Source organism: Nothoprocta perdicaria, unplaced genomic scaffold, assembly GCF_003342845.1.
Source record: "Nothoprocta perdicaria isolate Ctin4 unplaced genomic scaffold, notPer1 scaffold_14, whole genome shotgun sequence".
Lineage (NCBI taxonomy): Eukaryota > Metazoa > Chordata > Aves > Tinamiformes > Tinamidae > Nothoprocta > Nothoprocta perdicaria.
Genome location: NW_020454538.1, coordinates 206764 through 278852, shown reverse-complemented (window position 1 = coordinate 278852; position 72089 = coordinate 206764). Strand labels below are relative to the sequence as shown.

Sequence of the window (72089 nt, the reverse complement as noted above, 5' to 3'; positions counted from 1 at the left end):
ATAGGCCACCTCCAGTTATTGCTCAAATTAAGCTATGCATTCCACTTCCTGACTGATGTTTATTTCTGGCTTGATATCCAATTAAATATTGTCAAAATAAAACCATTTACTGATGCCATGTGTTAATGTAAGCACTGCATTTAGTCTGTTCACTAATTTGGTGAGTTTAGATTAAGATGCAGTTCACATACTGAGAAAAAAAGCTGGAGCAAAATAACAGTTCTTTACCCTAAGCTCATACTTTCTCCAGCTGTGACACAAAACTAGACTCTTCTCTGCTGTTCACCTTCCCATGGACTTGTGCATCATCTGCAGAACATAATGCTATTCAGAGTACACTGCAAATCTTAGCCAGGAGAAGGCAGTTACTTCAAAATGTCTCCAGGGATTTATGTACTCCTGACATAGGATAAATGTTTGCAAGTTAGTTAAGACTGTCAACCTTTCCTTAGGACTTTTTTCCTTGTTAGTTGGCATTTTCCTTGAACATAACTCCCATATAATGGACCATAGTAAGGACTGTAAATTTAATTTTCTGGTATTCATTAATAGTCCTTTCCTGCATGCAGCTACTTATCTCCATGACTGTGAGGACCATCTGAAGCCATTAAAATAGCAGATTCTGCCAGAGAACTGCATTTTGTTTCATAACATTTTATTTCACTATAGCCATCCATATCTCATCTAAGCCAATCATACAGGCTTCTCTATCTAGTCCAACACTCCTGAGACTCAGGCGTGTCTTTCACTGACTAGAAAGGGAACTATGAGCTTAGATCAAGTGCCTACGATTTGACGAGGGTCTAACTTTGGAGAAGCCTACTTTTAATGATGGTGACTATACACTTAAATCCTACTTCTTCATTCTCCTCCCCAAAATTCCAAATTTAGCTGCCAGAGGGAAAAAAACATGTGTCAGAGATTTTAGTACATCTATTCATGCCTTCATTGTAGCTCTTAAATGGAGGTAATGAGTAGCTATTGATTTTGTACATTAGGTGGACTTCAGAGGAAAGAATGAAAAAAACCACTTTAATTGCTATGCAYCCTATTTAGATTAAAACCACATGTTAGACTAGTACCGTTTGTCTATACCTATGAAAAACATTACTGCCTTGATGAGAAAATATATTCTTGAGCTCTGTAATATCCAGAAAGCTACACTGCTACAAGCTACAAAATATCAGGAGTTGCATCATTTTACTTGGTCACAAGGAAAAAGGCGACGAAGCATGCAAGGTGCTTTGACTACTCTAAGCAGATGGAATGATTCTTGGATATYGATATAGCTCAAGGAATTTTCACACAATCAAAAACAGTTCAATTACCTTGGTTTAGCTGAAGTGATATCACTGATCAGACTAACCATGGCAACTCACTGTGAGAATGCTTAAGTTTTATTAGAAATGTGAAATAAATTGTAGTCATTTTGTTATTGGAAAGGATATCTAAGGACATGTATTCAATTTGCAACTAGGTGGCAAACAGCTTAGAAGCAAGCTAGGTACCTTGACAAGCAGGAACTGGATAAACTGCAGGACCTGATACTTAGGATTGGGTGAAAAGATTTGAGAATTAAACACCCAGCAACTAAAATATACAATGCAGGAGTAGGCTTAAACATACCTGAGGTAGATAAACCAACAGTGACTGAAAATTGAACGTTAAGGGCTTTAGCACCACTCACATTCCTACCTCAGCAGCTATGTTGCACTGTAGTCTGCACCACAAGCTCTCTCTGGCATCGTTATCCCTACTGCCTGGCTTACAGTGAGCTCAGGTACGCGCCTACTGCAGCCCCCTCCCTAGTAGCAGCATTGATCTTATAGAGTGAGAGATAAATTCACTTATGGAAGAGCATGTTAGCAGAATAGAGAAGCTACTGAACCTGTATGACTGTCCAACTATCTTCTACAAAGCAATTTCTGCAGGTTTGCTCCAGGCACATTGAAATTACAAAAGAAAGAGAAAGGAAAAAAAAAAAAAAAAAAAAAAAAACCCTGACCTGTCTGATTCTCCTGAAGTGGAAGTAAAGCTCCCTGTGAGGAATACCCTCCCAATAAGAACCTTGGAGGCCTTTGATTAGCAAAAAGGTCATTGATGGCTTAATGGCCAATTCCCAGGTGCCACATTAATGAAGGTAAACTCATTTAAGAGATTTGTGATAAGTAATTAGGCTACTGTATAACTGCTCCAGCATATTCGTCATCACTCCAAGGGCAAGGAGTGATTTCCTGTGTGAGYAATAATAGAGACTCATTAGTGTTTTCTGCCTGAGTGTTTTGGTGGCTGCTTCCTTTCTCCCCAGTATCTACCAACCTGTTTGTCAAAACCTGGAGTGCTATAAAGGAGAATAAAACTTCATGAATGACTCTTATAGAGGAGACACTTTGGAGGGAACTGTGCATTGTTAGCTGCACACCTTGGAGGGAAACTAGGGATGATTCAAAGGAAACCAGGAGCAATGTGCAGCACTCATTTCTACAGGGTAAGCACATCAGAGCCACAGGGTGAATCCACCAGYTGTAGGTACTCCATAAATAATGAAATAACAGTTAGTGRAACACCATGATTAGCAAAAGGAGTCAGGATAATAGTTCTATTTCTCCAATTTTACATGTTTCAAAGAAGCACTATTGACTCTTCTGTTCTTTGTGTAAGTTGTTCCACCTCCTGGGCAGTGCTACATGGAACACTACCATGAACTTGTACTAATGCATTAATCAACAGTCCYATCCAGGGACTCTCAGTTGCAAAATGCCATTCTTTCTGAGTGTGGGATTGTTCTGCTCTTTTTAGCTTGCAAACAGGTAAATGTACAGACTGTGCTTGTCTTYGAGGGTGCCTAAGGGAATCTCAGTGACAACCACAGGAGGCCAGAGGAAGAAAGATGAACAAAGACAATCCCTTCCTCAGAGGCTGAACTATGAAAGAAGAAAGGTAAAGAGCAGATGGCTTTACCAAGACCCAAAAAGAGAATAATAAAAGTAAGGATTACTATCCACATCTACTATTTCCCATCGAAGTTCCTTGTAAGTGGAATTTATGGCACAAAATCTACATGCCAAACCAAGGGAGTCCACTGAGTTTCCTGTTGATACCCATCCGCCTCCTGGTTCCAGGTCATCCTAGTTTGCAATTTCTTCTATTCAGAAACTATAGACTTACATGAATTTCCCTAATCATATTTCATATTTCTTTCATATTTTCTAGATTTCTTGTTATAGCTTACAAATGATGATGCATTCTATGCTCGCCTCAAGTAAAATTCATTTTTTGTAGCTTTTATTTTTTTTTGTTGCCCATGCCAAAAGTTGTCCTGAATGATCGAGGTTTACCTGCATTAAGCACCATAAATATTCATGATAGAGAAATTAATAGAGGAATAGTGAATACAGAGATATCATATTTAAGTTAGCAAGATCCTGAGTTGAAAATCATTGTTAAATTGGAAAGTAGTAGAATGAAATTTCGTGTTTCCTATTCTTATACTCTTTCCTAGATATATATTATGTAAAATATTGGAAACGGGATACTGGACTGATAGACTTTAGACTCCTTTAGCTCAGTCTTACACTTTCTCTGCCTCTTTTTGTGCAATTTCTGAAATATATTTTCCCTTCTATGTGTTTTTTTCCCTTCCTTACACAGCGAAAGCAATCAGAAGAATGGCAGGACAGTTATGTCCCAAATAGCTTCACTTACTAAATAAGACACTTCATTATGTTACTTGATGAACAGTATTGCTCTGAAGTATTTCAAGGAGCTTTTCAAATGCAGTTTCAGTGAACATCATAAAAGAAACAGAATGTATTTAAAAATCTACCACTGTATTCTTATACAACATCACTATTTTTAAAAATCTTTCTTCTCCGTCTTTCCAAATATTGTTCTTGCTTTCCTCTATTTTCTGTTTATCCACTATCTATCAATCACTCTCTGCTTTCCTCTGTTTTTTTTTGTCTACTAAGCAGGATATTTTTTCACTTGTTTGTGAGTGTTTTATTTTATTCATAGTGAAGAAGTCCCACGTCTTCTATACAAATAAGCAGCAGAACAACACAGAGGAAGAACCCACACTTTCTTTTGGCATAAATAAAAAAAATCCCATTGGTATCAATAGCAAAGAGCAGAGAATGAGTTATGGAAAGAGCCTGAGGATTTTCGAAGACATTTGTCCCTTCTGTAGTTTCACAGATGCATTCCTTTTCTTTCACATTTGTTTGTTTCTTCTCTTTCTGACAGTGTTGGTGTCCCTCTGTTTTCCCCCGAGGGAATGAAGTCTCCAAAGCCATTTGTTTCTGTCTGGCAGGTTTGTAACCATGTAGATGACGAGCATTCTGGACAAGTAACAGCATAAAATTTCTGTAAAAGGGCAGGAATTGAGAAATAAGCATTTGGCAAACAGATTTTTGGTTTGATCAATAGATACATTAGTTTGACATCTTGGGCTTACTGACTGGATGAGTAGAAGGTTGAAAGCAGAAAGCTACATTTATGAAGAAAAAAACACACATAGCCAAAATTATTAAAACATACAACTCCAAGACTTGTAAATATCATACTATCATAAAGTTATCACACTATTTACCTTCAGAACCTAACCAGCTTAAAGGGCTTATGGATCCTGTATAATAAGTAGAAAAGCAGGCAATTCAGGRGGCTGTACTTAGAACACTGAAGTARAAGACATTGCAGATTACAGTCAAATTAATTACAGTCAAAGACCTAAAACAGGAACAAAGAATATTATGTCCTGTACAACTAAACAGATGMTAGCAAAATTGCTTCTTTTGTTCTCAAAACCTATGAATCTATGAGCTTGYTCATGGGAAGTGATTAGTGTTGTTCATGGATGCTGGATCAATGCTCTATGCWGTTCTTATGCAAACGTGAGTTAGGAAGTAGAGGTGCATGGACCTCTTACTTCCCTTTTGCTTGGAGTTCAGTTTCACCAGTAGATATATTCACCAGTCAGATATATTGAGCAAGAAAGGTTCAGTATTACGAAGTTATTTTTCAGAGCTGTGCTTCATATCAAAGTTCAGTCCTAATCCAATCACTGTTATATTTGCAGAGTTAAAATTTCACTCCTGGAGATCTTTCCTTGTGTAGACATTTCCATGCATTTGAAATGGGAGTTTTAAACAGAACATTAACTTCTACACACATGAAGAGGCACATCTGAGGGCATAGAAGCATTCAGCGCTGATCACAGTAACAAAAATATTACTGCTAGGTTTTCTCCATGGATTGTTATTTAGTTTCATGCATCACAACATTTATTCTGTTCTATCCCCTCACACAACACAAATTAGCTTTGAAAATTCTTTCAATGGTTTTCTGCAATGTGTTTTTAAAAGCTCTCCACCTCAATGGCAGACAGGAATTTAGCTTTGGCAGAAGGTTTTAGGGCTTTCACTACTTGCATAACTATACCTGGCATTTTCTACTATTGCTCTAGGCAGGGATGGGTATGAGGATGTTCCTACCAACATTTCTAATAAAAAATGAGCAGTGGTTTCAGGTTTGCTTGTGGTGAACCCTAAAGAACTGCATTTTTTTACATCTTTACAACTTTACATCTGTTTCTGTTTCACATACGGACCAAGAAGAGGAAATCTACTTTTCTTCTTTGAAAGTAGTAATCTAGATGGTAGTTTTTGTTGTCTTTGAGTGGGTAAACTCAAAGTCTGTTTGTTAACCATACTGATGGGAAAACAACACACTTCCCAAGGAAATCTGAGTCAAATGAGATCATTTTGCAGAAGGAAAATATTCTGAATAAAGAATGAAATCTTTTGGGACAATTTATCCTGCTGAAACAGTAGTAAAATGGAACGAGGAGGTGATGTTGCCTAGGAATGGAGGCTCTTAAAATCCTTGTAACCAAAGCATTGAGAAAAAATGTAACATTGAGAAAAAAAACAGAAATTAATTCAACAAGCTCAAGTAAAAAGCTTTCAAATGATAAAATGGTCTAAAATCATGTTGACCTCAGCAGTATGTGCAGYAATTTCAATTAAAAAATACTTGATTTTGATAAGTCTAATTTTATCTCTGAAGTTGTAATAAAATAACCTTTTAAATAAAATGTGTAGTAAAGTCTTTCAATTTTCTTCTCAATTAAAATATTTTGGAATTTGCAATGCAGATAAGTCTTGGTATTTGCACATTTCTATCACAAATGATAATGAAAGGATATTTCAAAATGCTCAATCTGTCTAGGATAAGCATGGGATTCTCCAGTTAGCTCCAATTACAATATGGTGAAAGAAGTTATTACTACTTGAAATCAACTATATTAGGTCATATAGAAAGAACTAATCAACTGACATGCTATGTCTAACATGATATAAAACATACAATTTTGTCCATGAACAAATTGTTTCGGATTTGTTTCAAAATGAGCAAAGAGTTAAAGTTAGGATTATTCCTTTCTTTTTTTCTTATTTTTTTCCTTTTTTTTTTTTTCTCTTCTATTTGGGTCCATGCTTAATAGTTTATTACAATGAGTTTCAAAGCTGTTTTGTTGGTTGTTTTTATTTTCTTAGTACAAAACAAAGGGTATTTCTAAAACAAAGTAATACAAAACCACAGAGAAAAAGCAAATCCTTTTGCTTTGAAAATGATGGGAAGGAGACACGTAATTTCATCTCTCCTTCAGTACTGTAAAATAGCCGTAGCAGCAAGAAAAAGACCAATTATTATGTTACCAATTGTCTAACCAATAAAATTGATAATCCATTACTGATGGCTCATACTATTTTTAAGTATGTACAGGCTCGAGGCTTTGGCAGTAGCAGCAAAAATAAGCTTGATCAAAATAGTTTATTTCTTCCAGAACAGGACACATCCGGTCTCCTTTCACTCAAAAATATGTGAAGATATTACAGATATTAAGTGAGAGAATCCTCTGTTCAAACAGACTAACATACCAAGTAACAGCATTAAGGAAAACAAACAAACAAACAAAAAAACCCCAAACAATAGGTATACAGTTTATTTTAATGACTATGAAATAGTACTTATATATGAACAGAGGGTAAGAGTGATCAGTTTGTCATACCTAGCTATGAAGAAAAAGTGTGCTGGTACAACTAATTTTATTGCACTCTTACATGTGATAAAAAGACTCTTCTGTAATCACTTATGGCCAATTCTTGACATATTCCAGCTACGTCCTAGACCCGTAATCTCCTGGTTAGTAATTTCACAGGCTCTCTAGACTGATCTTGCAATATTTGATCACCATCACAGCTACAACGTTTTTCCTTAAATCCACTCAGAATTTGCTGTGTTGCAGCTTAGCTGTCTAGCACATTGGATCCTGAATTTAACTGGAGTAGCAACCACAAGTGTTGCAAGGACAAATTTGTTGCTACCTTGTTCGGTGTCTGTGGGACTGGTCTACAACTAGTTAATGTTACGAGTAACTTCCCTCTCTCCTGCAAAAGAGATGCTTATTTGAAGAAATAAGCTTTGCAAGTCCCAGGAATTTATTATGCATGCCACTCTCTCTGGGAAAAAAAATGATTTGGGCAGTTGAATGAGCAGAGCTTTAACAACAAGCAGCCTTCTACTCATCAGAAGATATTACTCCTGAGCAGTATTCTGGGCAGCAAACTATTATCCGAAATGGAGCAGCTGCTGTAGAACTGTGTCTGTGAAAAAAAAAAGAACCTAAGTGCATTYGTATTTAATATTCATTTCTGCCTCTGTTGCAGAAAGAGATCCTGCACGGTTGTATGTACATAGAAAAATTATTACACAAGGGAATATCTCAACACTAATAAATCTGTGTAGGACAGAAGGCATCTGGCTCTCTTAGTGTCTTTCCCAGAGTAGTGCCAATGAAAGCTGATTTCTCAGCCATTAGTATTTGCTAAAATTTTTCTCCTGTCATCAGTAAAGCAAGGTTATTTCAGATGTGGCACAGGATTACTGTGTGCTTCTCACCCTGTTAATTTTTTATATTATCACTCACTTTCTCCAAACATTGTCCACAGAAATATTTTGGTTGTCTGCTCTTATCCTACAGAAACAGGARTTTTTATGGCATTCAAAATGATTTCCTTTCACATAGCCTGAAATTATGATAATAGGCTGCCTCAGTTTCCCTTCTCTCATGCAATACCAGCCAAAAAAAAAAAAAAGTGAGGAAACTTCACAACTAGCTTGTGAAAAGAGTGAAGTGATTTAGCAACTTAAGCAATTTAAGTTTCCCACATCAGAGCACAGCAAACAAATTTAAGTTTCCTACTGCAGTAACTTATACAGCTTCATTTATCCACAAGCAAGAGAAAAGCTCTGGTCTCTTTTCTAAGAGAACGAAGAAGAGTCTTCCAGGATTCAGATGTCTGAAGTGGGTTGGGGAACTGGCTTCCCATTTTACTCCTCTGATTAGAAAGGGAGTGTAGAGAACAAGCTCAGCTGAAGACATTTATCCTCAGATATCTATGCTAAGTGTAGAAAAGTTTGTCCATTGAATGTACACTGGTTAGTCACTAAATGCAGTTGATGTCTCAGAGAGGGGAGAAAGAACAAGAAATACGCTCATTTGCAGTGATTCAGACCTTATTTTGTAATTCTCTTTAGAAGTTGAAARTGTACAGGTCTTTGTCTGTTACATATCAAATGATGACTGAGTCCTGGGCACCTCAGTTTCAGTGGGAGTGAGGAAAAACCCTCCCAAGTGAGGTAAGGACCCAAGTGAGTGGAGTCAGGCCCTAGAGGTTGTAGCAGCTTAGGAGGATACTTGATATTAGGAGGATATTGTCTGCAGCAAAATCACATATTGAATAAGCATTGAACAAGACCCTTTGGTATTTCACAGCTGTTTTTCCAATAAGGAGATAACCTCCATAATCCCGACTTAATCACGGTGCAGAGAATTCAGCACAAGAGCAGGGTGCTTCAAAAGGCAAAGCCAAGGTCCACTCTGGTTTCTAAGAGCTAAAAGATTTTAAGAAAGAAAATATTAAACATTAGAAAATATAAGGCAAATTCAGGGTCTTCCACATTCCTGTTGGTGCACCCTGCAAGTGTTTAATTCATTTTTTTCCAACAAGTTCTGAGAAAGCTGTAAGTAACTGGAATTTGTTCCCTCTCCTTATTCCATCAAAGTAATAAAGTAATCAGAATTAATATATCAGCCTGGACTAATTGTCATTAAAAAAACATGAATTAGTCTTATTCCATTTTGGTAGGTCTTCTTCCAAAGTTCCTACTGTACCAATGCAGTGAGCTTAAAAAAACAAACAAACAAACAAAAAAAAAACAACAACAAACTTGAAGTGGAGCTACTTTGTGGGATTTTTGAGGTAAAACACATAGTGGTCCCAGGTCCTGCCATGCCTCAGTACTTTAGAAACTGTGAAATTGCAGGTTAAAGGAAGGCAGCACAAAAGGGGGTGGTGGGTGTGGGTCACTTGAGAGGGCTGCACAGGTGGTGCCCATCACACACCTGAATTTATAACGGTCGCAACCCAGTTTAAACGGCCATGCATGGGTTTGAACTGCCCCGCGCCGGTTTAAACCGCTCTCGTCAACGGTCGCGTTCGAACTGCCCCGCGCCGGTTTAAACSGTCCTCGTCAACGGTCGCGCCCGCGTTCGAACTGCCCCGCGCCCGTTTAAACGGCCCCGTTAAGCTCTGCAGCGCTGTTCGTGGGGACTGCAGAGGCGAGTGGCAATGATGCAGCATCCCGGGTGACATTTCCCCGTTTCCCTCCTCTCTCTCCGCTTGCTGGAGTTTCTCCTTGCCCGGCCCCGTCGCGCCGAGCCTGGCACGGCGCCTTGTAGCGGCGACCCGCTGCCGCAGGAAGCAGCGCCCCGGTTCGGTCCAGCCCTGGGAGCGCAAAGGTTCCCTTGGGTGAGTCARGAAAACTGGGGGGTACTGGAGAGGTGGGGAGGGTGTCCCCACCGGGAGAGTTTCAGGCAGTTATTTAACGACCATGGAACACTGTTGGGCTAGAGACACTCTCACCTAGCTCCTTTCTGTTGTCAGTAAATAAAATGAGACAAAAGGGTGTCACTGCTAAAAGTTATGTGATATACATGAGATATATATATATACATATGGATATACATGAATTCTGTTTCAGTCGAAGTTTTTACTATTTTTAAATATGGAATTCTAAGCCTGTAAAGTTGAAAGTCTTTGTGTGASTTTATGATACTCATAGAGGAAGCATGGGTTTAAGTTTGCAGTTTCATTATTTTTGTGGAGACAATCAGCATGAAAACCTGGTCAAGCTTTCTTTAAAGACCCTAAAGAAGTAAAGACATTGAAGATGCTTATGTTATAAAGCATAGATTTCCTCTCGAATGTAAAAYTGTGTCTCTTATTCGCTTTTCCTTGCAGGAAATCCTTAAATGATAAGGAAACTAAATAATTGAATTAGGTGTGCTAATAACTTGTTTTGGGGTTGTTTAGTGGCACTGCTTAAAAGAGTGAAGAGTGAATATTTTTCAATATCTGCTTTCTTATTATTTGGAAAAAAACAGGACAGAGTACATGGATCATATRTAGAAATGGATAACTATGACTTAGTGCTGAGTAATGAAATTTAGTAGAAGTTTAAGGAGTTAGGATTGGTGATCTTCGTGTTCCACCATCTCCACTTAGCTGTTCCTGTTGATAATGGCAGGAAAGTGCTTAGAGCTACTCATGGAGGTAAAAAGAAAATGGAAAAAAATCCCTGAAAAAAAAATCATGAGGTGGTTGTCTTAAGTTTCACCATGTTACTGAGATGGTTTCTGTGTTCTACGTGTGCTTTTGCTGGACTTGAATATCTARATACAATGATGAAATTGTACAGAGTTACTTTAGGTAACATTCTCCCTAATTCTGGGAAATCCCCCTACCACATATCTGTATTTTCACAACAAAGCCATCAGAAAGGTTGCTGATACATTATTGTACTTCCTTGCCTGGAATATCATTTAATTGGGAAATTAGTATTAGGCATCAAATATGCAGCAGACAGGCAAACTTTTTTTTTTTTCCTTTTACTTTTTTTCCCCCTCTTTTCTCTGAAGTTACTAGAAACTGGAATATGAAATAGTAATAAAAATTAGCCAAGACTAGCATTTCCAGTAATCAACTTGTTAGTTGTGGCATAATTAATTGATTTTGCTATGGAAATGTGGCCATTTTCCCTCAGAATTGGAGGTTCAAGTTGCCAAATTCTCTCCCACTCTTATACTCTCCAATGGGCCATGTACTTCATTGTTGTTTAAGAATGCCCATGTCACRGCATAAATGATTTGGATTGGAATTGTTTTCAAAGCATAATTAATTGATCTTTTAAGTGATTATTTGCATTGTTCCATCATTCATTCAAGCCAAGCAGTAGTATATTTGTAATACACCCAATCTACATTGTTACCTTCTATTTTACTGTTTGTAAGACAGATCAGTGTAACCAAGTCAGCTACAYTTACTGGCACTTTTTGTCTTCAAGCCCATCACTGCATATTGTTGTGGATTAACATCCTTGACCAAGTCAATCCTTTAGACTTATTGTTGAGGATAAAATTTGATGATGCTGTGCAAATTACTAATGTTCAGGTACAGTACTCATACTTTTAAATTGATTCTTATGCTAGTGTTGCTCTCAGGGCATGARAGAGATTTAGGGCTTTCTAAAAATGAATGAAAGATGAGAAATAAAATAAGCCTGGAGGGTCAAGTGCCTTAAATATTTTGGGATCACAACAGGATACAGACTTCCAGCTGCTCCCTCCTTGTTCTTCACTTTGCTATGGATTACTCCAAAGCCTTTTGTGTTTCAGTACAAGTTTACTAATCAGAAGCTTGAAGTACTTGTAAGCAGGTCTCACTTTTTCTCCTCTAAAACAGGTAATTGATTATTTCAGATCAAGTTGCATGGAGTTCATGTCGTGTGCAAGGTGGTGCTCCAGAAAATAACAGTGAATGAGGTAAAGGCCTGCCAGGCTGGTCTTTCAGGTTTGTGTATCCAGGTACAAAATGGAAAAGAGCTTTAGTTACAGAAGTTAGGTGGAAAAGTAGGCATTTTTTTAACACTACCWTTTCTGGGTTGGAATAGAGATAACACATCTATTATACTTCTATTATATTTCTACAGGGGACTAGGTGAAGTAACTGAAGAAAAGCATTTTTAGCAGTTGATCTTTGCTAAGGAAATTAAACTTGGACAACCATGTTATGCCCACTTCACTGTAAATCTCTGCCTCCAACCTCTCTCTAGTTTCTGAACTTGTCAATAGCATTAATTTCAAAGACACTAAACTTCTGTAACTCTTCTACAATAGAAAGCTGGAGTTAGGGAATGAGTTTCTAAGTAAGAGACGATATAATAAAGTACTAGTTTTGGACACCAGGAAATTGCCTCGTCACAAATAATTCTTACTGAGGAACCTTTGAATGGAAAGCTGACTTTGGAGCTCACAGCTGTTGTTTCATGGTGCATTTGTGACTCTTAGGTACTATTACTATATAATTACATATAGTAATATGAGAATTACATATAGTATTACATATTACTATATAATTTGCATGTAGAGGTGATCGTGAGTATTCAAGTACTACAGCAATAGGAAAGGAAGTAGCTTCCAAGTTGCTCAACATATTTCTTTGTTTTTGCAGCCTTTGAGTGTTTACTTCATCTATGGATGAGCTCTTAATGCGAGTCAGAGTCCCTTAAAAGCTTTCTATTAAGCTTCTAGAAATCTTTGTATTCCATTAGTCACTAACTGCAGTTGAAGTGGAGCTGTCTTGAGTTATGCTTGTGCATGCTGCAATTAATTTCTGGCATTAATGAGAAAAAGGGTAACCTAATGTACAGCACACTTCCTTTTTGAATTTTTTTTCCTATTGACTTGCAAATGACTCAAGTACAAATACAGTATAAAAAAAAGCTGTCATTCTGATATAGGCAGCTTCATAGAATTCATTATAATGCTTCAGATTTAATGTATCAGCGYGTTACAGAACCAATAACCAGTTACCTGAAAGCAAGGACTTAATTCTCTGAAGCTGATAGGCAGATGTTGTTCTTAATCTGGTAAACAAAGTGAAAGTGGCTGGTTCAAAGATTTGGCATTAGAATACAAAGTAATACAGGATAGGAATCTATGGAGGAGCCCTTGTTTTAAGGCAGTGCTAATTCTCCTATTGCAGTAAAAACATTTTGATATTTTAACATTGGAAACATTTATCTTGACAGCACTGATAGTGCCTTCTTTCAGGAAACCATATAAACAAGGTGCAATGTGATTTTTAGTGAAGTGAGGTGTGAAGGGTGCAATATATTATGTATATAAAGGAACATAAACTTAYCCTGCCTTACTACTAAAGGAGAGAAGCATTGTTCTGCATCTGGAGTAAAAGGGATAGAAATTGTTGTTTTTTTTAAATATTTCATATCTGAAGACACTTTCATAAGACTGGGATTCGGGAAAGATCATGATTAAAGTAGTAATTCTTTCCACAGGAAAGGAACTTCTAAAAGTTAGGTTCTTGTCTTAGGTGAAATTCTATTTCCTGAGAGTTTCGGAACCTTTGGAGGAAAAAAGATCTCAGCCTAAATATTAGTTTTTATACAAGGCTAGAAGGAAAAGATGTTGAGGATTCATAGCTATTAAGAGCTAAATGTTATTTCTTTCCAATTAACTTGCTTAGAGTATAGTGAAATAAATGGTAGTGTTAAGCATTGTGTCAATAGCTGATGAAAAATCTATGTATTATGGGAATTAATTTGTATAGTGCATTTCACTTGAGAGAATAACAGGCTGTTGAGACAGTAATTTGAGAGAGATTAAACTGTTAAATCTCCAAGTTTTTTTCTAGTCCTGATCTTCAGCAAATCACTTAAATGACTTCTRTTAGGTCCACCAGCTCCAAAATTATTATGGGTATGTTTTAATGAACTTGTAAAGTATTTCAGTGGGTTGGAAGAGAAATGTTACAAAAATCTAAGCATACAAGATAAATTAATTGAGGTTCTCTCTAAGATGATATAGWACAGAGGCATAGTTATGTAAAAAGTATATTGGAGACATTCTGAATGTTTTCACTTGCACTGCAGAAATCTGTGCTTATAGAGAAGATAAGCCCATGTAAATGGTAATGTATGAGTTAGGAAAAGAAGAAAACTGAGTTCTGAACACGTTAAACTCAGTAGAACACAGTGCAGAATTGGCAAACATTTGGCCAGAATGCCCAGAAATGGTCAAAATTTGGGAATAGCTGTATTCTTGTAGTTTTGGGTGTAAATAGTTTAATGCTGGATGCTACAGGGCTATGACACAGCTATGCCATTTATATACTGGAGAAAAGTGGTGTGTGTTACTATGTGCCAATCTAGATGAGAGGCAGGCTAATATTAGTAGTCTTTAATATCTCTTCACAAAACCAACAAGCTGCTCTCTTGAAAAAACATCTTTCAAGAAAGTTAAGCTTGTCTATAGTTTTTTTTGAGTTGTGTTTTGAGGTGGGGATGGGGGGAGGAGAGGGACAAGTGAAAAGCTGATGACTGGCAGTATGTGAAAGATGAGGCAAACAGATAATAACATGCCTTAAGCTGATATTAGCTAATAATTGATAAAATAGACCAGAACTGCTCTGTGCAGGATGCCAAAAAGGAAGAAAATGATCAAAACTAATGTCATCATCATTAAGTACAGAGGGAACAGTGCCCTAATGTTGACCAAGGAATCACCAAGACTTCAAAAAAAAAAAAAAAAAACAGCTTGAGCTCTGATGTGTGTGTGATTTATTTACCTATGTTTTATAAATTCAGAATTTACTTGATCTAAACTTTGACATTTCTTTCCRCTTTCAGCAAAACGGATCTTACAAAGTCCAGCTACAAACATCAAAGGTGAGGTTTAACTAGAGCAGATTTATCAATTTTGTACTATTTTTTTGTGCTGGAGAGGATTTCATTTTAAAAGATGGACTAAAGGAGATTATAATACTTGAACTCGCAGAGTATTTGTGATAATTTAGCTTCCCTCCACCTCCAGATGTGTGTTCTCTTCTATTGCAGAAACCTCCAGAGTGAAATAGAAGCAGATGTCTGTATACACAACTGTCTTTTGGGGCTGGCAGTAACCTAGCTATATTCAATGTGCGAAAATTCCCTCAAATCCTTAGTGTTGTRCAGAGCATGTGAACAATTTTAATTCTCATATAACAACATAGTCAAGCTCATTCTCTGACCAAGTTAAACATTAAAGTATAATAAAGTAATAATAGAAGTCATTGTATGTGTTATAATTCACTGACTGAATTACACAGCAAGCATTCAGAACCCGATTTAACTGATAAGTTTCCTTTAATAAGAAGAAATAATATTACTTTGAACAAAAACAACACATTATAGAATTTACAAAAAAKTATTTTTAAATATTATCTCCTGAAATCACAAAAAAAGAGAAATTGAAATACCTCAAATGGTCTGAAAGAAAAATATCAGAATGAAATCTTACTGCTGTCCAATATGCAAATGTCACTCTGAAGGCCTTTATATCACTAAAAGTGGGTTTTACCCTTTGACCTTATTGAAAGAGAATAATGAAAATGAAAAACTAAAGATTCACTCAAGCCTATTTCCTTCCTCTAGGCCACTGTGGTTTCATAATTCTAGATTTTACTTGCAATATCACCTGAGGAGTTTAKAGTGCAGATTCAGAAGTGGTCACCTTTCTCTCTCTGCCTCAAGGACATAGCTTCAATTTGCATACACAAGTAGGTACTTATTGCTAGTTGTGCTTAGAACATCTCTATTCTTTATCTTATAGAAATGTGGAAAGGTACCCACATGTGAATGTTTAGGGTATAAATGTGCTTCTGAAGGGAATATAGCAGAATGAGGTTGGTGATGAGCTCATCTGGAAGATCATATGAGACTAGTGAAGGAGACAGATTGTTAAGTAAGACTAGTCCAAGGAAGAGACAGCACTTGTATTAATTTGTTCAGTCTGGCTGTGTTAGTGCAGTGCTTCATCTGAAGCTGTGGACTTAATTTACTTGCTGTTTGAAAAAAAAAAAAAAAAAAAAAAACACCCTTTACTGAAGCCATGTACTTTATTTTCTGTTATAGTTGTGCTTCCAGGTTTCCACTCCAGAATTAGTCAGTGTGGAGATAGTGATATGCCCATTTGATTATTTTTGAATTGCTGAGTTCATTATCTTTCCACTGACCATTCAAGTCCCCTCACAGGCTTGCCATTCTTTCTCTGGAGTTCCTGTCATTTCCAGGCTTGTGGCTATATGGAAAGTAATGTATATGAATAGGAGTATAATCTGCTTGCTAATATTACTCTTCACAGTGAGCATTTTAAGTTCCTCAGCACAGAAGAAAAGGAAAACTGAACTGTTTGATCAGAGTTGTTGCTTGTCAAAAACATTTGTCTACAGTGGCAAAAGCACAGAATGTCCTGTCTCAGTGTGAATTTTTCTTTATTGAAAATGACCAAAAGTTTTTAAATAATAAAGGAGTGTGGGTTAAGAGTGTGTGTGGGGGGGGGGAAGGGGGGGGGGAAATCCATGGATAGAATTTTGGGCAACAAAACAGAATTGTCATTTAAGTTTGACTTTTGGAAATAACCAGATGTGCTCCTTGCAGCAAATATGTTTTCAAAGAGTGACCTATAAAGCGTGCTTGTGACCCCGAACTGCTAGAAAGTAAATTTCTCTAACATAAAAGGGTGACTTTTTCTTTTTACCCTTTAAAACAATCAGGAGACCTGAAGCAATATTGATTTCAGTTGAAASACTGGAGCAAGAAAGCACATAATGGTATGTGAGGGAAGTGAGCCAGTTGCATTTTTGCAGATTTGGTGGAGAGCTTTCTTTAATCTGCTGTTATTTACATGGTAATTTTGTGTTCAAAATACTTTTTAATTATGTTTTGAAGTGATTCAACATTATTGGCAGTGGAGGAAACTATTTGGCCTATGCAGTAGGGGATGGCTCTTTACAGCAGATGGGTGAGCTGCTCACAAATAGTTAAGGAAAAGATTGTCCTTATTTCTTCATCTCACGCTGGAAAATTGAATTCTTTATGTAGGCTAAAACAGGCCTCTTGTGTCAACAAGACAAGTTTAGATGTAAAGTTAATAGATGATTTGACTGGGAATCAGTAACTGAATATGCAGATGATGGCATGTTGACAAATACCCGTGTGTAGCAGTTCTTCTGTCCTCAGTGATTTTACTGTAGACAGAAGTTAGTAATCTGTCATTAAAAAAGAGAAGAGTCAAAATATTTAAGATCAAATACGAGTGAATAAATAATTTGCCTCAATTTGTCAAATGTAGCATCTTGTTATTCTTGTATCATCTCAAATCAGTGTCTTAAACTGAGAAAGCAAACAGACTTGYTCATCTGCTACTTCTTCCAGAAGTGCATACTTTCTTCTCCTCCCCTTTCTCTTCCTATCTCCTCTATACATAAAGCACATTTTCCCAGGAGTACTGTATATGCAATGCTACAGGTGCATGTAACAAACTACTAAATGGTAGAGTAAATGATTCACTGGGATTAAGAATCACTCCTTTTGAAGTCCTTGCCTACATATTAATACTTGTTTTCAGGAGTATGGGTTTATGTTTGTGTTTTGCTTTTAAGATTTAGCTTTTCTGTGCTGTGAAGACCAGACATCTTGTAATCACTGGTGTGTAAGTGGAAATGGAAGTGTCTTCTTTCATACCCTACCTAGGGATGATTTCTATTGAAGCTATTTACAAATCTGTCTTTTACTAGCTATTAATGGCTGTCAACATATGATTTGACCATATAGGTCAAATCAAGTGAAAAACAAGTTTTCTGCAGCTTTCATACTGTGGAGGTTACATAATTAAAAGAATTACTGAATTAATATGTAACTTGATGCTAGGAAATGAAATTGAGATGCTTCTTTGCTATGCATATGTCCCCTTTAGCTTGCTTGCTATATGGGTGGCTGCCTTTTGAACTAGCTACTCATTCAGAGTAATGAGCAGTACTGTGACTTGAAGTTCATATGGTGAAAGGACTTATCCTGGTGGTTTTTGATCATGRTGTTTTTGATGAGAATTATATCTCAGAAGTCTCATAGGTACTCAATAGGCTGTTGTCCTCATTTTCTTCCAGAGATATAAATTAAGGTTTTTCTGTCAGGATAAGACAGGTATATATTGGAGAGCTACCCAKGTTTGCTTTTTCAGGGCTGTATGCATCTATTAGGTCATATATCAATATGACCTATTCAACTTTTCACACTTAAATTTTGTGTTTTTTCTTGTAATGCATTTTGTTGTTCTTTTCCTGTATACTTCCAAACTAGTATCTGATAATAATAGTTAACAATGGAGCRTATTTTGGGGAGATTGTATTGATCCAAAAGCGGATAACTTTGACTTTGTTCTTTTTTTTCCCCCCGAGATTGTGGTGGCTTGTTATAAAGTTTAAGATTTTAATTATAACTGCCCTGCTGTGCTTTTATGGTTATTGTTTTCTCAGACCCTGAGCGCTCACTGCATGGAAAAAATCTTTGTGGTGAATTTCATGAAAATTGCTGTGGCCAATCTTAATTCTTCAGTGTGTGATCATACTGTGATTAAAAAAAAAAAAATCTCAGTTACGAATGAATAGTGAAAAATCTGAAACTAAAACAACAAAAGGCACACCAAAAGAGTTTAGTTCCTTTAAACATCTTGTGTAGATATGCTGATCTATACAGACCTTAATACAGAGTGATGTTTTGGATAGCTTTTTGATGTGGAGTTTGGGCCTGTTTTGCAGTCATTCAGGAAAACAGTTCTCATGGTGCTTCCAAGCTACAGATGTTAATTTACTCTATACAGTGGAACTTCTCTGACAGGAGGGTCGTGGTACTGTCCAAGACTGCCAGTACTAAAAGTGACGTGGATCCTTTAATATGAAAGATTTTATTATCATTAACTTTATTACTAAAAAGAAATGCACAGCAGGTCCTGTGACACCTTAACACTTTCCTGAGCATCTCTTCTGCTTCCCACTTTTCTTCTGGATCATGTTCTAACTCGTCTATGTCTCTACTTCTGATTCTTCCTCTTTCAAGCCCCGAATCTCTGTAGGTTGTATTGGATCATGCTGCTAGTGCCACAGAACATCAGCCTGCAGTTAGTGATTGAAAACTGACTAGTTTGGAATTCTGTGCAACTATTTCAGTGCTAGTGTGATGTCTCTCTTCAGACATGAGTATATAAGGTTTAACTGTCAGACTTCTGTACTTTCAGATAAGCACTCATGTATTCATATCAATAACCAGTTAAAAATATCCAGAGGAAGCTTTTACAAAATGCCCTTGGGCATCRGTGTTTCCCATCTGTTTTGGGGAGTCAGCTGCCATCACCTTTTAAGGTGTTCACATGTTATCAAAAGTATAACAGACCCGATTTGTCCTTTCTGTGATACAATCTTYCAGAACTTCATTTTTTCACCTGTATGTGTATATGTAACACTATTGTTCACTGAAGATGAAGTTCCTGAGATGCACTGGGAATTTTACAGGTTGTTTGGAAGTACCTATGAGGCAAAATAAGTGGTATTCACAGCAAGCTGTGCACTAGAAAGCCTAACTAATTATTGATGATAATTTCCAAAATGACCCATTGCCTTTGATTTTTTTTAAATTTCTTTTTCATTTCAGTGACAGATGGTCCCTGAAAGAAAGCCATCCTTTAAATTATTAAGGAAGATAAAATACTGGTCTTTGTCTTCATTTTTGAAAAAAATGCCTGATTTAGGAAAAGAGACAACTAACAGCAGTTTTCAGTCTCCATTTCTCCTGTGTATTGTGTAAATTAAGGGTCCTTTTTTTGTCACCTTGTTTATTTCAATGGTTCTATTGTAACTTTGAAGCACTTAAATAGTATATTTTAATGGAGCATCTGATGGTTTAGTGTACCTCAAAGACTAAATACATTTGTAAATGTGGCAGTATAATTTTTTTGTGTTTATTACCTTCTAACTCTGCCATTCAATATAAAAATATTYTCTCTGATCTAGGTTGTGGTTAAAATGAAAAACAGATGTATGTTGTCTTCTAGTCTGTTTGGGTTCTGATCTATTAAGAGAGCATTGACAGCACAGGTGCCAAGCACTAGCTGAAGTATTATCAGTCCCTATTTTTGATGGAGAGACTGAAGGATGATCTTACCTGAACAGAACTAAGAACAGGGTTTCATCATTGGATTTTTTTCTCTGCTCATTTYAATTGTGAGAGTGTTGACTACTCACAACGGTTTTCAGACATCCCTTTCTAGACATATGTCAGAATCTGAAGACTATCAGAATTTACTGCTTAGTTCTCATCTCAGTTTTTCTTTGCCTGATTTTTTTTTGGCCATTCTATTGACGACATTAGGAAGATAACCATACATAATAAAGGAGCATGCTTTTGGYGCATGAAGCTTGGCAGTGAGAAATTAATGGAATTCTTTGGTTCCTTGGCGATTCTGATTATCCCTATACCTAATAGGTTGGATTGCTTGGACAGTTTTTTAGCATTTTCTTTAGATCCAAAAGAAACTAAAATGCAGATGTGAAACAAATGCCATTAGTTAAATAATGGTCTTGCAGATGTATAGGATAATGACTAAAAATCCTATRTGTAGTATCAAGAATAATGCATACAGGAACAGCAGAATTACTATAGTAAATCTTCAAATGTTCCCAGTACTAGAAGAAGACTTTGGAGCACTATAGCTTTTCTCCTTCTCTTTGATTTCAACTGTGCTCTTAAATTTGTGCATGGATTAGACAGTTGAATCCTACAAAGCAGAACTTTCACTGACAGTTTTCATCTGAGTGTCCGTGATACTTTTCCTGTGCATCATTGCTACCCATCCAATACCTTTGTGTACTCTAAAGGATTGGCAAATCCCTAGCAAAAGGCATGGTGGCTCTGAAACTGCTACCCAGACTACCTGTGCCCTGATTTCCGTACTAATGCTCCAGGGAACCTCATGCCCCTTGAGTTTATATCATCTTATTAACTTTCTCTTCTGAAGAGTGCTGTCTCTTAGCACCGCTTCCTTCTGCTACCTGTTCTGGCCAAAGCCTTGGTAGCAGCAGTGAGAACTTGGACATGGTCACCTGCATAGTTATGGCTCTTCAGTCCTATGAGCCTAGCTATGGCTCTGCTGCCCATGATTTAGGAAGCCTGTATGCTGAGGACACTCACTAAAGAACTGCAGGCAGGATGATTTGTGGCCCCTTTCTCCATTCTGAGTAGTTCTTTATTCTACAAGTCATTCACARGATGATTTATGGAGTTGAGCTCTACTCAGCCTGGCTAGAGGTGGGGAGATGCAGAAATATTACTAAGTAGAGGCTGCCTAAGGAGTGTGTTAGTTGAGCTAATGGTGAACAGCTGCACAAGAGATGGAATTGCAATTATTTCCTTGCTTCCCATCTGTTACTAGGGAATAGTTATTAATGATCTGAACTGTGTGTAAAATATCTTCCCCCATGCTAGCTCTGCTAAGCAGAGACAGTTCAGTGCAGGTTACCCCTWCTTGCTCTTGCAGAATGCATCCTAACCTGTCCATCCTTTCTTTGATGCTATGTACAATTYGAAGCCATGTTTTAGGTTGGCATAACTGACTGATTCTTACCCAGTGCAGGCATTTTGAAATCATGTGGAAGATCTGTATTTGTTATTAATGTATGCGGTCTTTACCTTGAAGAGCTGTCATACATGCCTTAGAGTTGTATTCTATTCAGCAGCATTTTAAAATCTCTACTTTTAGATGGGTCGGGTTAACTTCGTCTTTTCTCAGTGGTTAGATGGCTAATGTAGTGTCACTACTACCACCACTTAGTAGAAATAGTCATGTTGTCATGCAGTGCATTCACATACAGGACATTGAATGTAAACTGGATAAGCTCTCTTGGTGGATTACTGTCTTTGTTTTTTTTCATTTTGAGTGATTTATGGCTATCTCTAACATTGGCTAATGCATTTGAACTCTCTTGTTCTTCTAAAGCACAGAAGTTAGAGTTTTGAACTTTGCTTCACCTCTTGCTGAATTCCAACATCAGCATGACTAGTCCTGCTTCAGGTTATTCCTTAGGAGGCCTTAGCATGTTGCACAGAATCAKGTCTGGATAGGTTTTGAGTATTTGCAGAGGAGACTCCAGGACCCTTCTGGGAAGATAGCCCAAAAAGGGTGGTTAGTTGTAATACGGCACAGGAAGATGTAACTAGGATTATGCATCACTAAATTTGCAAAGAACTTTTCTCTTTAAGAGAGAAGCTATTCCTCTCTCACGAAGCTATTATTTTCCCTGTATCAAAATATTTTAAGCAGAAAAAATAACTTTGGTATATGTTCAACTACATTCCAGAGTGATTTTAGGATACTTTTATATACTGATGGAAAACTCCTTGAGATGATCTGTGAACAGGAGGAAATTATTCAGCTATATGGTACCTGGGTTGTAGAACTTGTTAGTATGGGCTCTGAAGCTTATGCTGAAGGGAAATAGTCAAAGGGAGACTTCACAAATTAGATAAAGGGCACCCTAATGAGGATTCCTGCATGCATGAAATGCAACTCTAGCTCATGACTACAGATAGTTGGATACTGATGATAGTGGTGGTGGAGGCAATCATATACATCTACTATGTTTATACAATCAGTGACCAACAGCAAAAGCCTATCTGAAGAAAAATTACAGGCTTAGACTTTCATTTGAACAACTGCTGCCAGAACAGCAGCAGTTGAAAACAACTGGAGATCTCATACAGAAAAAAGCTGGAATTAGAGGGCRTGTTGAAGTATTGATAAAAGAAATCCTATTGTTATACTTACTGACATCTTAGCAGTTTAAGTTGGCTAACTACTACTGGAAATAGCCTTGACATGCAATCACTGTATTTTAAGAACAGTTGTTAAAAGAGTTAAGGTGTAAGAACTAAACTTTGCTTTTTTATGTTATTTTCTGTGATTATAAGTAGTCTGTTTATATATCATATCTGCTATAATAAATTCAGGCTTTCCTCCTGGAAAGGTGCAAATAGAACTTGTGACAACTCTAAAAGCAGGTGTGAGATCTGGGAAACACCTCACCCTTTTGGGGAGCACTGTGCTAATAATGAGTGAAATGGAGAAAATGTTTTTTTGAAAGACAGTATATTTCTTTTGGAATTTTAGACTTCCTGTTTCATCTGGCATGTCTGTAGAGATGTTCTGATCACTAGAGATGTGCTGCTTTATAAATGTGCTCTRGAAAGAGATGGATGTTTATGGTAGACACTACTTTGAATGGAACAGTGCAAAGGTTTTCAAGATTGACATGTCATTTGGAATGTKTTCTTGGATACTTCTGTTTGAATGTATTCCTTAGTGTTATGGGAGGGGATTCATATATTAACTTTGTTTCAAATGCAGCTTGGGAAAGAAGTGGATTTAAAAGCAAAATATAAAGTGGGGAAAAAGTGACCAACAAAAAGAAAAGCAAACCCAGACTGGTACCTAGAGTCCAAGCCTATCACYTGTACTTGTGCTTTGGCAGAGTTTGCTAATTATTCCAGGCAGGTTTGGAAAACCTCCAGAGAAGGAGAGTCCATAACCTCCCTGGGCAGCCTGTTCCAGGGCTCTGTCATCCTCACAGTGAAGAAGTTCTTCCTTACATGGAKATGGAACTGCCTGTGTTTCAACTTGTGCCCATTATCCCTTGTCCTGTCACTGGCCACCACTGAGGAGAGTTTGGCCCCTTCTTCCCTRCATTCTTCCCTCAGGTACTTAGGCATATTGATCTCTTCCCAGTCTTCTYCAGGCTGAACAGGCCCCRCTTGCTCTGTCTTTCCCCATAATATAGATGCTCCAGTTCCTTAATCATCTCCTGTTCTACGCTGGCCCCCCTCGAGAAGCTCCACATCCCTTTTGTACTGGGGAGCCCAGAACTTCCCCCAATACTCCAGGTGTGTCCTCACCAGAGCTGAGTAGAGGGGCAGGATCCTCTACCTTGACCTGCTGGCAACACTCCTCCTGATGCCCTCAGGATCTCATTGTCCTTCTTAGCCACAAGGAGACACTGCTGACTCATGGTTAACTTGGTGTCAACCAGGACTCCCAGGTACCTCTCTGTGGACCTGCTCTCCAGCAGATCAACCCCTAATCTGTACTGGTGCCTGCTGTGTGGAGATAGGAATGCTGATAAGGGGTAAGGTTAAGAAGGTAGGAAGGCAAATGAAAGTAACCACAGTGAAAGCATAGAAGACAAGTTTATTCCTTAGCAGTGGAAGTCTGCCTGAAAAAGACAGAGCTCTTGTGCTATTGCTTTCGTGACAAAACTGTTTCATTTGGCAGACTGAATAAATTCAAGTAATTTAACAGCCTAATGTTCTGACAAGAAGTTTTACTGAAGCTTTGAAGTCCTAACATATTTGAATAACAGTATATTCTTAATGCTTTGGTTGATTACCTSATGGCACTTAAGCTATTATTTCTGTAATACAAATATGAGCGGCAACATGAGTTTATATCACTTTCCATATGGACTTTCAATACAGGGATCATTACTGTGTAGTAGCTTTAATCATTCAGGAGAAATAATGGCTATTTTTACTGTGATATTTGTGAAATTAGTTTGTAAGACTATATTTCTCTAGACAGAAGTAAATATTATGAGTCTTGAACTTGCAGCATTGGTCACATTTTTAGAATGATATGGAAACTAAAGATTGAAAAGTTTATTGGAGTTTTTTATTTCAAATTTATTTGAAGTTAATGACACTTTTTAAGCCTATACCTCTGTCTCTTTCCAGACAAGCTTCATAGATACCTGAAGGAAAATGAAGTTTCTATATTTTCTGTCTGAGGTCTTTGGCTGTGGAAGCCGGTTTCAAGCTAACCTAGTCTGAAGTGAATAAACTTATTCTTCTGCCAGGACTTCTTTATTTTACATTGCTTTACTTTGAAGATTTTCTAGCAGAAAATCAATAAATGAGATGAACGATAAGGAGGAAAGTGCTTGTCATCTGGAGTATTCTGYTTACAAAAGTCACTTGGCTCCCTGCAGTGTTTTGTTAGATAGAAGTCTGTATACTGAGGCTCACAATTAAATAACTGCTAATTGGGGGGTGAAGGGGGGGCGAGAGGAAATAAATGCCCTCAGTGTGCCTAAAGGTGTCACTGAAGTGGGTATTTTCCATTTTTATGAGATGGCAGCACTAAGAATCTGCCTCTGCTGACAATTTAGGAATAGCAACAAAGCCAAGGAAGAAGCGCAAATCAGTCAGTATTCATCAGCAAGAATAATTTCCATTTCAAATCTCAAAGGGATGAATGTTTCTGTACTTATTTCTTGAAGGAGCAATAAGATTGAGTAGGATAGGAAAGAAAAGGCTGAAACTGGCACAAATATTAGTTAAGTATTCTGTAGTGAGGTTTTCTTCACCTGAACAGTTGCATAGTATTGAAGCAGAGCAAGGTATGGATCTTGGCTGGAGGTACAAATATAATGCTAATAACATAGGATAAATAAACAGCCTGAAGAGGTCTGTGTAGAAACAGGTTTCGTACTATTTCTCTGAGAACAATATTTAAAGTTCAAGTTGTTTTAACATCTATATGAATGCCTTCTTTACATATGCCATACATATACAGCCATCATAGCCATTACAGCCATACATACAGCCATTACAGCCATACAAATGACTGTAAGAATTGATCTCTCTGAGGACGTTATCATCTACTTTCCCTCCCTTTCCCTCCCTTTCCCTTCCCTTTTCCACTGTCAGAAGCCATAGAATTTTTATTAGCCTAATTTCTTTYACTTGACAATGAATGTCTGAACTTTGATCAAAATGGTATGAAATAGTTGCACTTTGTGCTTACAGATATATTAAATTTATTACTAAACCGTGTGTGTGCACACAGAGCAAATAAACATACCAATTAAATAAGAGGCTTATACCACCTCTTGGCATGGAGAAGTATTCTGATTAGATGTTGAATATTCCACATGGATAGCATTTTTCTTTTTGTACAGTYTGTTGTTCAGGGAAAAGCCCTATTTCTTTAAGTATATGTGGTATTTGGAAACTAATATCCAGTTGTGTGAAGGTGCAAGTAGCTATATTGTTGTTCTTACGCATTTTATGTATTAGGAAGACTTAATCCATTTTAGTCTTTTTATTCTTTATCTACTCTACTCTATCTGTCCCACTGGGTTCTCTTTCAGACTTTCAGCTGTGCAAAATACTAGAAAATTAGAAAATATTTTACAATGTTAGATCAGCTTAATTGCTATGTGCTTTGTCTGCTCAATTAAAAGGGGGGGGGGGAACCCAGCATGAAAATATTCTTTGATCTAAATAGAATTTACAGAAGCATTGCTGTGAAAATGAAAATGTTTTACATCCTCAGCTGGAGTAATTCATATAGAGCATGCCACTGCAGTGGGGAATGTCTGCATACTCTTAGAGAAAATTTTTTTGTCATTCTGATAGTTGCACAGAATATACKATCTCTGTTCAGGATATCTAAAAATACAAATGTTTGGATTGAAGGCTCTAGTCTGTATTTCAGTTCCTATGGGCTTCTTATCACCAATTTCTTTCATGTTCTTTACTCTAAATTAACATCTAACTCTCAGATACCAGGTTATAATTAGTCTTCCATTTCTGTAAACAGCAGTAGTCAATGTACAGCTCCTCAGCTACCCTTCAACTAGAATTGTTCTTACTAGCAGGAGAGTTGTTCGTTCTGGTTGTTGGTGGCTGACAAGGTCAGTGTTACTGAAAWAGCATGAGAATCTAACTGCATATGCAGTCCCACTCCCCAGGATGCAGCAGGAGGACTCTTGGGAAGATACTCCATCTTCAAGCTGAAACTGGGCAGAGAGGAACCTCATGAGGTTCAATAAGGACAAGTGCAGGGTCCTGCACCTGGGGAGGAATAACCCCAGGCACCAGTACTGATTAGGGGTCGACCTGCTGGAAAGCACCTCCACGGAGAGGGACCTGGGAGTCCTGGTTGACACCAAGTTAACCATGAGTCAGCAGTGTGCCCTGGTGACCAAGAAGGCCAATGGGATCCTGGCCTGCATCAGGAGGAGTGTTGCCAGCAGGTCAAGGGAGATGATYCTGCCCCTCTACTCAGCTCTGGTGAGGCCGCACCTGGAGTACTGTGTGCAGTTCTGGGCTCCCCAGTAYAAGAGGGAYGTGGAGCTTCTCGAGAGGGTCCAGAGAAGRGCAACCARGATGATTAAGGGAATGGAACATCTCTCRTAYGARGAGAGGCTGAGTGAGCTGGGCCTGTTTTCTCTGGAGAAGAGAAGGCTGAGAGGGGATCTGATTAATATGTATAAGTTCAGGAAGGGAGAATGCAGGGAGGAAGGGGACAGGCTGTTYTCACTGGTGGCCAGCGACAGGACGAGGGGTAATGGCCATAAGCTGGAGCACAGGAAGTTCCGTCTCCAGGTGAGGAGGAACTTCTTTACTGTGAGGGTGACAGAGCAGTGGAACAGGCTGCCCAGGGAGGTTGTGGAGTCTCCTTCTCTGGAGGCCTTCAAAACCTGCCTGGATGCCACCCTGTGCCACATGCTSTAGGTGTGCCTGCTTGAGCAGGAAGGTTGGACTAGATGATCTSTAGAGGTCCCTTCCAACCTTGAATATTCTGTGATTCTGTGAAATAGTGTTCCTCTGCCTTGAGATACGATAAAAGCATCATACTTCAATATCTATGCAAGCCATCTCAATCTAAAAGATGCTTAGAACTATATTTTAGGTTGYTAATTCCCAAATTGTTTTCTTTCATGTAATCATTCTGGCAAATTAAGAGGAGACAATTGTGCTGGGGTTTGTGTTTTAATAGATACTTCTCATCAGATTGATTTGTCCTGTAAAAAATAATTTATTCCTGCTCAGTTTAGCTGGCATGTGCTCTGAAACCAGAGTSAGATCTCCCTCCCCCTGCCTTTCCCTTAGCTTCTATGGGGTTGCCAAAATTTTGTSTAATCTGGATTCAAGCTCCACCCAAATGCAGAATAAGGTGTTGCRCCTTGCTACCTGCTCATCAGCAGCAAATAGAATAACCAAAGAAAAGAGTCAAGTTGAAAGTCTTCAAGAAGAGAGATGACAGCAATGTGTATTTATGAATCTAGTGGATCATAAGGACTTGATGGCACTAATTTTAGACTTTTTTCAAATTATTCTTGACAGCGGAACATTTTGGTGAGGTTCCTTTTCTGAACAGGAAGTCTATAGATCTAGTCACTCTCAGCTCTACTTATTATCAGTAGAAAGTAACAACAGGATTTGGAGGAGTCAATGGGATGATTGTTGGCATTCAGATGGTGTAAGGGCACAGAAATGACCTGCTGGATATAATGGGGGCTTGGGGGGCCTCCATGTCAGATGTGGCTGATACACGTAAGGTTGCAGATGGTAAATCAAGGTGTGCCCTCTACAGCCTATATAAAGGCTGTAGATGGTAAATACTGTATGAGGATTATTTTCTTTCATCTTCACCCTCCAATTCCTACTGTCTTCAGTATGATTTATAAAATCAAGTCTGAGTATCATCCCAGTTCCCTCCATAGCACAGGAGAAACTGCCAAAGGGAGCTCATGGCACTGAACTTGCACAGAGTTCTAGGAAAGAGATGCACCGCTCTGAAGTTATCTGTAGATCAAGTGTTTGTGTGGTATTTTTGTCAAAAAAAGTCTAAAAAWTTAAATTTTGAAGCTAGTGTGTTAAAAGTGAGATGGATGCTACTTCTAGAGTCGTTTTACCCCTTAGGTAAAAACTTAGGCAAGTTACTAGAGTCGATTTCTCCCTTAGGAAAAAAGAAAGCAGTGATAAACAACACTTGATCCTGAATTTTATGTGTTTAAACTACTTAGTAATGTGTTCAGTGTAAGGAAACAAAGCTTTTTTTAGGGTTAAAATGCAATCATCTACCAGTCTGGGACATATTAATTAATTCCTGCTTGACAATCTGGATCATGCAGGAAAGGCATAGGACCTCTGACTATTGTTATCTGCTTTTCAGCTCCATATTTATATAACAGGGAAAGCTCATCTTGTTTCCAGRATTCATGTATTTTGGACTATCTGTGGGCTAACACCCTGCATGAGTAATAGAGGGCAGATGTAGTTAAGGTATTTCATTAGAGAAATTTCACACCACAGTGAGGAATTCTTCTGAATGCGTTTGAAGCTCCTAGCAGACTTGGCTGCATCTGAAACCGTTAAAATGGATTTGTCCCATTCTTCTGCCCATCGTGTCATTCATTTTAAGTCTGGTTTTAGTGCTGTATCTGAACTTTGTATAAGACTTCTTAATCTTTTCACTTTTGATATATACAAGCAAATCTGAAAGGGCTATTCAGTAGCCTATTCAGTCAAACCTGCCTATGGAAAGGAGAGAGACTAAAAAGATGCTTATACAGATAGCTGCTTATTGTTTGTTACTTATAATACAGTATGACCTGTAATACAGAATAAATACACAATGTCTTATGGCTTAGAGGGAAAGCCAGACTTCCCAGCCAGACTGTGATGGGCATTATAAAGTGTTCTGTTGGTCTTGGTTATAGTGGATATGTCACCATATGTGACCAGGGYTTAAATCCCCTCACATGGCAGCAAGTAGACACTGTTTTGCCCTCTTTTTAGAATCATCTGGAAGACTTGTCCATGATATTTGCCTTAATATCTTTAAAGTTCAGCTACCCAAAACAAGSATAGGATAAAACAAGTATAATACTCCTTGCTTTTCATATGGGAACCTGAGCCATACCATGGTGCAGTGTGTAATCTTTCAAGTGCCGAGGTACTTGTGTATATCAGAATATGTTAGAGAAGAGTGAAAGCAACTGTCCTGAGAGATCTGCAGAGGTGACTGAAGTACAGTGCGAAAAATTGAACGYAGCCTTTCTGAACCTCTGACTGAACCAAAGCTGCAACTTTGCACTTCAAACAGGGATTGTGTGATCCCTGAGATGGAAAGTGTGAGATGGGGATGTTGCATGCTATCTTGTAGTTAATTTTGACCATTTCTCTATAAACTTCCCCTGAAATAAGGTAAAATAGGAATTCTGGAGGTCATGATTTMAGTGAAATTGGATGTTTTTATAGGTAGTTGATATTCTAGATACCAATTGAAATATTGATATTCTAAATACAAAGCTGTATTTTATTACAGTTGTATGCACACATGAATGTTATGTGTTTTTATAAAAGATATTTCACGTGAAATGTTGTTTTCTGCTGATGAAGGAGCTGAAGAGAAATGACAGTGTTTTTGATTTACAGTAATGATAACACCTTTCCAGCCTCAAAATGGAGTTACTTTGATGTGATGGAGTTGAAATGTGGTTTGAGATTGCTGAGGAGAATTCCATTTTGAGAATTGATTTTGAATTAAATTGACCTTACCTACTGATGTTTTGGAGCTTCAAAGTTCCATCTGTTTGCTAAGGTTTTTTACACTGTTCAGGGTTTACACAATTAATAAAAATTTTAGAGGTGAACATAAAAGCACTTAGAAGTTTCTTTCTTTATGGAGCAGATGCTGCTTTTAAGTCTTATCATGACATTACCCCCATATTCTGCAAAGTAGAAATTTTGGTCTTATTCCACTGATACATTTGACACTAAGTTATCTGACAATGTCATAATAATGTTACATTTTTGAGGCACTTGTCATACAGGCTAGGCTAATGACAGAAAAGTTTGCTAAGTCCAGCTGTTTCCATCTTTACTGGCTTTGGCACTTAAATAGCTGCTAGATACGACTAAGAAAATCCCTGAACAAAAGGAGGACACTTGGCTAGAAATAGTATTCAATCCTGGAACTTTGCTGCAAACCTTCTTTTAGCCTGGTGAAAGATACTGCCCTGAACTTACTGGACCCAGGCCAGCTTGACAGCTGCACTTTGCAAGTATCTGAATATGGGGGAGAGATGAAACTCCAAGCATGGGTCTGTGCCATATGTTTTGGGACTGCTCAGGGCTTCAGGCTTTCTGTAGCAAAGCAGTTTGATAAAATGCAATTTACCGATATTCTGTCCTTTACGTGTTCATTGAGGAAGGCTGGGTTGTTTTGGGAGGTATCTTCAGTGATCACCCAGGGTGCTTACTCCAGTCGCTGCTAATTACCAGGCTCTTAATTTGTTATCACTAGGAATTCCCCTTGGGCCTCCAGCATTATTGAATTACATCCTGGACAAAGCTAATTAACTACGTAGCTACTCTTGAAAAGATCCATTGCAGTCTCAGATAAGTGTGAGGATGCTCTTTATTTACTGAGCTGGGGGGATTTTTCTTTTTGCAACCACTTGAAATTCTATACAGTCTAGTCAGAGATTTATTTCATTTTGTAGCATTAGTTTTTGCTTTGATAGAGGGAGGTTTTGTTGCCTTTTTACTAATCCTTTTCTTCATGAACAGTCTATACATGTGATTTTTGTCACCTAAGTTTGTTTTAAAAAGTAACAAATGGATCACATGCAGAGAAGCTTACTACTAAATCTGCGTTGAGATTACAGATGGCTTAACTTGATCTTCAGCCTCTCCAAATTAATGCAGGCTGATGGAAAAGGCTTTGTACTGCATTAAGAGTGGTGGAGGGCAGATTGAGTTTTGCCTTTAACAGACTATGCTACAGAAACTTTATCTTCCACCAGGTCATTCACAGTCAGCAGATGAGGAATGTGGTTGTATATTCATCACTGTCGGTTTCCTCGGCCCACCTGGAAAAGGATTCTTAGATGCTCCATCAAGCTCAAGTCTAGGGAGTACAAGGCTACCCGAACTATGTGGAAGATGCACTCCACCTGAAACATCCCCTCTGCAGAGCACAGTACCAGGAAACTAGTGCTTACCATTCAAACATGTAGTATTTTACCACTCAGAAGTTTCATCTATAAGGCTGGTATTTTAAAAATCAAAGAATTTCAAACACTTATGACTAGTGATTTTTTGACATCTTAATAGTACTCAGGAGTTGAAATGTAGTATACACTCAAGTTATGAATGGATGTTTTTAGGCTAGATAGAGCCTTTCTAGTTCTTTTTGTCCTATTTTCTGTGAAAAGTGCACCTAAATTGCATCTAAACATGAGTTGTAGCTTGATAATTGAATAACTTAAAGCTTCCTGTCTACTTCAGGATTTAAGATAATGTTCATGTGCTTGTCTCAATCACTTGTTGTGGCTTCTTATAACTCTTGGATCTTGGGGCTAAAGCTTGGAGGAGGTTGGAGGGAGTTGCAGTGGTTCATGACTATGTTCTGTGTACAGAATAATACACAGCTTTATGGTAGTACATGTTCTGTTCACTTGCATCTCGATAGTAATGACTACAGGAGTTTGATTCCTGCACCTGGGGAGGAATAACCCCAGGCACCAGTACAGATTAGGGGTSRACCTGCTGGAAAGCACCTCCACGGAGAGGGACCTGGGAGTCCTGGTTGAACCAAGTTAACCATGAGTGAGCAGTGTGCCCTCGTGGCCAAGAAGGCCAATGGGGCTCCTGGCCTGCATCAGGAGGAGTGTTGCCAGCAGGTCAAGGTAGAGGATCCTGCCCCTCTACTCAGCTCTGGTGAGGCCGCTCCTGGAGTACTGTGTTCAGTTCTGGGCACCCCAGCATAAGAGGGACGTGGAGCTTCTGGAGAGGGTCCAGAGAAGGGCAACCAGGATGATTAAGGGAATGGAACATCTCTCGTATGAAGAGAGGCTGAGTGAGCTGGGCCTGTTTTCTCTGGAGAAGAGACGGCTCAGAGGGGATCTGACTAATGTGTATAAGTTCAGGAAGGGAGAATGGAGGGAGGAAGGGGACAAACGGTTTTCACTGGTGGCCAGCGATAGGACGAGGGGTAATGGCCACAAGCTGAAGCATAAGAAGTTCCGTCTCCAGGTGAGGAGCAACTTCTTTACTGTTAGGGTGACAGAGCAGTGGAACAGGCTGCCCAGGGAGGTTGTGGAGTCTCCTACTCTGGAGGTCTTCAAAGCCCACCTGGATGCCACCCTGTGCCACATGCTGTAGGTGTGCCTGCTTGAGCAGGAAGGTTGGACTAGATGATCTGTAGAGGTCCCTTCCAACCTTAAATAATCTGTGAATCTGTGAATCTGTGAACCTTAATTAAGCTGAGCTGTGTCACTGCATGAAGATAGTTGAACTATTTACATTCTCCTGTAGTTGTGTACAACGTTACCTAAAATATTACTGATTTTAAGGCCAGAAAGAAGGAGGGTCATAATTCTTTAAGACCTGTAACGTTAAAAAGCAGAGCTTCCCTATGGACATTTGTTGACTTCATCCAAGAGCTTAATGGATAAACAGGAATAAATCATTTTGAGAGAATGCGAAAACCTGATGGAAGGACTGACAGAATCACACATATAATCACAGAATATTCAAGGTTGGAAGGGACCTCTACAGATCATCTAGTCCAACCTTCCTGCTCAAGCAGGCACACCTAGAGCAYGTGGCACAGGGTGGCATCCAGGCGGGTCTGGAAGACCTCCAGAGAAGGAGACTCCACAACCTCCCTGGGCAGCCTGTTCCACTGCCCTGTCACCCTAACAGTCAAGAAGTTCCTCCTTACCTGGAGACGGAACTTCAAGCTAGCTGTGACTTCTCTTTTCTTTGTAGTGCTTTTCTAGTGATTGATAATGAAATACTTTTAAAATATTCATGTTAATTACTTAAACTTTGATTGCCCAAGTAAAGTTTTTCTTTTCCTGGTGGTTCAGTAGGATTTTGTGTACATTGAGAAACCTGATGAGAGTTTAAGGTCTATTTTAAAAAATCCAAAATGTCCTAAAAACTCATCGAGTACAAAACCAAGTTTTTCTTTCAAGTTTTTAATATTTAACAAAATATTTTTGATGTGAGGAAATGTTCAGTTCTCGGCAAACAGAGAACTACATGTTTAAATCCAAGTGTGATAAGCAGGTATAGATTGACAGATGCAAGTGGCTTGGGAAATAACTTTTGATCTGCTTGCTCTAGTGCAAAAATTAATTTTACTCCTTTTTTCTTGTCAGGCCTATCCAGGCAGCAGAGCAATGAGATTGAATTGGGATAATTTTCATAATGGAATGTCAGCAGAACAACTTGATTCAAATTCAAAGGAAAAATTCCACTTTGTGCTCATTTTTTAAAAAACATCTGTTGTAATAATCTTATTTTTTTCATGAGGGATGTTTGCCTGGGTAAAATTCTGTTGAATTTTGTCCAAAAGAGTGTTTATTACTAAGTATGATACATGCATAAGAACAAACAGGACTTTGCTTCCTGATAGGAAGCAAGGTCGGGAATTGGAAACCCATGGTTTCACTTAAACAGTTTGCTTTGAGGCTGAAATTATGGTTAATGTATATTTACATAATATTTGTCATTTTTYAGAGCTTTTTGAGTTTTTAAGAGACTGGAAATAGTTTTAGTTAGTAAAGGTAAAATGTCAATTTTGCAAATTTAATTCTGATTCCTCAAAACATTATGGAGGATAATTCAGTTTAGCTCAATTCATTCTCACTACAGCTGGCCTCAATTACAGGATTTGACTAACTGAGTATAAATACAGGGAAATATTTCAGATGAAATGTAACTATTGTTAAGACTTACATATTTTTATTTCTTCACTGGATGTTACTAATAAATGCATATCAATTTTTGAAAGACATGTTGCATGAACTGGAGTTAGAGTTGTGAAGATAATTCGCCAAGTGTTTGAACTAGTAGAACAGAACAGACTGAAGTCAAATCTGGACTTCTGTGCTTTACAGCACTGTGCACTTTGGGAAGCATTTAAATGCTTGGATGTACATAATGCTACCACAATACAAAGGAATTTTTAAGAAATAGAGCACTATAAGGTGGTACATGTATTTAAAAAAAAAGCCTTATCACAGATGGCATGTCATCTACCTTTTGTGTAGTTTTTCTATAGCCTATCTAGTTTCTTAAAAAAATGAACCTGAGTGGGATGGACCGGAGGTGTTAGGAGGTGGTGATAAGAACAGAGTTTTTCTAGGTTTGGTTTCTTTAATTCACTAAAGAGACGAGAGTTTAGCCAAGTCCATTTTTGTGCTACAGCAAACGGCAATACTACAACACTCTGCTGGTGGTACAATACTCAATACTGTTGTTGCAGTTTTAATGGAATAGCTATGTGTCGTTATTTCATTGTTTGTGAACACACTGTATTCTGGTTTTGTTTAGTTAAATTGTAGAAATGTAACAAACTTTATAGGTGCTAGAAACTATTTTTTTTTGTTATGAAAAACATGTTCTGTGCTCCAAGGTTGAAACAGTAATGTCCCTAGTAAACAATTTTCTACTTCATTATTAACTGATTACAGCTTCTTTCCTTACTTTATAACTTAATGTCAGGCAGGGATTTTAAACCTACCTACAAGCTGTTATGTGAAACTGGAGTTTGCAGCTATTAAACATAACTTGATCTGTCAAGCTAGGAAAACAGGAACTAAAGGCAAATAAAAGGAGGGAAAATTTTTACTGAAGGAAGAATAAAGAAAAATTTGCGTAGATGTTAATTTGTGCTGATATTAATGAAAAAGTAATGGAACACTGATACAGAAGTCACTACATTCAATGTTCTACACCTCAAATATAACAGGAATTAATAGGGAGAAAAGGAATAGTCGCAGGAGAAATGACTAATCTTGTTAAATTGATGCAAAGTCTGAGGCAGGGGTTCTTGTGTGACATGAAAGAAGCACCCATAGGCTGAAACTTTAAAACTTTCAGATGCAAATCAGTGAAGGAGAATATTGGAATAGACAGCTAAAGTGTGTCAGTGCCTGGACCAAGATAAATGAATAATCCATTAAGTATACGAATACCTCCTGCTTAAAGCTTGTGTTAACACAGAACAAATTGTAGAAAATCAGTGCAACTTTTTATTCTTTGAAAGACTGAATTAAAGAACTGTTCTCAAATGTAGGAGCTGTCTGAGAATATTCAGCTGCGACAGGGATCTTGCTCTCAGTAGCCTTTGTGTAATATGCTGCTACTTTATCAAAAAAAAAGGAGATCAAGACATGGTCCACTGGGCTCTTGGTTATCTTTCTGAGCTATTTCAAGCTTTGAATCTACATTCATGCTTTGAGTTTGTGCCTCTTACAGCAACTACCCAGAAGAAAGACTTTGAGCAGCTCCAGGGGTCATTGCTTTGGGAATGGGAGCCTAGGTGCACATCAGCCATGTTCTTTTAGGCTGCTAGGCATGGGAGTAATTTGTGTAGGCAATCAATGAACTGCTTGCATTGCTGGCTTCAGGATGATTCACGTGTATGTGAACCTCTGAAAAGGGACACTTTTTGCTATCATCCTAGCAAGATCACATGTGTCCTAGCAAGCTGGTCATATTTTTATTGGTTTTTATCACTGTAGTATGTGAGAATTCTGGGGAAGATCCAGGATTTTCAGTGGATTCAACCAGAAGATGAAGAAACATTGTCACAACAGGCACTTAATCTAATTGTCACTGATACGATGTATTGCCAATCATTTTGAAGGATAACTACTTGYCCCTTTTTGGGGTGAAGCAGTTATTTCTACTGCAAGTAGAACTTAACATTTCAGGGAAGTAGACTATTTCTTATGAATTAAGGGCCTATGCTAACAAGGAATAACAGACAAAAAATATATTCACAAAATGCATTGAATAGGAGGTGGAAACATAAATCTAAACAAATTGAAAAGTGTTTGTTAAGCTCCAGCTTTTCCACCCTGCTATATTCTCTCCTCATCCCTTTACCTGTGTTTTCTACTTGACCTTACTGTCTATACAGTTCCTCTTGGAGCTGCTACCTTTTCTATAGGATACAGGCATGTTTATTATAATAACGCTCTGGGGTCCTTTTTCCATTTACTGCTTCTACAGAACATATTRTTGCTTCGTGCAGTTATGTGACTAGTGTATGGTAGTGTTATGAGCCTTCAGTCATCCACTCATCTTTGATTAAAATTAATCAGACAATAAAAGTTATTTGCACTTTGACACTTCTGAGTTGCTCAAAGAGTTATATGGATACAGGCATTAACTGAGCTTCACAGAGGTCTTGCTGAGAGAAGGAATTGTTGGAATAGGTCATGTGTATGTGCCTGTGCGCGCACATGCCTGAAGTAAAATGTATTTATAAATTGGTATTGAAACCTGAAGGATGTTCAACCTCTTGAGTGGCCTTTGCAGAGAAGTTGATGAATAGACTAGTGGCACAGAATCACAGGTTGGGAGCTGTCTTTAAATTGCATAGCTGAACCTCAAAGCAGAGTTCACTATAACAAATTATAAACCTCTGGGCACGCTTTTCAAGTGTGTGACCATGCTTATCATAGTGTTATGTGTAAATAACAATATTGTGTATCAAATAGTATGCATTGTCTCTTGGCACCTCTGAAGTCTGGCTTCATCTTCTTTACTCTTCCTCTCCTTTCCCCCTTCAGATCTTAATACAAAATTGGTAAAATTCCCCCAAGCCTTCTGTTCTCCAACTGAGCAATCGAACAATCCCAGTTCTCTAAGCCTCTGCTTGGATGTCAGGTGCTCCAATTCCCGGATCTTCTTTATGACCTTTTGTTGGGCTTGGACTGTGTCCTTATTTCTCCTGTACTTGGGAGCCCTGAGGTGGACACAGCACTCCTGACGGAGTCTTACAGTTTTGAATAGAGGGCAGTAATTGTCTTCCTTGACCTGCTCTCTGATAGTGATCAGTAACAGATATCTAAAATAGTATGCAAAAAAGGTAAGAACATGAGTGTATATAATCTCTTCTTCAGTGTCTAGAAGACACAAGTCATGTGTTACATCCTTGTGCTTGAAATCATGGAGCCAGATGACCTGCCTGATTTCGTATGTCACATGCTAGTGACCGTTACTTCCTTTTGAAAAAGGTGGCTAGAGTTTGTGTTTCAACTTCTGCAAGATATTCTTTTTAGTTCTTTCTCTAAAAGAATGCTGAAAAATGTGCACATTCTGTGGGATCTTGGTGAGGGTGATGTGCAAGAAAATGTAACGAGAGTTCCCTCTGGAACCGGAATTGTGGCTAARGGTTATAATGTTATATAAAGTTATCTGGCTCCTTGAAAAAGAAAAGGGCAGAAGAAGAGATCAAACCTACAAAATTTGAGGCTGAARTTAGGCTATTTTCTGAGCTACACATGAAGTAAAATCAGGTAGAATATCTAAACCAGATCTAATTAAAGAGACCACCAGGAAGCTGCCCAGGGCAGGTTCTTTTGAGGGCAAGAGATGGAAACAGCTTGCCCACTTTTCTGTTAGGTCAAAGCATATGAGATGCCAGAAAAATGTCAAAAATGTGTTGAACAGAGTTTAAAATTCAGAATCCTGTCAAACATATGTGGCTATGCTTTCTCCCTTATCCCTATGAGATATTTTCTTAAATTACTCATTTTACTTCTGTTTGATTCACATTGCTCTTTCCAGTGTTACTGATATTTCTTTTCCTTTCTGGCTCCAACTTTTTCTTATCCAAATTTGTTATAAAATTCTAGCACTAGTAATATATGACCTTACAAGCAAAATAGTTCTGAAATAGTTTTGGTGAATTTCTGAGATGATTTTTTTATGTAAATGTATATATGAGTTAATATATGAGTTATAACTAGTTAATGATGACTATATATAAAAATTAAGACTAGTTAAAGATATTCTATTAATATTCAAAATGAAGGTAATGATTTACACCTTGATTTCTCTCTGGGATAGTATTGTCTGTATTCAAAATGTCTTGCCTACTTATGTAGAAACCAAGGGCACTGAGCAGGCTCTAAGTTTATGTGCACTGTCTCCACCGCACATACAGTATAAGATTTCTCTAGATCTAAAGCAGACCTATCAGATCTGAAATTGATTCTCGTACAAAAGGTTGCTTTGTCACCTAGAAAGCTGGATGTAGCCACCATGATGTATGACACACTCATGTAGTGAGCAGGTGGATGGGTTTGGGGGGATTAAGTGCTGAAGAATGTATTTTAAGCTGAGCTAAAAGATCTCTATAGTCAAACCTCTAATTGCTGATTATAGCCTTCCCCTAATCCACTGTAACAAGCAATCAGAAGCAGTGTATTTGGAGGAATTCAACCTTATGTTTTCCTGACCTCCAGGAGAAGCATGCTTATTTTGCAGCAGCTTGCTAGGATACAACTGGAAAAATGAGATACATTTTAGAAGGAAAATATAATCAATTCCATTTCTCTCAAATTCAGACTTCCAAGGAATATTTTAAGCTTTAAAATTTGCTGTTTTCTTTTTCTGTGTCTTCAAATATATTAGACTAGTAGACTAGTATAATTTTTGAGTTTTGCAAGACTTACAATGCTAAACCTGTTAGAGGGAACTCTCAAGTATTGGAGCTTTTAATTTGTTTGAGGGCTGTAATGCATCCGGTTAAAGATGGGGATGGGGGGGGTGAAATTATAGATTTAATCAAACTGAGCTATTCCTAAAGGTAAGGTTTAACTAAATTCCAGGGAAAACTTACCACTTGAAGACTTAAGAAAAATATCTAGTCTTCATGTTAACAGGGAATTATAAGTTTGTATAGGAATTATTGCCAGAAACTTTGTTCCATATTAGACGGGAAGTCATGCTAATTTCTGACCTTAACACAGATAAATCTGTCTCGTTTATGAGGAAATCAAAATGAGAAGTTAAGAATCAGCATCTRAACTATAATTTCAGAATCCCCTGTTCCTGAGGTTTGCTAGTGTTTGAATGTGGGATCAATTTTTTTCTAAATAACAGAAAAGTGTTCACATGGAAATATGATTTGAGAAAACCTTCTAGGTTATTGAAGTCACATAAGACCAAGTTCATTTTTAGCTGCCTTTCATCATGAGCAGCCCACTGACAAACCTGGTCATGCACTTTCTTCTCAGTTTCAGATTAACTCATTTTAAGATGAGAAGACATTTCACAATGGGAATTTCGTGTTGGTGATGAATGAATAACCTTTCACTATGGTTASAATTCTGAATGGATTAGTGATTTTTTCTTTTATAAATTAATTCTAGRTACTGAGGACTTTTGCTGCAGAATTACTCTAAGTAGGATAAATAGGCCCAGTGCGGATTGAAGAGGTTATATGTCCTAGCTCTTTACTTGAAGGATTTGACCCTAGATTTCAAGCCATTAACATAAAGAAATCTTCGATAGACCAAGGAGGGGGAAGGAAGACTCATTGAGCAATGAGAAGATGGCAGTGAAGATAGAGCCCAGGGTAAAGGTAAAGGAAGTAAGGGATATGGGAAGAAAGAGATATGAGTTGTAGTTCATTTCATTGAATTTCAGTTGCTTGTTAAACTTAAGCCTAATTACCTAAGTTCCTCTGTAACAGGAGAGGAAAAGKAGATAGCACTCCTTGTGTGGTGCTCTTTGGCAGTCTTCACCTGCTGTTCTCCATGGTTTAGGAAATAGGAAGTTAYGATGACTCAATACGTGTGTGTCTCAAGATAATTGAATGCATGACTTCCTTAGAGGAAGAGAACATCTAGTTGGCTTTGGGTGATGAATGCTGGCGGTTTGTCTACCAACAGAAGTGTTGTTAATATATTCTTCTAGCTGAGATCAGGTAGGAGCAGTTGTAGAAATTCYCAGAAATATTCCTAGAATTTCAGCTAGCCCATGATCTTCAGTGTTTTTAAAGTAACTATTTAATAGGGATCGCACAAAACCTTAGCAGTATGTTCCCTAAGGTTTTATAATAGAGAGTTTTGCATGGAAAAAAAGTCTAAGAATCCTGRTTCTTTCTACTGATTTAATATCAGTAGAAAATCGTAAATTGTAGTTGACCTCCTGTTTTCAATAGAAAAATAAACTGTAATTATAGAAATGACAGGTCCAATGTCATTCCTTCTGTGTCTTCCTCTCTCACTTTTTTTCTGTCCTTATTTAGAGAGGATTCAGTCCTGAACTTGTCCTCTTGTTAGGAGCCCAAAGTTAGGGAATGAATGAAAAGGAGGCGGTTGGGAAAATGGAATTTAACATGAATTTCCATTAACACAGTTCTAAGAACTTCAGGAATTAATGCTGCTCAGGTGACTGTATCTAGTCATGAAGGTAAACAGTTTCTCAGCGTAAACTTGAACACTTCGTTGGGGGTGAAGCCCACCAAACATTTTCATCATCTTGGGACCTATCTTAAATATTGATCACTAGGAATATTTCATGTGTATTGAAAATAGTTAGCCTAAGTTTTCTTCTGAACTAAGACTTAATTCTATTCAAAAGGCATGCCTAATATTAATGTATTTTGCTAAATGCATAATTCAGTTTACTGTTTTTTAATCAATAGTAGGGTTCCACTTGAGTAGCAACTGTCAGTAGTGAGATTACAAAGGCAATAAAATATTGTGACAATTAGAAGTGTTGTACATTAATCTCTAGGTATAGCCACTGTATGTCATGAAGTCATTTAGATATAATGAAAGCAACAGAAAGTAAAAGAAATCTACATCTGTAAACGAAATAAGATTCTGAACCTGTCCTTTCTTCAGAGTAAGACATTTTTAAAAATTACATTTCACACAACCTTTTCTGGACACTACTGTTTATTTAAATGTGATCACATTTTGCAGAGTGAAAGTAATGATTCTTTTACTCTATTTTATGTGATTTTTAGCACCTCATATGACCACAGAAACACTTAGCCAGGCAGTACTTATTCAATAGTATGAACATCCATCTTTGAGAGGAATGTATTGTCCAAGCAGACAAGATATTTTGTGTTGGGCAGTTACTGGATGCTGTTTTCTGCCTTGGTCATGGAAGAGTTTAAAGTGAACAATTAAAATCTAGTTGATAACTGTGCTGAGTATTACATATCTATATGTAATAGAGAGAGAGAGAGAGAAACGTTTTTAAAATATATTTGTGTTCTCTATTTTGAACCAGACATGGTATATGCTTACTGTTTTAACATTTCTTGTATTTATATAGCTCAAACTTATCCTGAAATAAGTTGTTATTATATTGCTAGAGATATAGTATTCCATATCAGAAGATAAATTAAAGCAGTGTGGGCAACAAYGTTAAGACTCACAACCTGTTTCATATTCTCTTGCTCTTGAAACATCATTAATTTTGTTTTTCTCTGAATATTTTTGTATTCCCTAGACCTGTTCTACTTAGCTCCCCCAGTACAGTTGTCTTCCCTCCTCCCCCCTGCACTGCACAGATGCACAGATTTTCAGAATTAAGTCCCTGTCTACTTTATTCATGGTATTTATTTGGTCCTGAGACTTTAAGCAAGCTTGTTAGCACTGCTGCATGTGGCTTTCGTAGACTTCCCCGATACTTTTCATGAGAGCAGTTTCCCTCTTCACTCACCTTCGCCCTCACTACTGGTGAAGAACAGCGTGCAGAAGGTTATATGGAGCATGAAATAGCCCAGGAATGGCTTTTCTTGTGCTACTTAAACTTCATTTAATGAAGCTGAAATACAATGCTATCAGCTGAAAAACGTGATGGGAATTTACCTCGTTGGCTCAGGAAAGCATCTGTTGTAGCGAGCAGAAGCTTTCTAAGCTAAAGGCTAAACAAGGCTTTTTAAAGCAAGTTCCCATCAKGGCAACAAAGAAATAGAATCAATGGAGCAGAACACAAAGGAACAATGTGAACTTTTGGATATATGTTACAGGAGAGAGCTCAGTGCATTGAGTCATTGAAGCCAATGTTTAGGTCATATCAACCTCCAAGCAAATTATTTTTTTCAGTTACTCTAAGTATGTCAGTCTTCTCATCCTCTCTTTGATTAAAGTGTGGGAATTTCTGTTTCTTCTAAATATATTTCTGAATCTTCTCTATTTCCTGTTTTTAATAACTTCTTGCCAACGTGAACAGTGTAATAMAATAAGCGTTGCCGTTTTGGGCGGGATAGGAATATCAAACTTTCTGTTGCTAATACAGACCCATTTTGATTTAAGCCTTAACAACCCAAATTAATATTTTGTACCTGCATCTGGATCTTCAGTTTTCTGCCCCACCAGCTGATGGAAAGAAGTCAGAAAAACATTGTGTTGCTGGAGGGGAAAGAAAAAAAACCAAACCTTAATTGCCTGTGCATTAAGAGAGGGAATAGAGCTGGAATATAATCAAAAACTAAATAGGCAAAAGTGGTTGAAAATGAAGGGAAGTAGAGAGAATGGTGTATCCCAGCTGCATGCAAAGAATTGTGAAAATAAGTAATTACTGTTAAATTATCYCACTATGGCTATTTCTTTTTCTTTTAGCTAAGGTGTCCACTTCATGTTTTTCTTCCTATGAAACCTGTTTTTTGTAGTCCATATTCATGGGAAGAACTGGATATTCAGAGGTGCTAATTCAGGGGACTCTTCCATTTGACAGTGAGTGTTCCACTGACATTAGTGAGAGCAGAGTTTTGTACTGTCTGATAGGTGCTGAATAGTCCAAGCTTCTGAAAAATACTTTGCTCAAACTAGGATATATTTTCATGGAAATGTGCTAAGTGATGTTTCAGGTCCTGAAAATATTTATGAGGATACTTAACTTTGCATGTAGTCCTCAAAGTCAGCAGCACAACTGGCATGCTTAAAATTAAGCATGTCCGTGGGCCTAAATATAGGATTTATCAGTGAATTTTAAGAAAAATATTTAATAGTAGATTCTATAGAACAAGGAAGAACAGTCACAGGAAATTACTCCTCCACATAATTTCCCCAGGGGAAAAAAATCCTTTTGGAATATGTAGTATTCTAAACTTGCAGAGCACTCGAGAAGCTGCCACTTTTGAGACAAGTACATAAAAATGGTTCAATTATAGAGGAGAGTAATTTTATAATAAAACTTTATGTAGACATCTTTTAAGTGAGATCTCTGAAAGCTCTTGTRTTTTCAATGTTAAAGGTTGGTAGTTTACAGCAATAACTACTGTTTTAAAGAGATAGAAAGTTTCCAAAGTTTTTCGCGATGAGCTGTGTATTGTAACTTTCAGGTACCTGTTGTTTAAAAAYGGCAAAATAGACTTTTGATTTCACCTATCTGTCATTGTGATTTATATATATGGTCAAACCAATATATGGTCTGACTAATCTTGTTTCTGATTTGGTTATCTTTTAGTGTCTTGAATGGCATGTTGGCTAGTTATTTTTTYCCCCTCTTATTCCAATCTGGCAACAGTTGGAATTGACCCATGTGGTTGGGCTCATCTCACTTTTTTTCTATTTGACAGAGCTCTGTAACTGAGCTAATCACATGACAGAAGTGCTTTTGGGACCACAGTTCGTTAGCCTGAGGATAGAGATCCACTTTGGAAAAAAACTGCTGCTCAAAAGATTTATTCTCCTCCATTGGTGAGAGAGAGCCCAGGAGCTTGGCTGAAGCAGAGATGTCTCTGCTGCAAGTGGCCAAGTGAGCACTGCAAGTTTCTTTCCATAGAAGAGAGAAAGCAAGACAAGCAAGGACAGAGAGAGAGCACAAACCTAATGCTTAAATGATCTTGAAAGTATCCTTTTTTTTTAATGCCCTTAAATGTTTTCTTTAGAAATGTCACAGATTTAAAACTCAGAAGCCAGCTTGGGTGTGTGGAACAGTCACTTCTATGAAGTTCATTAGTTTAAAATCTGATAGGGTCAGCAGGAACTGCTGAGACTGATTAGAAAGCACAGAAACTTCTATTTCTGAGAAGTACACAGATTCTGTTTCTATGCCTGCACAGACAGGAGATAGCAGCCTTGAAAGCAGCACGTACAAAATGTTTTCACTGATGAAAGACTATCTTCTATATCTTGGGCCTCAGACTAGACTAATTCTTTTTACAGCTGAAAGGAAAAGAGTGATTGTTTGGCTAAAGAAGGCTGAAAATTTTCCTTGGGGGTTTACTTCTTAAATTGCCAGCTCTTTGGTGTCTCAGTCCCAGACACTGCTTGCTGATTGAAATCTTAAAATAGTCCTTGGTGAAATGCACTGGACTGTCAACTGCTGAGCTGATAAGATCAGTTTTAGGATGTTTATCTTGGACCAAAACTGTTACGGTCACGTGTGGCAAACTGCTGAGCTGGTGTAGACTTACTTTTCCGGCTCAGATGTGCTCAGCAGACTTTTTAAGAGTAACCTTTTCTCTTTGGATTTTATGTTGGCGCAGATGTACTGTTCTTTGGGTTCTAATTTTAGAATCAACTTCTATCTTGTAGTCGGTAACTGAATGGGATAGTAGAGTAGAAGCTAGTGTATTGTATGTAGTGTATTTATGTGCACTGGTACTAATTTTGCATAAATGTGAAYTTGTGTCCTCTGCACAAACTTGTTCTGGGTTTTCCATGAGGGAGCTGCACAGGTGTTAGTTGTTATGAAACCATCCTTTCTAATAGAGAGGGGACAGATGTTAAGGATGGGATCATGTCGTTTCTACAAAAGATGGCCTGTGGTATCATCTCCTAAGTTGGATTTTAATTGAACTTCTGTTGAAATCAAATATTCAGTGATTCACTGTATCTGATAGGTGCTGGATTTTTAAAATTACTTCAGAGGAGTGCACTATTTCAAGTGCTATTGGTTACTATACATCTGACTTCCTGCCTGTTGTCATGGAKGACATTTACTATTTCTTAGAAATTTCCATCTCAGCTGGTGTTTGTTTGTGTGCATACATAAAAACAGGCCTGTTTGTTTCTGTCATTCAACTTGCTTAAAACAATGATAGATTATTGTTAAGAATTCTGGAGAAGAATGTAAAGAAGAAATGAATGTATCATATCTACTGGACAACTGTATCTATGAGTTACTTTGCAAGCTCTGACACTGAAAAATTTACTGCTATCTACTGCTAAGTAGCAGTGGCATGTGGAATTGAAAGGACTAAACTCTTCTACAGAGGGGTTATGAATTCTCAACTATTCTATAGCAGAAGCTGTGTGAGATGAAAAGACACTATTACATTGTTATACTGAAAGATGGCTGCTTTCGGCTAGCTCTGTCATGAGATGTTTTGTCTAAAATGTGTACAAAAAGGGTTGTTCTATAACTTTCCAATGAAAAGAGGTATGTAATAAAGGCAAATGATTAGAAACAATGGGTAGCCTAAACACCTGTTTTGGGAGTAGGGCATTTATATGTTGCCTGAGGGAAAGGGCATCCACCCATAACGCTTCTCGGGAGGGTGGTGCTATTTGTATTTATGATTTTGGCTTGTTACGTAGGTTTGACAAATGARTGCTGAGGTGATGGCTGAATGGCTGTAGTCAAGCACAAGACACGTAAGAAAATGCATCACAAGTATCACTTTTGAGCTTTATAACTCCTTTTTACACCTTTTTGTCAAGCCCACGTTCAGTCTCACCCTACGTGGGTTGTTGAAAATGGAAAATTGCTTTTAAGAGAAAGCCTTGATGTTTTGTTTTTTTGCTGTATTTTTCCAGGCCTTATCTCTTATTTTCAAATACATGAGCAAAAAAGCAAGTTACTGGGACAAACTGTAGCAATTTAGCTATTCAGTAGAGCTCCCCATGTGAGCAACCTGCAGCTGTACCACTTGCAACCAGCTGGAAAGACTGACCACTTGCAACCSGCTTCTCTGGTTATCTGAGAGCGGTGCTAGAAGTGAATCCGTTTTGTACAAATTGGATGTCACAATTAGAGTTGGCTGTGGACTGATRGCTGGTCTCACTGCAATGTTCTAGGAATGTGTTTTCCCCCCTCTTCTATCTGCTTTTGCTGGGGTCCTGTGTGCAGGTGTGTGAATTTTGGAGGAATATAGGAAGACAACAGGGTACAGACAACAGATTCCATGGTGGCTTTCAGTTCTTGCACCTCCTTTCTGCCTCCCTGAAAATGTCTTCTCAAAGGAGAGAGAGAGAGGGTACAATGYCATCAGATTTTATTTCTCCCTGGTACTTGGTGACATTTCTCTGATACCCAGTTGTGCTGGATGTCCTGGGGAAGTGCATGCATCTAGTAAGCGAACCCAAGTCTGAATCCCATCTGAATGTCATGCTGAGAGCAGTGGGACGTTTCACACTTGGAGCACAAAGACAAACTAATTGGTGGATCTTTTAAGTTTAAGTTCTCCCCATGAAAAACACTGTCTCAGTGCTTAAAATGCACCATGATATTACAAAAAGAAAAATAAAGCTTCTTCCTGTGCAGATGTGTACTAATTAAAATGTGAACTGGAGTGTTTGCCAAATGTGCCTCTTGCAGGAAGTACACACAGAGAGGACAGACTGATGTATGATCTGCATTTCATACCTACTGTCAGAGGATTCCATGACTTTTCAAGAATCCATGTTGTCCTAAAGGTCTGAACAGGCAGCTATACCAGATCAATTCATATTTTCAGCTTCTGTAATAATATGGCAAAGCTGTCATGCATATCAGTAGACATACCTGATGAGAGCATATATAGTCAAAGCAGAAGGGTGAAAAGTTTCATAGTAGCTCGGTTTTGTTTCAAACACACAAGGGATCAGAGGACAGGAAGGAATGTTGTCACAGGAGTTGATTTTCTAGGTGAAACTTTTCTAGGTGAAACATTCCTGGTTTAAGTTGTGATATCTTTGTTGTCGGAGTAGTAGAAATACAAGGTGAAATTTGTTTTAATTAAAATCTGTCATAGCATGCCCTGTATATATGTACCTGTGTGAGAACTGGTACTGCAGGATGTTTATTTCAATATTTCTCGGTTTTATTCATCTAGAGTTTTATTTATGGCTGGGATCTTATAGACTTTGATTTAAAATTATGGTGATTGCACTTGCCTCTAGTCTGGTTTGATTATCTTCTGCAAGTGTTCATATTCTCACAGGCTATGTCTAAACCGTGGGAGCCAAGAGTGTTTCCAGTCTTTCAATTCCAGGTGCTTAGCTGAGGTGTATCTTGACTCCCTGCCAGCAGTGAAACCCACCTAGTCAGCACCTAGTGCCTTGCTCTGTGATTTACATTAGATAACAAGCGCTTGTAACATTCTTCCTAGCATCACTTGTAGTGATGTCTCTGCTCCAGTGTAGGTCTGTCACAGCCTACTGTCCCTCTGGAGGTGTCTTTCCTTCAGTGAGGGTCAGCCATGGACTGCAGTCCCCTGGGGCATCTTCACTCCAATGGGTCACCCATGGGAGCAATCTCTTCATAGGAGTCTATAGATTTCTCTATTTCCATGTGGACCATCCATTTAAGGGCCCCAGTCCCTTCAGAGGCGCATCTCCTCTGGCCGTCTTTCAAGAGTGCCTCTCCAGCCACATAAACAATGCCATCTTCCATGTATCTTCTCCATTTCCAATTACCTGCCTCCTTGTTTCTGTTGCTGCTGGCAGCTGCTGCACTTGCTTAAATATATTTGAGCAATGGCACTACATGGGCTCCTGTGACTGGCTGAAGTTTTGGCATGTGGTGGGATGTTTACATCAGTTTCAGAGCTGTTCAGAAGAAGCTGTGAGCAGCCCTGGGCAGTTTGTGGCCTCTGTGCAGGTCACCCCTGCAGCCTACCAAAATTCTGTCACTTTATGCCTGATAAAACTAGATAAAGGAGAATATGTTTTGGACTAAACCATTCCATCTTGTTATTCTAAGTTGGATGCATCCCCTGGAATGACTAAGGAGAAAATCTACTAGGAGGTTATGTATTACTTCATTAGCAAGTGCTGCACATATTATAGAACTATAGCATATATGTGAGTGGGAGGGAAGAAAGTAGTTTTACCATCCATGCCATAGATGACTCCCTACCTTGTAAAAAAAAAAAAAAAAAAAACATGCAGTTAATAGCTACAAGCTTTGAAACTGTCCTTTCTAAATAGCTTAGCTTCTGCAGCCTTTATTTTTTTTTGTCATTTAAAGGGAGCTACATTTAGGGTCTGAAACAAAACATACATTTTATTTCATCTCAAAATGTCTTTCTTTGGTCATCTGTAATCTGCAGGCCGTAAGTACCTCAGATTGTCCACCTAAATATTCACTGTTATGTGGACTGAAACTACCCCATCAGTTAACTTGTCACGATGGAGGGCACAGAAGCTTGTGAGATGGAAACTGGTATTTTGCAAACTGTTTTGCTTTATTTAAGCTGAATGTCATCACAAGCTTGGAAAGAGCTACAAGGAGACTTAATTTGAAAACATAAAGGTCACTGGAGGCCTAATAAATGGGAAGCCTTTGGCAAAAATGTACTTACTGACTTGAGCACTACTGCTGAAAATGAAAACAAACCCAATATATGTTATAATCAATTTGAATGTCCACAAAAATTCTGATTTCCCTCCTTAAAGTGGCTGTGCAGACAAAATCTTAATAGTGTTTAATTCAGTCTATTTGTTGTCATCATATGTGTGGTATTAATTTCAACAGTGACAGAAAATGCTGGTGCTGTTGAGGACTAAAACAGAGCTGGTCTCTTTAGATGCATTGGGATAGTTCACATATTGAGATCTCTGTAGCTTGAATTCTTTGTATGATGCATACAGGAATCATACGTTGTGTGATGTAGATTCATACGACCCCAAGCCACAAAACTAGAACGCAAAAAGCATAGTCCTAGAAGTAGCATAAACCAACATAGATACCACCTTAATAAAGCATGAAAATCATAGATTGCATAACTAGATACAGGCATCAATCATATAATTAGAAAGCCACATGATCCAGAAAGGTGAGTGGAGGAAAGAATCAGCACTGAGTACTAAAATAGCCTTCTCTTATGATTGTAAGTCAGAAAACAGGTTGGACTGTAGGCAAAGCAGTGTGTGTGTATATGTAGGTATGTATGTGAATATGTATATTTATATATCCACACATGTTTATGTACATGCGGGTCATACAGAAGTCAATTTATTTTGCAATACATATTTGTTAAAAATGCATATATATACATACATTAAGTTGGCTTAGTTTTTTGTATGCATTAGGACAATTTTGGTTTGGTAATAGGATAATAAATGAACCTTTCCTGATAAAGATGTTTCTGTAGCTACAGTTGATTCGTGAAGGCGTGATTATCGTCAGAGTCCTTCAAAYCTTCTTTGGAAGTTAGCATCTGAGCACAGATAAGGTAGGTGGAATTTTTTTGACTAGGGTGGCCATCTGTTCATGATCTTAAATTTAAGATGTATATTTGTGTTCACTAATGTTTGTTTCCCTTTCTATTCAATAGCTATATAATCACAGATTGTATAATTATATCATCTCTGTTGAACTGTTATTTGTGTACCCACTGATTTGTGTGCTTGTGATTATAGATTTTTTTCCATATTACTGTGTTCTAAGGATGTGGCCTGATTACTATTATTATTAGGRGTCACTTTTCACTTACCTTGATCGACTTTGAAGTAGTACTATTTCTTTAAAGTTCTTTCCTATCATTGATGGTGCTTTGTGGGGAAATGTTTTTGTTTTCTAAATTAGAGACATGACACCTATTATGAAAAATTAAACTCAGAAAAGTAGAGCCAGCTTTAAGGACTGACTGAATTTAAGTGTATGTCCAGCTATCCACACACCCTAAGATAAAAGTACTGTTGTGAATGTATAATTTAGCACATCTTCCTAACTTTTAAATGCAAACAATGTGGTGTTCAYGTGGCTTTAGTATAACCTCTCTGTCAGCTTGATCATATTTTAAGGCATGAGGAAGTGCAGGAATTCAGTGAGAATTCACAAGCCTTCCTAAATCCTGCATGGAAAATCAGAATGTTTATGAATATAAATTGTACTCCAAATTGTTTTTCTAGTAGAAAAGAGAAACTTCTCTTGTAAGTGCTGAGATGTGGTAAAGAAATTTGATAGCTGAAGGCTTTTTGCTGTTGCAGAAAGATGTAGTTTGTATGTGAAGGGACAGATGAAATGAGACAAATTCAACTTTGAAATAAGATTAAATTTACTGAAAGTAATTCAACATGAAAATGTTTTCTTGGGGAGGCAAAAAAGTACCTAAATGTTGTGCTGATACTTTTCAACATAAGATTAAATATCTTTCCAAAAGATAGACTTTAATTTTACATCTGAGAAAAACTATGTGGCAATGTATTCTGCTTTTGTTGTTGCTTTGTAGCTAAGTGAAGAATGCCCTTTGTATGTGGAAGCTGACCTGAAACAGTGCATTTAAGATTCCAAACCTTTTTCTATGTTTCACAGAAAAGAAAAAGGGAGAAAAAATGTAAGATGGGAAATTATTTTAAATCAGATGAATCAGACTTCTCCCACCAAATTTTAGTTATTCATATGCTTAAATTAGGCAATAAATTAAGAAAATCCCCAGCTAGCCTGAGAGATGTTCTGCTCCCAGAGGTGATTTCCTTCCTGGGGTATATTCTTCTGTAKGTGTAAATAATGTAAAATCAATTAGGAACTTTATTACTATATTAGCCCCACAGATTTTTTTCCTGCTTTCATTTTAGTTTAATATTATTGCATTGAATTATTGCAGRTATCTCCTGTAGTCCCTAGTGAGCAAATGCAAATCCTACCTTACGTGATGTGTACAAATAACTGTGTAGAAATAAATGTTTAATGATATATCACCTATGAATATAGAAACTCTTAAAGCAAGCTGGATATAAATCGTTCATCAAGTCCAAGATAGTGTTTTTTTCTTATAAGTTGTGTTTGTAAAAACTTTGCGTTTGTGTTTGTAAAAGAACTTAGTTATTTCAGTCACAGTATTACAATGTTGAATTCAATGTAAAACGCATGGAAACATAATGGGCTTGAGGAGCCCTTTCATGCCTACATAATGAAATGGAGACAGATATCTTGAAGAGGTTACAGTCCTCTGTAAAGGAGGAGAGCAGGAGGAATAGAGCAAAGTAGTRGGAGCAGAAGCTGATGAACGTTTATGGTCTGTCTTGTAAGCAGCTAGCACTGCACATACATCCACTGCGTGTTAAGCTCTGCACACTGACTCTTCTTGGATACCACAGTTGTGTGAATGGGAGAAATGGACAAAGGCAAGACTTGCTTGCAGACTGCAACATGTGGCAAGGGTATCAAAGGGCAGAACCTGATCCAGRTGTCTGCGTAGCTTTACTTTTCAGAGATTAAAAAGCAGCCTCTTTAGAATCCAAGAGAAAGTGGTGTAAATMTTTTATAAATGCAGAAAATACTGTTCACAAAGGGATGCACCTTCGTTTTTGTATCTTAAATCTGCTACGGATTTTGTCAAAATTTCTTAAGAGTATCATTTTTTCTTGTTAGTTTTTCTTTTCCCTTTGGGAAGGTAGGTTTTATTGTTACAGCTGTCAARACCTGTTATTTTTGTCAAGATACTTATGGAAAAAAGAAGAGGGGAAAAAAAAGGCTACAAAGGCACTAGTGGAAGTTGAGAACACTTAATAGGTTGCTGTTTTGTGAAAAGCATTTTACTTTCATCTCCTGGACCTTCCTATTTTCCTTACTTTCCCAAATGTTGTTAGCCTTTTTCTGCAAATGGGCTTTTACAGATAGATACAGAGGAGGTGGTGTAGGCCAATTGTTGCTTTTCTGCTCTCCCACCACCTAAATCTCTCTGGCCCTGAAGTCAAACTGGTATAGCTAATAATGAATTACTACTCCTCTGTTTAATATGGAAGCAGTGACTTCAAAGAACACTCTCCATATAGTAAGAAAGCCTGATACAAGCGGACTCAGAGACAAAACTCTACAAAATCTTCCTAGTAGAGTATGAACATGAGATGCTATAAGGTCACATACGTGTGGGTATTACACAAAAGGGAATTGATTCCCGAGGTCAGAAATATGAACAGCAGTGTGGGTGGCTCAGGGTGCCAGAAGACCCGGATCATGCTCCAGGGGTTAACACTAACACATACATCCTGTGATTTTATTTGCTCTTCCTCTATTGCTCATATATATGGCCATCTCTTTGTATGTCTACAATTTAGCTATTAGCTGTCTACAACTTAGCTTTATGTTAAATCTCCCTTATAGTTGTTGAGATAAATTCATGGATAAATCAGGTCACAAGAATGGCATCCTTAACTATAAATTGACAGACATCATCTGTTCTACAGACAACTACAGTTGGGTATCTTGGGCCTTTGGATCAAATACCGGAGCTTCTTATGGATTTCTGCGATGACATCTATGATTGGATCATTGGTTTTATTGTGGCCTTTAAGGGTGGATTCATCCAAGTAAAGTGAAGAACCCAAGGGAGAAAAGAAAGATGATAAAATTAGGTCTACCCAGAGAAAATATATTTTCAAGGGGGCAGCAAAAGTTTTACAGTTCCTTTTTTCTTGCTAAACTTCCTCTTGATATGCTCTTTGCAGTGTCCTTTACTCCAAGCTGGATATGTTGATTTTGTCTTTCATAGCTTTATTCCTTGGAAATACTCATGTGTGTCCTATTCTGGAGTGTAGAAGAAACTGTTACTGTTTTGCTTAGAGGTTGGGGAGAAGTGAAAGCCTCTTASCTCTTCTGATTCCTCTGTGTCCTTTATAAGCAACGTACCTGAAATAATTCTTATGTTCCCCARCAAAACTGGGCTGATGATATGTCCTTGTGGGTTGAGCTTGCACATCTGTGGGTTCAAGTTGCAGCTGTTAAATGTAAAACAAAGTCAACCAAGTCATCTGAAAAGTGATTGTGACTTGTGGAAGTGAAATGACTTTCAGGCTTCATAACTTCCTTATTTGSTTGCTCTCAATATTAGTTCTTCTCTTGCAACTGGAGACTTTTAACCAACTTTAGTTAAAGTTGACATTAATTAGCAATAACGCTGGAGAGTCTTTGCAATTTCAGTATTTCAGAATACCTTGTTAGATATTTGGATGAAATCATCACTCCTACTTCTGGCCTTGCTGACTTTGCTCAGCCTTCCAGTGTGCAAGCCCTGTGGAAGAGCTGATCTCGTGCCATGGGCAGTGGGAAGAAGTCAAAGCAGATCACAGTGATGGGAGCCTCCTCATTGCATCTTGTTCCGCAGCTGAGTYAAAGGTTGTCAGGCTTCATTTGCTGCTTAATTAAAACATATCACACAGGTCCTACTTGTGACTGTAAAAGCTATTCAGTATGATTGCTAATTCTAATTGAAATTTCAGCCTTATGAGGTTGAAAGAGTGCAATGTGTAGAAACTTCTATTCTCTCTCATCAGCTGAGAGAGCCTGTTGCTGGGGTTTCCTTTTTCTGTGGAGGAAGGGGGAGTTCAGCTTTTCCCACTGTGGGGTGCCCCACTGTCTGCTTTGTGAAGCAAAACCATCTGAACCAAATCATGTAATGAAACTTTAACAAGCTGTTTCAAGGGCTGAGAACTATCGATATTAGAAAGGAATCTGTATATACTTTAGAAACTTCTTTCTTAAAATATTGATTTAAAAATGCAGTGTCCCATAAAGCTTTTCTGCGTTTCTCTCYTTATTTTTCTTCACATTAAAATGGGTAAAAGATATAGATATATATCAATTGAAGTGTTGAGTAGTTGAACACTTGAGTACTGATGAACAGTTGAACAAACTAACACTGTATTATGGCTATGAATAGGATTTTCATCACTGACAAAATAATTTAGTATTTCTTCACATAGGTACTTTGACAAAGCACCTGACTGAATACGGCCATAGGAAAAAAAAGTGTTTTGTGCCAATTTCATGAGCCAGCATGCCAAGCCAGCCTTTTGATATGGATAGACTGCTGAACTTTATTCATATGTTATTACAATTTGCCTCTTCTCAACTATAGAAATTACTATACTCTGTTCTTTTCCCATCTGGTTCTTCAATTTGGAAGTTTAATCCTTAGGAATTAAGGGATTAAAGATAACACAATACATTTTGCAAAATAGAAAATTTTGTATTTGCACTTCAGTCTAGGCTGTAAACTATACACAGCACTGTCAGTAGAGACAAAATTCAAAGATTTTTCTACCTCATCTTCTAGTTTCACTTAGAAATCTTGGCCTATTGTTGGCTGAGGCTCCCACTGAAGTCCACAAGGCCACTGGTGCAAATAAAGGACCAGACATATGGAAAAACATATGGGATCATGACCTTGAGAAGAGAGTGTCTAGATATAAGAAGCTCAGAGCTCACTAATTTCTTTCCGTCTGTCTGTTTCTACTTTGGGTTTGCATTTGTGTAAATCCTGTATGATCCTTTACTTGTGGGATCTGTAGAACACACTCAGTATCATGTCTTATTTCTAGCTCGTCAGTGATTATATGGAAGAATAYGGAGGATCTGGAAACCATCCAATGAAAACAAATTATGAAAAACAAGAAATATGCAACTTTTTTGTTAGAGCACTAAAAACTATTTACTGTTAATTTTATTATGCATATTTACTACTCCCTAGTGCTTAATTATAATTTTTAGGTATTTAGGCTTTATTTCATCATTTTAACATAACTGTTGCTTGAGTTGAAGACACAGAAAGGATAGAATCTGCAATACGCAGCATACAGCTGGTTGAACTGTTCACAGCAAATAATTTGCTGGCTGAGTTAAGCCTTATTATCTCTTTGAGAATTGTCCAGAAACAGACTTTGATTATTATGAATTTGTTAATTACTCAAAATTGTTTGACAAACACTTTATAGAAACAGAGTCCAACTTGCAGGCTGGAYTCAAGCTGTCTGTTGTTCAGTATCCTGAGCTCATTAGGTGCTGGTGGGACTGATGCAATCTCTAGTTGTTTAGTTGTAAACAATCAGCAGACGAGAAGCCAGTAGATGGTGCTCAAGGATGTGAAGCTAACTTCTGTGGTTTGGATGGAGAAAAGGTGTTGCTAAGCACTGCAAATGTCATAATTTAGTTTCATTTGCCATCTATGCTTAGCAGGTAGGTTCCCTAATTCTCTGCTTCCCACACTCTGGTCAAAAGACTGAAATACGTGAGCGMAAGATGTAGAGCTAAGAGGTTGCTGTGCAAAATGTCTCCATGTGCATTTGCATTGGTGGGAATATTTACAGCATTGCACTGGAGAGCAAAGTCCTAGCTTGGAGGAAAGATGAGGGAAAAGAGCAACATCCAAGCTCACTTTGCACTCTTGTTTCCTTTTCCAGAGCTGCTTTAGTCTACAGATTTTTCTAATTTATTTATTGACAGTAGCCTAAATCTCTTCAGTCCTTGGTACAGACATCTCATTCAGCTCCTTCAAAACACTGCTTCTGATGATCAGCATCCAGGACCAAGGTTCTCTCTGTGTGCTTCCTTTCTTGATAGCTAGACCAAAGGATTAAGATTTTAGTCTAATGTTGAGGAGACATGGTAATAACATAAGAAATTGCTGCAGAGTGGAAAGCTATAATATTCTTCTCCATGTCTGTTCCACATAACACATACTGTAAAAGGCTTAAGCTAAAACAAGAGATATTAAATCTGAACATTAATGAAAACTATGATTGTAAGGGTAATGAATCTGTAGAATAGATTTTAAAGAAAATGTCTCTGTCAACAGTTATTTTTAAGCATCAACTAGAAAAGAATTGTCCATTATAACATAAAAAAAATATAACCTACATAGGAGAAAAGTGTATTTAGGTGACTTGGATGATTTCTCAGAATCTCTCCCAGCCTAGTTCCTGGCTTGGTATAACGTTCAAGTTATACCTTGTGTTCCCATTATTGTTAGCAGTCTCTTCTATAACCTTTATCCTGTCTTCTCAATGTAATTTATTGTTTGCATTTAGCCAAGTGTAGGAGGTATTGGAACGTGTGTCTCCTTGTATTTGGATAGTGTGCCCTAACAGAAACATGGTTTCTAGAAGGATTTACATGCACTACGATGTGTTAAATAATAGCTCACTGCTTCTGCCTGATGGGGGTCCATTTGTATGCTTTTAACTCTCGCTGTTAAGCAAAGTGTTTAGACTGAGCCCTTAATGAAGGTGAGCTTAGTCCACAACGAAATGAAATTTTATTGGTATCCCTCTAGCTCTAAATATCTTCAGATGCTGCAGTGTGCTGTAGAACACTACCACAATATATCTAGCTTTGTTTTTCATCTGGGTCTCTTTCCATTGCAATCTGGGTGGGAGCCAGATCAATATACTGAGTGTTCAAATTTAAACCAATGTTAGTATTTGTTTACATTTTATTCAGAGTCAAAATCCACAAAGCAGGTATTGCCTCAACATAAAGGCACTTCCTGCAGTGTTGAACTACACAGAAATTCTGGTAGGTAAAACTAGAGTTGTTATGTGGGAAGATAAGATGGAGATGACACTTATGCTTATAACACAGGGAAGCAGTATGAAAGCAAAGGGGTAAATGATTATAGTATCTCCTCAGTTAAATTCAGAATTAGGGATACCATGAGAAAAACAGTGAGTTTTTTTATTAACATATTTCTATGCATCTTCGTGTATGTACACAAATGTCTGTGTTAGAAATAGATTAGAAAAGTTTTTTATGCTATATTGTCATCTGAAAGCTGAATTGCTTTGAAGAGGTCTGTGTTCTTGGTATGCAATCATTATTTTTTTTGCTTTTCCTTTTGTGATATTGATATACGAGAAAAAAGAGGAGGGAAAGAGAAAATTCTAAGATAAACACTTAGTTGGTAGACAATGACATTCCCATGCATTTCAACATGACTTGCCCACAGTAACAAACTCCTGTGCGCTGCTGTGTTGAACCTTGTTTTTGTTTAATGAACTTTGTACAGTCTTGCCTGAAGTTATCTATAACTTGTTGGGATTAGAGACCCCTCTCTTTACTGAGCTCACTCAACAGTTGGACAATAATCATTTATAMACTCTCTGAAGAATTACTGGGAATTGCAGGCATAGTTCAAATAACAAATGCTTTTCTTTCCACATACAAAATTTGTGAAATTCTGGACTTGAAAGAAATCTCAGACTATATTTTGCTCATTGCCTTGTTAATATGACAATGTTAAAAGAGATTTATTACTTGAGGAATAATTGGAATTTAGAGAAAATATACCTCACTAAGTATAGTTTGGCAGGGTTAGGTCACGATAGGGTATCATTCCTTTAGTGGAGTYTTTTTTCAGTCACAATATAAATAGCTGAGCCTGAACATAAAAATATTTGAAGACATGAGAATCCTGTATCATGGAACAAAATTAAAAATCAGGAAATCAAATGGTATRTAGCTAAGAAGCAAGTTGCTTGTTGTATGTGAAAATCCATAGGTATCCACTAGTTAATAATCCGCTTAGATCAAGGCCTAATTTAGAACTTTTTCTAGAAATGCCATTATACTACTTGCAAGGAAWTTAGAGATATATCAAGTATCTCAAGATTAAATGCACATGTCTGGCAGTAGCTATTGAATCATTGAATACTGAATTAAAATACATTATTTTCAGATAATTCAGAGTTTAAAGTAGATATGAAATAAAAGCACCTGAGCTATCTGACCAAAAATATTTCCAATAGAAAATGCCTGAAAGGTTAAATTACTCTAAGTAAATTTATCTTGCATCTGCATACTCAAGAGTTGTTGCTAGCTACTTGCTAGCAATTGCTRTAATTATAAATTGTGGAGCACTTCCACAGTGGGTAATTTTATTGCTTTTTAAATTATTCAAATTATTATATATTATTGTCATATTATCAGTTATTCTATCATTTAGCAAGAATGTTTTGCAATCTGAGAACTGTACAGAGGGGATTTCTGCAGTAAACCTGAGCGAAGGGAGAGAAAGCCAGGTGTCCTTATTAAAGGCCTYGTGAAAAAGCTTTTATATAAGCCTGAGGAGTTGCTGTTTCTCACTAACTGTCCTTGTGGATTTTTTAGGGAGGTTCAAAGAGGCACTCGGTGAAAAGCAATTGTGYCCTGTGTTACTAACAGGCTTCTCAGGTGAACAGCTTCCTCAGTCTTACCTAGCAACTTCCAGTGTTTCACAGATTACAGCCCAGATTAGTTGACTAGTTCTAAGGAAAGTGAGAAGTGCTGCACGTTTGCTCTGTGTACTTCAGCCAGTTGTATTTTCCTTTCATGATCAAGGAGGGAATCAAAACTGCTGAAGTGCAAGAAAACAGCACATTTTTATTTCCTAGATGTGTCTTCAGGGCAAAAAGTCACTAGTGGCTGTGAAATAGGTTTAGGAACTGTTCAGGCACTGAAATACTAAACTGGGGATGCTCTGTGGTGTCACAGGTTTCATAACTAGGGCTTGGGTCCTGGGTTCACTGCAGTTAATGAGCAGGCAGATGCCTAATGGTGAACAGAGCAAGAGATGCATTTCCAGATGGAAGCATTTTCTTGTGTGATTTCCTAAAGTTAGGTGGAATATGTCTGGACTTTAAGAATTGGGTTCATAAGCTGAGCTCCAAGAAATTGCTTGCCATCAGATCACGAGTATGTATCAGTGCCCAGAAGCAAGCGCAGAGGCACAGGTAGATCACAACAGGGTGGGCTTTGGGGGATGCAAGAACACTTAAATTGTTCTTTGGAATCTCAGGACATGTTTTAGTGTCTAAGTATTTGGTGGGATTGGGCTCAGTCTGTGAGGCTCTTGAATACTACAGTGRTGGGAACTCTTATGTCCCACGATTGCAGCTCAGAGCAACATCTACTCGTCACTTCTTAGGGAGGGCTTTTGCTGGGCTCTTAAAGAGGTTCTTAAAGTTTTCCTGCAGAGAAGATGAATAACTAATACAAATTGCTCTATTCCTTTAGAGGACCAATAACTGACACACTATGGTATGATTTTTTTGTAAAAATTAAAGATTGTTTTGAATAAAATCTGTATCTACTGCAGGTGAAACAAAAAACCCTGCAGTTAAGTGATCTTTGATCACATKTTGCATGTTGTTTTATGAGAGTCAGGGTTTTTGTGTTGTTTCTAGATCATCATGATGTTCCTTGATGTTATTAGATCAGGACTTTCTTTACTTGTCCATCCAATCAGTTTCTGCTTACAAGCTCAGAGATATTACTCAGAACTATTTTATTCTGTCCAGGGAGAAATCTGCCACTGATGTTTTACYGATACTTTACATTTCCATTTATCTGTGGTGATGATCAGAAATACTAGTTTGTGTTATCAGTAAATTGTAGTTAAGGCATGTAGCGCATTCTTTAACATCAAATAATTTTCAGTAGTATGCAAATTACAGCATCTCCCCCTAACAATGTGCTGAAACCATTTCAGGAATCTCCCTCTAAGCAATTTAAGAAACAGCAGCAGAAGGCAAGAAGAGCATGAACTGGTATAGTTGAGCAGAGCTGCCCTCATTTGTATGAGGGAGCTTCTCCCCTGTCATATGTTCTCTTGTCAGTTGTTATTAGAGATTAGCAAAGGCAGGTAATTGCTATCTAGACACAGGCAGTGGGCTTGCTCCTTTGGTGATGAACTCCAAGGACTTCGTGGTGATGCTAATCCATCTGATTTCAGGATCTGTCTAGGTAGCTCTATGCCCTAGGGAATGTGAGAAGCATTGGCTGGGACTCATTGCAGAAAATTCATCTCCCTTTGGTCAAATAGTGAGGCAGGATCTCATGCTGAGTGCAYAAAAAGTGTTATCTGTGGTCTCAGTGTAGCGTTCCCACATGCTAAAATTATTCCTGTGTTGAGTGAATTTGTTTAACATTGATTTGCTTCKGCTTCTGTCACACACTGCGCACCCTGGCTTGGCCCTTAGGAGAAGCATTGGGATGGAGTTGACATGAAGGGTCGCTTCAGAGCTGGTGTTCAAAATGAAAAACTAGGGCAAGTGCTCAAGATTAAAGGATTCTCACAATGACTAACTTGCATAGCAGAATGAGTGGTCCAGCAGATAAGGGAGAGGAAGAAAACACTTAAACTTTCATATCTTCCTTAAGGCTCCTTCCTTCCATGTCTAAGACTGGCTCTAAATCTGCCCAAGAGCAAGAGAAATTGCAGCTGCCTCAGCCAGGGTAGTATCCTACAGAACTGATGAATGTTCAGTAATTAGGAAATCTCATTTACCCAGGAATTTGTGCAGTTCCCTGAATCCTTGAAATAGGAATATGTTGATACCTTATTTTATGTTCAGCTATTGCAGAACTGGAAAATGAGACCTTATCTAAGGTGACGAAGCAGGCAATGGAAAAGCTGGAACATGAACCCAGATATGTTTAACCCCACAAAGTCCCTAGGGGCACTTTCTCCTGGGGARCAGACACTCCAAATTCATAACCACAAAAGCTGGTTAGATCATGCTTTACTTTATTACCCTCTTTACATTTTTCAGTATACGGAATGAGAGGCATTTGAGTAGCTTGATCTTGTAGGGCACAAAGCAGAAATTGTTGCTGTAGAAGAGAGATATTTTTATCTTACCTGAATCATAGTGACCGTTTCTCCTCTCTTCCCTTTTCTGGTTTCTCATTTAAGAATTAAAAAAAWAWAWAWMYAWATATAAGTGCATTATAAATATAAGAAAGACTAGTGTCTAGCTGCTGAACTCATTCGCACATAATTATAGAGAGAATATTTAGAGCTGTCATCATTATCCAGAGAAATCAGACACTTCTTCACAGCCTGAGAGTGACAGAAAAATGGAACGATAATTAGGATGCACAAAGAAAGATGTAATGACCACAGATCCTGAGTCTTTTTTTAACAGTATTATAAAAATTTCCATTGCCCCAAATCAATCTCTTTAGTCTCTTATATAACAAATTGTCATCTGCCTAAAGTGTATCTTTGTTGTTTAGAGGACCTTGAAGGCAGTGTTGTTCACCCTTGCAAAAGCAGAAAACCTTTTTACTCTGAAGGTAAAAATCCGTATTTACCCAGGGCATTATGGATTCAATTTTGAGACAGGCCAGCTCCAAGGGTAACTTTAGCTGCTAGTGTAAATGACAAGATCCTAGGAAGAAAAGCTGGTTATTTAATTAAAAAAAAAAGTCTTGTGTTTAGCGCCTCTCAGCATTAATATGTAGCAGATTAAGACAGTTTGAAAATGCAAAAAGCAGAAAGATGAAGCACATAATGAGATATTTAAAACCACTGAAAGAGACAAATCAGGAYTGAGGCCATGGTGAAGAGAAAAAGCGTCTGTTTGGTCCTTGAAAGTTGGTAATTCAGGGCCTATAAAGCCTGAACAGTAGGGAAGAGGGCTGAGGAACATGGAAGAGGACAGAAAGCTGTGATCAAAGAGTATCACAAGCAATACAGAGACTGYGAGTTGCCTCCTGTAGAGAGTAAGATCTGGTCATTCTCATCTAACTAATGCTTTGGCTCCTTGTAGAAGATGTCAATTTAATGTATCCTGTCATTTCTGACAATGAAATCCCTTGCTGTGTGGCTAGTGATGCTTATCACTGGTATCTCATGTGCAGAAATTACCATCCTTTTCATATGTTTTAAAAAAGAAATTCAGATRTTGCAAACAGAAATTCTCCTCAGGTTCTTCTCAGGGAAATTCTGTCAGAATTTCTCAAGAATTTCTTCATTTTTATATGGCTAAACTTTTCATCTAAAATTACATGTTTTGTACATAGGTACAAAATYAATCTGCTTGTTTAATTTTCAGAATCAAAGAATAGTTTTCACTCATGCCATTAAGTCATTAAAAGAAGGAAAAAAGATTATACACTACTACAATTCAGTTTTTCAGATMATTTCTAACTTTTATTTGTAGCTGCTTGAAGACGGGGATATATTTAAAAACATTAGGTTTTTTTTGCATTCATTAGAAATATTCTCTTAATGCAAAAACTGATTGTTTCCAGGATTCCCTTTTCTGGTGTTTGATGCATTTTTTAATTCAATGACTTTGAACTTCAATGAGATCTAAGTTCAAACTAGATCTGAACTACTGTTAGAGCAGGTTCATCTTTTTGAAACATCACTGGATTCTGGATACTCTGTTATTTTGTGCTGTTCTGATTTATGGGCTTTCAGGAGTTCAGTGTGACGTACTCTATCTGCATATCATCCCTAGGAATCACTGCACAAAGTTGTACATTAATAAAACCAAGCTCTGGATTAGACAAAGATCTGGGACAGGCTGGTGCTTCATATGCTGTAGCTGAATACCCAGTAAGTACTGATACAACCTGCAAAACTAAGTATAATTACGGTCTTATTTGTTTTACTAGAAAATCTTTGTTGTTGTTTTATTTGTGGAGCTCATGCACTCCCTGCTGCATGGTAGTAGCAGGTTTCCTTTTATGTGGAGCAGGTGGCTAATATTGAAAAACTGCCTTCACGGTGTGAAAGACTTCTCTCAAAACTCATCTCAATGTTTGCAATTGGCTAGCAACTGGCATTCAAAAGRTGTTTTTGTATATATACAGTGCAAACATAAAGAGGAATAGGAAGAATAGTTTAGCTACTTGTCTCAGAGGCTTGCTTTATAAAAAGACCCCCTCAGTTCCCTTCAAAACAGCCTAATAAAGTGAATGCCCAAAAGTTTCAGATGATGCCTTGGAAGTATTGTGAATTCCTATCCTAATATGGCTCTCCGTTTCCATAAATCTTTAAAATAAAACCACATTAACCTTGGTAGTTGTCTGCTAGCCCTGGCTAGCAGGCTAGGATATCACATAAAATTATGCTCTGTTTTTTAAAAAAGAGATTTTATTTTTATTCACTTCTACTGAAGGGCTGGTCTGCAGTCTTACTCTCCAGCTATGTGATGCTTCCTTTTGCTTCTCCCTCTCTATCTGCTGCCCTGAAATGGAACAAGTAAATGATCAACAGACACTAAGGCAACATACCCTTCTTATAACTGAAGCTCTATTCTTCCTATTGGGTACTTCATATTCCATTAGGTTTCGATCCAAAATACCAGGTCTGACCTTCACTTAGGCTGAGTCAGCAGGATTTGACTGATTTCCAGGAAGYTGTGTAGGCTTGTGCTGGCTCTGTAATCCAGGTAAAGGAGCGGAACAACGGAGCCTTTACAAATTTTACAGTATCTTTACAAATGTGTGAAATACTGCACATTCTTTCGCAAACAGGACTAGGGAGAGCAGGCAGGGCAGTCTTGCTATGCCTATGTGATTGGATGCACTTGACTTGGGGGGAAAACAAGGGAGGCCAGAGTTCCTTATCAGAAATGACCACAGCATGAACCATAGTAGAGCAGGTACAAGTGTAATGAGCTAATGCATGTTAACTTTCACACCCAGGGTAGGCATAAAGTCAATTTAATTAGACATGTGATGTATGACCAGGGAGGGGGACATATCAAGGAGCCACATATGTTAGGTGAGCTGGGAGGTCTGTAGCTTCTGAGTACTTGAGGGAGTGGGGAAAAGGAGAGGCTATCTTGGTCAGGAAATTAGGATAAAAGGAGGCTGCACCCTCCTGTGGTTTGAGAGACCCACAGGGATATGCCCAGGTGGACTCTTCCTTTATTGGAATAAAGTTTTAGGACTCCTCTGTCTCCTTTGGACATTTGGTTCTTGACAGATTTTCTGCGTGTAAAGAACAGAAAATATGGCAAAAGAAGAAAAAGGAGAGGGTAGTATTTAATTTTACTGAAACAGATTCATCTTTGGTTTAAGAACAATAGCTGTGATGTGTTTGGTTTCTTTCCTAAATTTAGCCAAATGCCAAATTAAGCATCTATTGTAAGTTGGTTCTCTAAGTGCCTTCTGTAATCATTGGGGAAGGGCAGTACTTAGCTTCGTGCAGCAGATGTAGCTAATCAAGCTTCCTTGCTCTCTTTTAAGGAATTTTTGGGTTGATACGGGTTGATATGGACACTTACTGATGATTAAGGAGGCCCAAACCTACAGAGAGTTTCAGGAAAGAGCTGCAGTCTTGGAGAGAAGCTAGCCTAGATCAACAGGAGAAAAACCCATGCAGATGTTAACCCTCTGCGAGATCACCTGCTCTGAGGTTTCCTGCATCTCAATTGGCAAATGCCTTTGGGCTGAAGCAAGGCTACAAAAGGTTGCATTTAGGGATCTGATGTCCAGGCTTTTAGCTATTTAAACTCTTACCCGCCCCCTGGAAATAAATTACCTTATTCACTTATTTTTAGTCCTACATAGYGTCAGAGCAAAAGCCCCAAAGCAGAAAGGCATGTTTAAGTTCCAGRGAAGAAACTGAGGCTGTGAGGTTGAGGTCAGGAACTCAAAGCAAAGGCAGCAAACAAAACTCCGTCATGGGTTTCTTCGTTTTATTTGCCCAGAATGTGGCTGAAGTTACATTAGAGGTTCTGCATACTCCCATTTCCTTGCTTTAAAAGGAAAATATTTCCCCATCTTCATCTATATTCAGACACTAATAAACAGATGGTCAAATTAAAGAGACCCTATCGGCCAGAAAATTAAATGAATTAGAAATTCACCGGAGCTTCGTTCTCCAGATCATTCCTTCTTCTATTAAAATAAACAAACAAACTTCCTTTTCCCTCTGCTTTTCTTTCAGATGTGTTCTGTACTATGGGATCAAATAATTAGGCTGGTAGAAAATCCCTTGTTGGTGTTAGAAGCAGCCTCTACTGGGAGGAAGACTAAGATAACAGCTGGCTATTACAGAACAAGATATTCCATTGCCTTGAGCATATCTGTTTAAGAAAAAAAGAAGAGTCAGACTTTGAACTTGCTGGCTCAGTGATTACAATGGATTTCAGAACAGACTAGAAAAGTGAGCTGTGTTTTGAGTTGTGGGGAATTAAGGAGTAACTGTAATGAAATTCCCTTGTATACAGAATTTAGCTCATGAAACAAGTTACAGTGGAAGTGTAGCCTTCCAACAGTCAAAGCAAAAGGCAAGCAACGAGCAAGTCATCCAGTCAGGTAGCAGCCCCTGCTTAGAAAGGTCATGTAGGTTGCAGCTACGTTAACATTTTACTTCTGGTTGTCACTACTTCCCGCATGGTGGTTGAATTTGAAGAATGATTAGGGTCAGTAGATTAATTCTTTAGTTAGCCTCACTCTAGGGGAGCACAAATGCTCTAAGCTTCTGTCAGATTATATTTGGATCTGAAATAATTTCTGTGAACACAAAGAGTGAAGATTTAGCAGCGTTAGAACTAACTGCTTCGGTGTACTGCTGCATTTTTAATGTACTGGTTATCACCCATAGGAGCTGTAACACATGCCATTTTGTGGGCAGTCAGAGCTTGTGGCTTTAGGTTGGGGTTCGCTRTTGAGGTAGAAGGTGGTCGTGTTGTTTTCTCTGCTTCTCACAGTTTGACTGGGAGGTTTCTGAGAGTGAGCAAGCCCTGAGCGTCTTCCTCACACTTAATAAAGACATCAAGTCACAAATATATCACCGCAGTGCTCCCTTTCTCCTCTCATTTGTAACAGCTTCTATTTATTTGGAGGTTTCTCAAGTGAGGCTAGTGAGAATCTCTGTTATCAGCCTCAGTAATCCTCTGATTTGGTGCCTCGGGAGAACTTCGGTTTAGGCAATAGGACATCAATCCTTTCCTTCCTTCATCACCCTCCCTCCTCATTTTTTTACAGACACTGCAATCAAATGTGTCTTTGCTGCTTAGGAAAATAAGCTGCATCTTGATTCTCCCAACACGCCAAGGACCTGAACAAATAGTGARAGATAGGGATGCAAAACTGACTGGGTTAAATAAATGCAAGTACTGAAGGTGAGGTGACCATATCAGTGGTTTGCTTGGATATCTGTAGTGTGTCTGTGGACACACCTATGGTTAAGTAGAACTTCAAGCAGATGGCTCTTCATGCTTGTGCAACGCCTCTGCTGCTGCTGCACGTATCTTTCAATCAAAACTACTACTGCTATTATTCCTGTAAACTTTTACATCTGCTGTAATTAACTTTTATACTATAATTGCTTTCTTCGAAGAAAAAATAGAGGACCTTCTCTCTGTAGTCCAGACTCCTGCAAAAGAAGCTTCTGCTAGCTCATCTACTTTATCTCCTCTCATTCTCTGTTACTCATTAAGTGCATTTCTATTGTAAAAGTAATTCTTAACCTGCTTGCAATACTCACCTGCCTTTCTGTCTCTTAAATCTAAACATTTATGCTTTTTTTTTTTGTAATCCTACTCCGGTGCCTAAATTGCATAAATTTTCCTTGACTATAACTTTTCTATTCCTCTTGTCAATGGTTAAAGCTTCCAGAATGTCCTGGATCTCAAAGCCCTAGGTTAAGGTTGCTTTTATTACCCTTCATATGATACAGAGCTTGCTTTATAAGCTAGAGACTGTAAAACAGCCCTGGGGCTGCATTAAACATCTTGTGGATTTTTTGGCCTAGATTGTCCAACCCAAAAGGTGATGTTTCTTTTAATTTCTGACTTGAGTGGGAAGGTTGGACTAGATGATCTCTAGAGGTCCCTTCCAACCTTGAATATTCTGTGATTCTGTGACTTGTCCCTCTCTAACCTCTTACTTGAACTCCAATAACTTACATAAGTAAATAAAATTAGGGATCTCTTTTGAATGAATAAATTCCACAGTGAACTGAAAACTCAGAAGACTCATTTTGGAAATGTCAGCACAAAGCATTTCAGCATTTCTGAAATGAAAGATTTTATTACGGCATCTCCAGAATAGGAAGTTTTCTTTCAGAAGAATTTAACCCACTTTTCATGTTTACCTTTTTTTTTTTCAGTTAAATTTATTTACTAAGTCAATACATGTTAATTAATAATCTTGGTCTTTATGAAACTGATTTTTTTAGTGATTTTACTGTTCTTGTAAAAGAAGAAAACCTCACTATCCCATTATTTAACATTGCCACGTAGAAGATCACGGGAAATTTTCCTATGCAGTGATTTGGAAATGAAAAACAGGAGGAAAGCAAACTTAGCTTTTATTTTACCTAAAAATTAGTTAAGCAATTAACTTTTACAGATATACTGAGGAATAAATTATGTAGTTATTAAATAGCAGCAAAGGTTAGCTCAGGTGTTTCTTATGGTAGGTGAAGTGGACTTGATATCACTATATGATACTCTAGATTAAAGCAACTGTAATATTTGTTGTACGTAGTTACAGCAAGTTCTCTTCCATCCCCTCCTCTTCTCTCTTTTCCTCTGAGACGAACAACGTTCTGTGCAGCAGAGCTGCCCCTCTGGCCACCACCCAGACCCTGCATCCTGTGTGTCCAGCATCTCCTCTGGCCGTGGTGAAGCCTGCTGGGCCCTGACCACTTCTGAGGAGATGAATGTTGTTGCATCTTGACAACGGGTTCTGCACATCCTTGGGCTGGTTTCTACCCTTATGAACTAGTTTAAACCTTCTGGAAGATTTGCTTTTACCAGTTTGCAGCTTGTGATAAACGTGTTGTAATTCGTGGAACAATCTGTAAAAAAACAGGCTTATCACAAGTGTCGTAAGCTATGAGTGCAAGACACCACAAGAACACAGTATCAGCATAAGGCCAAAACCGCAGGAGATTGAAGCATGCGYAGAGCCCAGAGGAAGAAGAGCGGCCTTCATCAAAGACCACCAGGAGCCTCAGGGACCCCTACCAACAAGGAGAGAGCATGTGCAGAAGTATTGCAACAGACCACAGATAAGAAGCGAACCAGTGTATAAAAGAAGCTCCCTCTCGTACTACAGCGCGCGCCGTTGGTGGAGCGGAGACTCCCCGGCCGCCCAGCGCTGCTTGCTTGCTATTTACAATAAACGATACTGATAAATTAATTGGCTCGGAGAATTTATCAGTTTATAACAGAGCTCTAAAAACATACACACGCATCTGTAAATGCTTTGTGTATTTTGAGCTGAAAACAGGAATAAAACAGTACTAGATCAGCCCAGAGGCCTGGCTGGGTCTTTGTCCTGCCTTTGACAGTGGGTGATCACAGATTTTCATGAAATGCTATAAGAAAAAGAACAAATTTCCTTTCATGCTTCTAATAATCAGTGGCTGAGGTTGCATTGGCCCAGCGTTTTTAAGAGCTGCCTCCCTTAATTCCCGTAGTTTGGCTGCACTTTTGACTGCCTGTAGTAATGGCTGAAAAAGCCCCCACAAAGTCCATATTGGCAGCATGTCTGAGCATCGGGCGATGATCCTTGGGTGGCCTCTGCCTTCTTTCTCCTTCCCATCTCTCCTGCTTCACCAGGAGGGCTTGCAGGGTTCAACYTGACATCTCTCTATTGAGAATGTGCAAGGACTTCTGCCCCCCACTGATTACAGTGGCCTGGATGCCCAGCCCACCGTGCCTCGTGCAAGGTGAAAATCAGCCGTGCAGTTCGTGCCTCACCGGGACTTCTGGTAACGCTGCATACACCCCATCTTGGGTCCTTTGCCTTGCTTTCTGAGTTACTGCTTCCCTTTCCTCTCTTGCAATTTGCTTGGGAAATTTGAAAATTTTAGACATTGCATATGTGTAGATATGTGAAGCTTAGGTATCGTAAGCTGCAATATTACCTGTGAGATATATGTACTTCAAGTAGGTACCAGGGAGGGGATAAAAAGTCCAAAATTAAAGAAGTGATTGTATTTTGAGTGTGGCTTTGTGGCTTTTCATAGAGGAATATTATGTTTGGCCAGTTGCTGGTTAGTGAAAGACTTCCAGCTCTCCATATGGAGTGTACGGCAAGGTGAATGCTTTGTCAAGAACAACTAATACCTTCCACATCCAGGTAAAGACCTGCAAATCYGGAGTGTCTCTGTCAGGTTTGCTAAAACAAAACATCTGCGATTTAATCTGTCCCTGAGCCTATTGCAGATAGGTTCAAGCTGCCAAGTTAGAGGTAATTTTCCTTAACTGAGTGGAGATAGGGATTACGTGCAGTATCTCAGTTAGCATTTATGGGATGCTGTTCTAAGGAAGAGCTAATTTTTGATGCTTATATCTAAGTCACATCCTCTAGGTCACTGTCAGTACTCCATGTTCTACCAACACACAGCGAGGTAAATGTAGTCCTGCATGAGGTGCTCCCTGCTTTCTGACCTCTCAACTTCCTGCCCCGCTTATTTTTCCTCTTTGGGAACAGTAAAAGTGAAGATGCCAAATCCTCCTGAGTTTTCCTTGTGAAACACAGGACCTTGCTAAAGTCAAAATTTGCTTTTGCTAACTGCTTGCTTTCTCATACTTTATTACAAACAGCTTCTTGGCCATAACAAAAGATGAGCAATGTAGTCTTTCAAAAACATTCTTCAGTTGCAGACAGTTTGCATAAATGAAAGTTAAGGACACGAGAGCTTAAAGAGATTTAATTTTTAATGTTCCAAATGAAATATGATTGCTTTCCTACATCTACTGTAGTAGGTTTTTGCCAGGCACTTAAGAAAAGATAAACTCACTCAAATATATTTCTTGAAAACACTTATTTACCTTAATAGATTTTTTCCACCAACAACTACATTTATTATTTTAAAGTAGCCAGCACAATGCAGGCTATCAATATTTGGAAGAACTGAATTTGAATTTTTAATAGGTTTCAGTCTTTTTCATAAATCAAACTCACACTTAACAATTCTCCCAAATTTTAAAAGCATAAACACTTTTTTATTTCCCATAGAACCATATTAAGAAGGGATAGTACTTTTTTGTGGGGAAATAGTACATTTTTGAAGCACTTCTAAAAAATAGCTTGTGAACAAAARAAGGTTATTTGATGAACTTTTTGCAACCTCTTAAGCTTGATAATGTTTCTTTAAAATATTCAAGAAAAAGGTTTATGACTGATGTAAACATTAACCTTTCTGTTTGTTTATACCGAAAAAAATTACTGGAGGAAGGACAAAAAAAAAAAAGAAAAAAAAAGAAAAAAAAAGAAAAAAAAAAGTTCTTTGTGTATATTTCCAAGTAGGGATTGAAGAAATTTAAATACTTACATTTGTTAACTCTACAGTGGATTTATGACCTAGGAGAAAATATATTAAGTCATCTAAATTTTTCTTCTATTTCTCTGAATATGCCTAAAGTATAATGATTAGCAAAGCATATGAAAGGGCTGCAGCAGTAGGAAGAAAGTCCAGGTCTTAATATTGTCTTAGCTGATGCTTCTGGCTTAACCAGAAAATCCTGAAATATAGGAGATTGTGGCTTCTTTGACAGCTTGTGAACACGTGCTATTTTACATAAAAATTTAGGAATTAAAGACATTTTAAATTAGAATATGTTGGTGCAATTGCTGAAACAACCAACTGTATCTTTTGAGCATCCATTCCCACCTCTGGAATGCGACTTCCAACATTCCTGAGGAAGGATTGCGAGGGCACTAGGAACATGCACCATTGCACTGGAAGATGGGAAACAGCCTGGGTCTTTCAGGAGGAATTCTGCTTACAGTGGGAATTGTTCCCAAAACCATGTCCTGAGCAGTGCAGAAACAGCCTGTAGCACATGGAGAGTCTGGGAGCAGCCCCAAGGAAGGAGAGGGAAGTGTGTTGAATTTATCCCTCACCCAGGGGAACAAATTGAAGCCTTCAAGCTTCGAAGCTAGAAAACAGTTGGGATTTCCAGGAGAGGAGAGGATGAGTTTATTCCTAAGCACCAAGTGGTGGGAAGGAGTTGGGTGTTTTCAAATCCATTGTCTTATTTTGTTGGAACCAAAATGTTGTAGTTTTATAGGAGATATGTTTAAGAGTTCATAAACAGTGAAAAGCTGGGGCAAACTCTCAAGAATTTGGGCAGCTGAATCTTACCATACAAAGCAGAAAGAAGCTMTACCTCTGCTTGTGATGTACTAAGCTTGTCCTGTAGATGAAGCTCATCTTGGAGTGCAGTTAAACCAATGAAACTACATAAATCAGGAGCAACTGATCATTGCCCAAATCATTTGATCGAACTGATCAAATATGACAAGGATCATATGTGTCAGCTTGGAAAATCCTGACTGCATTTGTCTGCATCAAAGCAAAAAGCACATGTACATGTAGCTTGTGAAACATGAAAGGTTTTGTGTGTAACTGAAAAGAACAGTATTTTCATGCAAAGGAAATGTTATTATATGGTGTAAAGGAGTGTGRAGAATGTAGATGGTGGATGCAAAAAAGAATTTGAAAAATGACTGATGCTCCTCAGAATCACTTAGCTGTGATTAACTGAAAAAATAATTTGGTGGTCTGTCCCTTTAGCCTTACTTCCAAATTACTATTTTTATTATTATTCCCAAAATGTCAAAATTGCTGGGGATTTATGGGTTCAATTTGATGATTAGAACTTAATTCTGCTTTCCTTGTTCCTCGGAACATCACACTCAATACCCGCTACATATTCTGTCAGATCCAATGGAATGGTGCGTGGAGTGACCTCATTTTTTTTTTTTTTGTCCATTAACTTAGTTTGCGTATCTTGCCATTTTTTCCCTGATAAAAAAGGATTATTATCAGTGGGACA

At 38.0% G+C, this 72089-nt stretch overlaps 1 long non-coding RNA gene across 2 annotated transcripts; it reads left to right on the top strand.

Moving 5' to 3' along the window:
• Positions 1-14829: 14829 nt before the first annotated feature.
• On the top strand, positions 14830-66610 carry LOC112943061. 2 transcript variants are annotated; one of them, XR_003248518.1, is made up of 5 exons: positions 14830-14868; positions 15613-15737; positions 49940-50020; positions 62793-62890; positions 65234-65331. It is a non-coding gene; the product is annotated as an uncharacterized LOC112943061 (long non-coding RNA). The 2 variants fall into 2 exon arrangements; XR_003248519.1 differs by lacking the exons at positions 62793-62890; positions 65234-65331 and adding an exon at positions 66277-66610.
• Positions 66611-72089: the final 5479 nt, after the last annotated feature.